The sequence below is a fragment of the Carya illinoinensis genome, chromosome 15 (genome assembly GCF_018687715.1).
Source record: "Carya illinoinensis cultivar Pawnee chromosome 15, C.illinoinensisPawnee_v1, whole genome shotgun sequence".
Taxonomy (NCBI): Eukaryota; Viridiplantae; Streptophyta; class Magnoliopsida; order Fagales; family Juglandaceae; genus Carya; species Carya illinoinensis.
The window spans coordinates 2,112,230-2,183,812 of NC_056766.1; the positions used below are offsets into that span (position 1 = coordinate 2,112,230).

The 71,583-nt window shown below is 34.5% G+C and overlaps 5 protein-coding genes across 8 annotated transcripts; 1 reads left to right on the forward strand and 4 right to left on the reverse strand.

The window, feature by feature from the left end:
* The first annotated feature begins 8,775 nt into the window (after window positions 1-8,775).
* On the forward strand, window positions 8,776-13,036 carry LOC122297843 (probable peroxisomal membrane protein PEX13). 3 transcript variants are annotated; one of them, XM_043108046.1, is made up of 9 exons: window positions 8,776-9,006; window positions 9,103-9,296; window positions 10,145-10,225; window positions 10,384-10,472; window positions 10,626-10,700; window positions 11,410-11,471; window positions 11,549-11,608; window positions 11,778-11,990; window positions 12,512-13,036. In XM_043108046.1, exons 2-9 carry the CDS (start codon window positions 9,174-9,176, stop codon window positions 12,613-12,615), a joined length of 807 nt encoding a protein of 268 aa, XP_042963980.1. In that variant the 5' UTR covers window positions 8,776-9,006; window positions 9,103-9,173; the 3' UTR covers window positions 12,616-13,036. The 3 variants fall into 3 exon arrangements, with proteins under 3 accessions (XP_042963980.1, XP_042963979.1, XP_042963981.1); XM_043108045.1 differs by having other exon boundaries at window positions 8,779-9,006; window positions 9,171-9,296; XM_043108047.1 differs by having other exon boundaries at window positions 8,779-9,006; window positions 9,171-9,296; window positions 11,778-11,984.
* A 5,171-nt stretch (window positions 13,037-18,207) lies between these two features.
* LOC122296266 (60S ribosomal protein L3-like) lies at window positions 18,208-21,542 on the reverse strand. The gene is made up of 6 exons (XM_043105826.1): window positions 21,419-21,542; window positions 20,638-20,729; window positions 20,416-20,526; window positions 19,504-19,808; window positions 18,820-19,229; window positions 18,208-18,659 (listed from the first exon to the last, which is right to left on the reverse strand). The coding sequence occupies exons 2-6, from the start codon at window positions 20,720-20,722 to the stop codon at window positions 18,401-18,403; spliced, it is 1,170 nt and encodes a 389-aa protein (XP_042961760.1). The 5' UTR covers window positions 20,723-20,729; window positions 21,419-21,542; the 3' UTR covers window positions 18,208-18,400.
* A 3,507-nt stretch (window positions 21,543-25,049) lies between these two features.
* Window positions 25,050-31,918, reverse strand: LOC122295436 (cellulose synthase A catalytic subunit 2 [UDP-forming]-like). Of its 2 annotated transcripts, XM_043104454.1 has the most exons (14): window positions 31,393-31,918; window positions 30,089-30,284; window positions 29,779-30,002; window positions 29,582-29,681; window positions 29,236-29,422; window positions 28,705-28,971; window positions 28,226-28,571; window positions 27,864-28,001; window positions 27,633-27,758; window positions 27,319-27,531; window positions 26,946-27,216; window positions 26,584-26,780; window positions 26,112-26,462; window positions 25,050-25,952 (listed from the first exon to the last, which is right to left on the reverse strand). In XM_043104454.1, the coding sequence occupies exons 1-14, from the start codon at window positions 31,471-31,473 to the stop codon at window positions 25,371-25,373; spliced, it is 3,279 nt and encodes a 1,092-aa protein (XP_042960388.1). In that variant the 5' UTR covers window positions 31,474-31,918; the 3' UTR covers window positions 25,050-25,370. The 2 variants fall into 2 exon arrangements, with proteins under 2 accessions (XP_042960388.1, XP_042960389.1); XM_043104455.1 differs by lacking the exon at window positions 27,319-27,531.
* Window positions 31,919-39,562: 7,644 nt separating this feature from the next.
* Window positions 39,563-40,288, reverse strand: LOC122296050 (glutathione S-transferase T3-like). Its single transcript, XM_043105436.1, has 2 exons — window positions 40,163-40,288; window positions 39,563-40,081 (listed from the first exon to the last, which is right to left on the reverse strand). Exons 1-2 carry the CDS (start codon window positions 40,286-40,288, stop codon window positions 39,563-39,565), a joined length of 645 nt encoding a protein of 214 aa, XP_042961370.1.
* A 14,771-nt stretch (window positions 40,289-55,059) lies between these two features.
* LOC122296051 (UDP-glycosyltransferase 73D1-like) lies at window positions 55,060-60,280 on the reverse strand. Its single transcript, XM_043105437.1, has 4 exons — window positions 59,775-60,280; window positions 57,468-57,581; window positions 56,921-56,945; window positions 55,060-55,962 (listed from the first exon to the last, which is right to left on the reverse strand). The coding sequence occupies exons 1-4, from the start codon at window positions 60,123-60,125 to the stop codon at window positions 55,103-55,105; spliced, it is 1,350 nt and encodes a 449-aa protein (XP_042961371.1). The 5' UTR covers window positions 60,126-60,280; the 3' UTR covers window positions 55,060-55,102.
* Between the last annotated feature and the right edge of the window lie 11,303 nt (window positions 60,281-71,583).

Genomic DNA, 71,583 nt, shown 5'->3' on the forward strand with positions numbered 1-71,583 from the left:
ATTTGAGAGCTTCACATTTACAACTCCAAGAGCATACAACATTCATTCAAAACTTTCATTCTCTCTTCTCTAAACATTGAGCCTTAATCCCTATTCATTTTGAGAGATATAGTTTGCGCTGTATTGTTCTTATTTCACTCGTTGAAGAGTGTTTTCTGATAACCTACCCACTATCAGCTTTTGTATCAGAAAAATGGTGTGTATAACCCTTGTGTGTGTAGAAAGTATTCTACACGGGGAATAGTTGAATCACCACGTGTAAGGTGATTGCAAGTGTAGAGGGTGTTCTACACGGATCCTTTGTAGCGGTGTTGTTCAAAGGTGTAATAGGTTTCTATCTCCACCTGAAGGAGGTTGAATAGTAAATTTGGGAATCCTCAATGGGTAGTTTGAGGCGAGGACGTAGGCAGTGGGGCCGAACCTCGTTAACATACTGAGTTTGCTTCTCTCTTACCCTTACTCTTTATATTTATTGTTATTTCATATTTTGTTTATATTTTATATTATATATTTGATTTATAATTGTTATTTTTTTTAATACAACTCAATTCACCCCCCCTCTTGTGTTAGTCATCTGGGCAACAATTGGTATCAGAGCTAGTTGACCTGTACTGTTCATACAGGCAGATCACTCATGGGAACTCTCGCTTGTGACTGTGTCACCGAAGCAAGACTCTCCGACCATGAGTGACGGTGCACCGGTAGAGACGGTGGCCGGCTAGTCTGGTAGATACAATTGTTAGGTGACATAGGTGCGGCCTATGATCAGTAACAATTGGTATCAGAGCTAAGAGCTCTATTATAAGATTAACTATCTTTTGAGTTAAGATCTTATGGCTAACATTGCAGCTTCATTTGGTGAAGGTCAATCTAGTAGTCGGCCTCCACTCTTTTGTGGAGATAATTACTCATTCTGGAAAGTTAGAATGAGAATATTTCTTCAAACTCAAGGTAGAGAAATATGGAAATGTATTGTAAATGGACCTTATATTCCAACAAAAGTGGTTGGTGGAGTAAAGGTCAAAAAGGAAGAAGAAGAGTTTGATCGTGAAGACGATAGACTTTATACTTTAAATTTAACTGCTATGAATTTATTATATAATGCTCTTAATAGAAATGAGTTTAATAGAATAATGAATTGCGCTACGACAAAGGAAATTTGGGATAACTTGGAAGTAACTTATGAAGGAACTTCGCAAGTCAATGAATCAAAAATTTATATTCTTACTCATGAATATGAAATGTTTAAGATAAATGATGATGAATCTATTTCTAGTATGCACACTCGTTTTACTAACATCATAAACAGCTTGACAGCTCTTGGCAAAGTTTATTTTAAGGTGGAAATAGTAAGAAAAATTCTCAACTCTTTACCAAAAGGTTGGGAATCAAAAGTTACAGCGATTCTTGAAGCTAGAGACCTCAAGAAGCTCGAAGTCAATGAACTCATCGGGTCACTTATCACCCATGAGTACACATTGAAAAGAGGAGAAGAAGAAGGAAAGCCAAAGAAGAGCTTAGTACTTAAAACTGTTCCTCATGAAAGTGAAAGTGATGAAGATGAGGAAAATGACGATAAAGATGAAGAAGTTGCGATGATAACAAGAAGAATTCAGAGGTTCTTGAAGAAAAATAGAACTCCTCCGAGGAAATCTTTTAAAAAGTTTTCCAAGAAAGATTCAGGTAAAAACGACACTTTAATTTGTTATAAATGCAATAAACCTGGTCATATCAAGCCAGATTGTCCTCTGCTAAAGAAAGATCGAAACAAGGGCAAGAAAGCAATGAAAGCTACATGGGATGATGATTCAAGTAGCTCAGATAGTGAAGCAAGCAATGAAGAATCAGCAAATCTTTGTCTTATGGCTAAAGATGACATTGAGGTAACAAATCTTGATAATATTGAAAATCCTTCATATGAAGAATTGCAAAATGTTTTAGAAGAGATTTATGAGGAATTTGAAAAATTGGGTATCAAGTATACTGCTTTGAAAAAGAAAAATTCTTCTTTAACAAACGAAATTGAAATTTTAAGAAAAGAAAGTATCATTTTGAAAGATGAAAATCTTGAATTGAATAAGAAGAAAACCGATTTAGAAAATATTGTTGAAAACTTTACGAATGGAAAAAGAAATTTTGAAAAACTTCTTGGTAGTCAAAGATGTGTTTTTGACAAGGCAGGTTTGGGATATATGCCAAAACAAAAATACAAACCTTATAAAAATTTCTTTGATAATCATTCTACCTCAAAGACTAATATTCAAAATTCTTTTCATAAAAATAATTTTGTCAAAAAAGGATATTATTATAATCATTCAAGTTTTTCATATATGTCACATGCTATTTGTAATTTTTGTAATAGAAATGGTCATAATTATCATACTTGTCCTATTAGAAGAAATCATACAATGACTATTAGGGCCATATGGGTACCTAAAAATCTTGTTTCTTCTAATACTAATAAATAAATGACCCAAAGAACTTGGGTACCAAGAAAAATCATTTTAATTGTTTTTATAGGTATGCATGAAGTCATCCACAAGCAAAAATAAATGGTTTTTAGATAGTGGATGTTCAAGACACATGACGGGAGACAAGACTAAGTTCTTTGATCTTAGATCTAAAGAAGAAGGACACGTGACATTTGGAGACAACTCGAAAGGGAAGATCGTGGGAATAGGTAAAATTGGTAATGAATCTTCTCTCATAATTGAAGATGTTCTACTTGTTGAAGGTTTAAAACATAATCTTTTAAGCATAAGTCAATTATGTGATAAAGAATTTACAGTTACTTTTAAAATGGATAAATGTATTATTTTGAATGATCATGATTGTAATATTTGTTTTATTGCTTTTAGAAACAATAATGTTTATACAATTGATTTTGAAGAAATTACCTCACAAGATGCTATTTGCTTGTCAGCTCAAAATGAAACTAGTTGATTATGGCATAGAAGATTAGGTTATGCCAACATGGAACTTATTTCCAAACTTTCAAAAAATGATCTTGTGAGAGGTTTACCAAAAACATATTTTCTTAAAGACAAAATTTGTGATGCATGTCAATTTGGTAAACAAACAAAAACTTCTTTTAAAACTAAGAAACATATTTCCACTACTAGACCATTGCAACTGATACACATGGATCTTTTTGGACCAAATAGAGTTGCAAGTCTAGGAGGAAAATATTATGCATTTGTTATTGTTGATGATTTCTCTAGATATACTTGGGTCATCTTTCTTACTCATAAAGATGAGGCACATAATGCCTTTACCAAGTTATGCAAGAGAATTCAAAATGAAAATGGCTATACTATTTCAAGTATCCGAAGTGATAGGGGAAAAGAGTTTGTTAATAAAAATATTGAAACATTTTGTGATGAAAATGGTTTTATTCATAATTTTTCTGCTCCTCGAACTCCTCAACAAAATGGGGTAGTAGAGAGGAAAAATAGATCTCTTCAAGAGATGGCAAGAACAATGCTCAATGAGAACAACTTGTCTAGTTATTTTTGGGCCGAAGCGGTAAGTACTGCATGTTATGTTATAAATAGAGTTATGTTAAGGTTTAAATTAGATAAAACCCCCTATGAGCTTTGGAATGAGAAAAAGCCCAACATTGGTTACTTTCATGTATTTGGATGCAAATGTTTTATTTTGAATGACAGAGATAATTTAGGCAAGTTTGATGCAAAATCTGATGAAGGTATTTTTCTCAGGTATTCTACTAATAGTAAAGCTTATAGAGTATTCAACAAAAAGACTTTGACTGTACAAGAATCTATGCATGTAGTATTTGATGAATCTAATTCTCCACTCTCCAAGAAATCTATTGATGAAGAAACAGAAGGTATAAATAACACAGAAAGTCTCAATCTCAACAAAGAGAAAGCAATAGAGGAAGTTCAACATGGAGCCATCAGGAAAGATCATCAAAATTTAATACAAGATGCAACCAAACAGTGGAAATTTGTGAAAGATCATCCAGTGGAACAAATTTTGGGAGAACCTTCACAAGGTGTAAGTACTCGATCATCTCTTAGAAATATTTGTAATCATACTGCTTTTCTATCTCAAATTGAACCCAAAAATATTGATGACGCACTTCTTGATGAATCTTGGATTCTAGCTATGCAAGAAGAGTTGAATCAATTTGAAAGAAATGATGTTTGGACACTTGTTCCTAGACCTAAAAATTATACTATTATTGGAACAAAATGGGTTTTTAGAAACAAGAAAGATGAGTCTGGAGTCATTACTAGAAATAAGGCTCGACTTGTAGCCCAAGGTTTTAATCAAGAAGAAGGAATCGATTATGATGAGACATATGCACCTGTCGCAAGATTAGAAGCTATTCGAATGCTACTTGCATATGCTTGTTATAAAGATTTCAAACTTTTTCAAATGGATGTTAAAAGTGCTTTCTTAAATGATTTTATAAATGAAGAGGTATATGTTGAGCAACCTCCAGGTTTTGAAAATCATATTTCCCCAAATCATGTTTTCAAACTCACAAAAGCACTATATGGACTTAAACAAGCTCCTAGAGCTTGGTACGAGAGACTCAGTAGTTTCTTGATTGAAAAAGGTTTTTCAAGAGGAAAAATCGACACAACTCTTTTCATTAAATATGAAAATGATGATATTCTTTTGATTCAGATTTATGTTGATGATATAATATTCGGTGCTACTAATAAAAATATGTGTCAAGTTTTTGTTAAGACTATGCAGGAAGAATTTGAGATGAGCATGATGGGTGAACTTACATTCTTTCTCGGATTGCAAATTAAGCAAGCAAAAAGTGGGACATTCATCAATCAATCAAAATATATTAAGGAATTACTGAAGAAGTTTGGGATGGAAAATACTAAGGAAATTGGAACACCAATGAGCTCATCAACTAAACTTGATAAAGATGAATCCGGTAAGCCAGTTGACTCGAAGATATATCGAGGTATGATTGGTAGCTTATTATATTTAACAGCCAGTAGACCAGATATTATATTTAGTGTGTGCTTATGTGCACGTTTTCAATCATCTCCAAAAGAATCACATTTAATTGCAGTTAAGCGCATTCTTAGATATCTTAGTGGTACAATTAATCTAGGGTTATGGTACCCTAAGCACACATCTTTCGATCTAATCAGCTACACAGATGCAGATTATGCTGGCTGTAAAATAGATCGAAAAAGCACTAGTGGAGCATGCCATTTCTTAGGTCATGCATTAGTTTTCTGGTTTAGTAAAAAACAAAATTCTGTTGCACTATCTACTGCTGAGGCAGAATATGTTGCTGCGGGTAGTTGTTGTGCTCAAGTTCTCTACATGAAGCAACAACTTGAAGATTTTAAACTCATGTATAATCACATTCCAATCAAATGTGATAATACAAGTGCTATAAATCTTTCAAAGAACCCAATACAACATTCTAGAACTAAGCATATTGAAATAAGGTATCATTTTCTTCGAGATCATGTGCAAAAAGGTGATATAATGTTAGAGTTCACAAACACACACGATCAGTTAGCAGATATTTTCACAAAACCTTTACCAGAAGATAGATTATGTATGATCAGAAGAGAAATAGGTATGATGCATGCTATGAATATCTCTTAAAAGATAGACCAGAATCAATAAAAATAGAGATAGATTTTTTTTAATACTTTTACATAAATTTGAGATTCTTAGCCTTATGTTTGAGACGCTCATTCTCTTCATACAATATCATGTCGTTCTTATTCATGGGAACCGGCAAGCGGAATGAAGAATCTAATAAAGATTTCAACTGTTTATTCTTCTGCCGAATGATTCATTCCCTTGTGTGAGACTCTTGAACAATTTGTTGAAGTACAACAATTTGTTCTTTGAGCTTTTCAACTTCATGATTTTTGGCTTGTAGCCGCTGAGAAAAAGCCACAATAGAGGAAGAGTAGCGAGTCCCAAGACTCACCAAGTCATAAATAGCATCAGAATCTGACTTATTAGTCAGATTATTATTTTCTTGCTGCAACATGGCACCAATGGTAGCTGCAGAAAGATCAAGAGGTTGAGATGCAGAATGCCTCATGGATGGATCTAGAGAAATGTTAGAAGAATGAGCCATTGAGAAAAGAATAGAAGGCTTAAAACGAGAATGCTGAAGGAATGCAGATGAGTTATAGAGATGAGATGAAAACTTGATGCGGATTGGATGAACTTCAGGACTGATTTTATAGAGATAGCATAAAGAATAAAACAAACTATTTTCTCTTCAAATCTTATTTAGTCAAAAGAAATACAAGATATGCTGGACACACATTGTCAAAAGTTTTCTTACTAAGCCAGCGAGATTAACAGTAGATTGTCCCTATTTTTCTAGTAAACGATGAACCTCTGCTGTTATCTGCTGATGTTGACCTTGTATCTGAACCCTTTCTCGTTCCAGCTCCTCTATTCGTGGTTGCAGATCATGAGCATACCAATCTGCAAATTTTTTCAACTCTTGGTTTTCTTGCTTTAGCCTTTTATTCTCACTATCCTTATTAGCAAGCTTCTGTCGTAACTCAGATATTTGCATATTAAGATGATCAATCTCACTCACCCTCGCCATTAACATTCGAGACATAATCGTAACAGAGGCAGCATATTGATTACTGAGCATTCTTGATTCTGCAATAATCTCAGAATCAGCCTTACTAGAAAAACGGTTCACTGCTTCTATCATGGTATTGACGGCCTCAGGAGAGAAGATTGATGATTGATGCGTCAAGGGTTCCTGATTCAAGTCTGGAACATTAGTGGAAGAGAATTGCTCAGCCATTCTATCGTTGTGGAAAAACAGAACTCAGGTCAAGAAGTGATTATTTTTTTGGCATCCGATAGATGAAAATGATCATTTTTTTTATAGAAACTCGGAGCCTTCAATCCCGTTTGTCAACAACATCAGGCGATTGTTTAAATCTTCAGCCGTATTAAATTCATAGAGTTAGGCCTCGAGGCTTTGCAGCACTTGTCGGGTCACGGACGGCTCCATTTTTCAACTATCTACAGTTACTATTAAACGCATCGTTTTCTTCAGTCCATTTACTTGTTGCGGATCCTTTTTAATGATGCCAAAAGGGGGAGAAGTGTTAGACTAGAACATTAACATCGTTTGAATTGCTAAACTTATTATATATATTTGGAATTATATTTATACTTTTGCTTGAAAAACTAACGCACATTCTCAGGGGGAGCTTAAGTATTAATTCAGGTTTCAGGTTCTATCAAGTATTTGTCATCATAAAAAAGGGGGAGATTGTTGAACCCAAGATTTCAAGTTTTGTGTAATTATATATTTACACATGGATTTTGATGATAACAAATGAATTCAAAGAATAAAGAAGTCTCAAGCTCAAGTTGTCTACACAATGGAGTCAAGCACATCAAGGAAACAAGCATGAGCAAGAAGGGAACAACTTCACATTAAAATTATAGAGTAATGTTGTAAATCTCTTCAAAATTCGAAATTAGGATTAATGCTCAAAATTAATATTTTATCATAAAGCATTAAAATACATTTTCCACATGTGCATGAATATTTTTGAAAATTAAATTTGAAAATTTTGAAAGATGATTGATTGTTATCTTTTGCATGTGCATGCCTTGATTAAAGGGTTGAACTTTGAAAATATTAAAGATGATTGATTGTCATCTTTTGCATGTGCATGCCTTGATTAAAGGGTTGAACTTTGAAAATATTAAAGATGATTGATTATCATCTTTCACATGTGCATGTTTTATTTGAATTTTTTCAAAAGTGATTGATGCTTTTTTAGACTTATACAAAAAGTAAAAGATTAGGTTTGAATTTTTTGAAAATGAAAGTGTGCTCATTTTGTCATATGCCAAAAGTAAAAGATTAGGTTTGATTTTTTTGAAAAAGTGAATGATGTTGTCTTTGACAATTGAAAAAGAATAACCTTTTATTTGAATTTTTTGAAAAAGTGAATGATGTTGTCTTTGACATGTGAATCTTTTTAAATTTGAATATGAAGTCTCATATGCCTATAAATAGATCATTTGAGAGCTTCACATTTACAACTCCAAGAGCATACAACATTCATTCAAAACTTTCATTCTCTCTTCTCTAAACATTGAGCCTTAATCCTTGTTCATTTTGAGAGATATAGTTTGCGCTGTATTGTTCTTATTTCACTCGTTGAGGAGTGTTTTCTGATAACCTACCCACTATCAGCTTTTGTATCAGAAAAAGGGTGTGTATAACCCTTGTGTGTGTAGAAAGTATTCTACACGGGGAATAGTTGAATCACCACGTGTAAGGTGATTGCAAGTGTAGAGGGTGTTCTACACGGATCCTTTGTAGCGGTGTTGTTCAAAGGTGTAATAGGTTTCTATCTCCACCTGAAGGAGGTTGAAAAGTGAATTTGGGAATCCTCAAGGGGTAGCTTGAGACGAGGACGTAGGCAGTGGGGCTGAACCTCGTTAACATACTGAGTTTGCTTCTTTCTTACCCTTACTCTTTATATTTATTGTTATTTCATATTTTGTTTATATTTTATATTATATATTTGATTTATAATTGTTATTTTTTTTAATACAATTCAATTCACCCCCCTCTTGTGTGAGTCATCTGGGCAACAATAAATATAAAAGTTTTGAATTTATAAAAAATATATATTTTTATCAAATTTTAAAAATAAATTTGATTAGCCCTGTCTAAAATAGAGAGCAACAATTATTTCTATATATATCCGTGGACCCGAGCCACGTCATCAGCCAACCTCCTTGTGTCAGTTTTTACAAGGCGGTCTCCACGGCGCGACGACCGCGTAAGCCCTATTAATCTCTCTCTCTCTCTACTCTCTATCCTTCTCTTTTTCAGATTGATATCAGCTATATCTGTCTGCAACAAGAAGTAACTCCGATATCTCGTAGTGTTCATTGCTCCCCGCGACCGAACAAAATTACTGAGAAAAAGGGAGATATCAAGGCAAACGCGGGCTTCTCTATAGCTTCGTTCAGCTGGTATTTTTGAATTCTGATACTCTTCCTTTGCTGAACAACTTAACAGTATCTAGAACCCTACGGTTTTCTGCGTTTTCTGAATTTTGTTCTTTTTAGTTATTGTTTCATATATGCGTTTGGATCTACAAACTTGGCAATTTGGTGGTTTTTATTTCGGTTTTTAGCAAATGGATCGGTACCAGAGGGTGGAGAAGCCGAGGCCAGAGACGTCTATTAACGAGAATGAGATTCGCATTACCACTCAGGGAAGGATGAGGAACTACATTACCTATGCCACCACTCTACTTCAGGTCGAAACCCTCTCTCTCTCGCTATACGCCTTTCTTAGTATAAGTATGATGCATATGCTCCTACATTACTTATGGATGTTTGATGTTTCTATCTCCGGGTATAGTCTGTAAGTGCTTATGGGTGCGTGTTTATATGTATTGCATGTACTTATTATTTTAGCAATGCTGGTGTGTTTCTATGCTTAAAGGTAAGATTACATTTTGCACACTCGGAATTAACACCTTTTTTCATTTCCATTTGCAACATAAACTTCCGAGATTGGAAAATTGAATGCCAAGCTACCAAATTTTGGCAATTGTAACTTCAATTAAGACTAGATTGTTAAGGTCGATGAAAAAATAGGGCACGTGACAGAGTCTTAAGGTTTAATCTTAACTAAATGTGTAAATTGATCAAATTTCATACTTTAGGGTGCAGATTTCCAGTTCGGTTTAAGGCACGTTCAGTAAAAAAGAATAGTAGTTTAAGGTACATATTGCAGAAGTGGTGGTAGTTTTAGAGTTTAAAGTGTAATTTCCCTAATTTATACCGTCTTCTGCTGTTAGGCGAGTTTGTTTTATGGTTTTTTGCTGAAATTTTCTGTAACGAATCAAACTCGTGGTGTTGGCTTCCTTTTGTGTAGGTAGGCATTATTTGGAAAAGAAAGTTATGTTTGCATAAATTATTTGGTAGCATTTATTTTTTCACCTCATCTTACCCGTTATGCATTCTGTAATTTTTATTTTGTGAAAAACAAAAGAGAACTTTTTGTTTTCATATAATAGTTAGTTATATTCTGACTTCTATGGTAGGTATGTTCATACATACTTCTTATCTTACTGTTTGTTTTGCTCTATTTTTTATATAGGAAAAGGGATCTAATGAAATCGCTCTTAAAGCCATGGGCAGAGCAATAAACAAGACTGTGATGATTGCTGAATTGATTAAGGTAGTTCACTAGAATGTCACTCCTTTTTTCCACTCTTCCCCTGTTCAGTCTACGTAAGAGGTTGTTGTTCTAATAGTACTTTATCAGTATTGATGTTACTGTTTGTGCCTGCTTGAAATGTATATTATTTACCTGCCAGAATTTGTTTTCTTTTGTAGAGAAGGATAGCTGGTCTTCATCAGAACACAGCAATTGGTTCTACTGATATAACTGACTTGTGGGAGCCTCTAGAAGAGGGACTTCTTCCGTAAGGATAATATCATGCTCTCCTACCCCGGACTAGTTTTGTAATGCGTTGTATTATTTTGTGTTGTTGCTGTTTTGCTTATAAAAGGAATCTTCACTTATCAGAACATAATCATTTTGATCCCTTTTAAGCTGGTTGTTTCCAATGATGCAGCCTGGAAACTACTCGTCACGTATCAGTTATAACAATTACTTTGTCCAAGAATGAACTAGATACATCATCCTCAGGGTACCTCTCTTGTCCCTTTGTACGTCCAGCAGACACTTTCATTCTTTGTTTTGTAATTTTTTTTTTTATTAATACTCTGTTATTTGCTTTTTATGGGAAATATCTATTGTGGGTGTATAGTCATTCCTTATTAAAAATAATGATTAATTGAGACTATGACTCACTTGTCTAATGAAATACCTGGCATTTTCCTGGATTTTTACAATTCTGGTTCACAAGTATTTATATTATATATTTAATGGTGGATATCATGTGTCCAAATGATTTTTTTATTTTTTTTATTTTTTATATGCTGGAGTTCTCATTCTTTTTATGAATAGAAGCTTTGCTCTTCTTTCTCTTATGTTTTGTGTTGGTCCATTGCTGCGATGTTAGAAACTTATGGGCACAGTTGCACTGATCATTCATTGGACCATCCTTTGAGCTTTTGAAGTAGGAACTTATGGAACTTAAAAAGAACCAAAGAAAGTTGATTATGTGAATATGGTCCAGTATGAATTTCTATATTTCTTGGTCAACTGTCTCTCTCTTTCTCTCTATACACATTCAACACACACTCGAACACATTCTGTGAGTCTGTGTATATCTATGGGTGATTGGTAGTCATAGTATCATACGCAAAAGGTAACTGATAACTATGTTGAATTTGTTTTTGGTGTATTCTTCCTTGGCCTCTTTAGTTATCATTAATGGTTGTCCTATGATGTAGTTACCAACCACCTATTCCAGCTGATCAAGTGAAGCCCTGGACTGAATATGATTATGACGGAGGTAAAGCGATAAACTTTATGTATATTAATCCTTCTTAAGCATATTAGTCAATTTTGCTTTGTTTCTCGTGGAAATAGAGGGCTCTCCTAGAATGCGTGGTAGAGGCCGTGGTGGTCGAGGAAGGGGCAGAGGAAGAGGTAATACTCTTGAAATTGATATTTTATTTTGCTTCCTCTTCATTGCTAGTATTTCTTTTTTACACTTGAAGTGCTTTGCTTACCAAAAGTGAAGCGCATTTATAAGAGCGCATTCCTTTTTGGCAACACCAATTGCAGCACCAACAATTGTGATTTATTGTACTTACAGGGAGTTATAACAATGGAGTTGTAGAGTACAATGGAGATAATGGCCTGGATGGCGGAAGATATTATGGAGGTAGGGGTCGAGGTCGTGGAAGAAGCCGTGGCTACCGTGGGCGCGGAAGGGGGTACGGTGGTGGGAGCATGCAGCAGGAATTTAGTGATTATAATAACTATGGGAATAACTATGGGGGAGGGCCGACTCCTGCACAAGGTCGTGGTAAGCTTTATTTGCTTTTATACCATCTTGCATGTCACAAATGGTGTGAAAAACCATTTCCTTACATATTCCATACTCTTCCTTGTTTAGAGGCTTTCTTAATACTTGTACTCATGCATAATATTTGTAAGTGAGACTGCTATTGTCATGATTAACTTTTAGCAACATGATTAGTCTTATTTTGAAATTTTCTTTTTGTTTGCCAAGTAAAATTACTGTATCAATATTGTACTTTGTAAAACCTCCACTTAGATGCATGGCTTTAGATACTAGATATTTGGTAGGAGAAAATAGAAAAAGGTTTTAGGCCTCTCATATTTGTGGTTCCTTTTTCACTTTTTTGGTCGTTGAATTTGTTGCCACAAAAAGACGTGGCAACAAATTTGCAGTGATGGGATTTTTCTATTTTTGTGTTTATTGGGTGAGTTTCCATTCCATTGTTTTACTCATCCTATTTTCATATAAAATGAAATGCAGGTGATAGCATGTTTCTAAATAATAAAAAATCTCATGTCTTGCAGGACGAGGGCGTGGACGTGGCAGGGGCAGGGGCAGGGGCGGTGGGCGTGGTCGGGGTTTCATATTAGAAGGCCAGGCAACTGTCAGAGCCCTAGACACGGTATAAAGTGTGGTTTAGGTTTCTGAGAGCTCTGGATGCCTGTTGGCAGTTGCTCTTCTGATTTCTTTTCCCGGGGGAAGAGAGAAAAGGCAAAAGAAGGGAAAATTTGGATTTTCACTTCTTAGTATCTAGACATTTTAACTATAGTGAGTTGCCACATGTAATGTGGTGGGGGCATGTTTTGTAGTTTGAAATAGGAATGACTTTAGTATTTTAGCCATAGTACACGATCTCATAAAACCGTACTAAGTAAGGTAGGCTAATTTTTATTTAAGCGCTTACAAAACTTTGGAACGTTTTTACACCCTTTCTTTTCTTTTAGATAATAATATAATAGGGCAGTGCAGTGCAGTGCATTCTGTAATTTGTAATTAGTACATTTATTTGTTTCCTTAAATGGGGACATCACAAGGTTTTCAGTGTATCATTATCATTCTTTGGTGCTTTGAGCTTTGTTTCCAAAGTTCCTTCATTTGCAATGAAATATCAGGTCCACTTAAAATAAATTAAGGAAAAATATAGTTGCAAGCATAATTATGCACCAATCTGTGCACCAATGTGATGAGATTGGTCAAAAAGTAGATTTTATTGAAAATAATGTTAATTTAAATTTTAAGTATGAATGAATCAGTATTGGTACACAGATTAGTACGCGACTATGCTTGTATATAGCAAAACTCATAAATCAAACTGGATACCGCTACGTACAGGCGCTATCGCTCACGAAGTTGATGACTTATTTTATGAATGAAAAAATCAAAGAAGAAAGAAGATGAGGTTATGTCCATGTTTTCATTGTGCAAACCCAGATCTAATCGCAGGTTCTTTTATTTCTTTGTTTTAATATTCTTCATATTAGATCCTGAATGTTGGCCCTCCTTCGCGAAGAAGAAAGGAGACATGGGCATAGATTTTTTGTATTTTGTATTTGGGGGTACCTCGCTCTGCTAGGCGGGGTGCGGGGCGGGTATCATTTCTATTTGAAAGATGAATTACATTTTACTATATTTAAAAATTATTTCTAGATTTAAAAGTGATCAAAAATATATTTTTATATCAAAATTGTAAATTTAAATTTTGTAAATATGACTATAATTAAAAAATTATGTAGTTTTTAAATTTGCTAGTGTGTATTTTGTGTAAGTTGTAGCGTAATAATTTTAAACTATATAGTTTTCAAATTTGCTAATGCATACTTTGTAAACAAGTCAAACAAATTGTAATATAGTAGGGAGCCTTCCGTTTGTTTTAGAAAGATAAGTTCTGACTTCTCTCTAGAAAAACTAATCTCTCCATTTGTTTTTGCCGGAGAGGAAGGTGTGAGTTTTGGCTCCACCTTCCTCTCCATCTCGTTTCCTTTTTCCGTTCATTTTCTACTACCTATATGTGAATATGCTTATATGGTAGTGTTTTTCTACCGGTTTGGATTTTCTCAAATCTACAATTTTCTAGCCATGACCAGTCGACACGCGCCCCACCATCACGTTCGCCTTCCACCGATCTTCTGGAACGACACGGAAACGCGCCAAAATAGTCTGCGCGACTTGTTTCCCCCGCGCGACTTGTTTCCACGGGTGGTTCTCACGCGCCGCTACTCTCCGACAGCTCCACCGGCTACACGCGCCATACCAGAAGACTCCCCGCCCTCCAATCCTTCAGATCGGCTCGTCTTCTCATCTTTTCATCCGACGCGTGGCCTTCACGCGCTACTCCAGAGGCGCTGCTCGACTTTTCGGCGACTGCTTTTCTACCCTTCCGATACCAGTCTATCCAGAGTTTTTCTTTCCCTAACCGGTGATCTTGTGAAAGAGATTAAAGACCTCACCAACAAATACTTCAAGACCTTCAACTACAGTGCTTCCGCTTGCACCGCCTTTGGCGGTAGCTTACCTTCAAAACGTCTTTTAAGACGATACACTCTTTGTAAAGTTTGGGTAGAGACTAAGAAATTAGTCTCAAAATCTAATTTTTTTTTTCTTTTTTTCTACCTCGTTTGTATTGTGATTGTTTGTTTTTGGGAATTTGTTGGGGAACCCCACCCTCTCTAACTTGTATTACCTTCTATTTCAATGTTATATGCTTGCTTAGAAAAAGAAAAAAAAAACAAATTGTAATATATATATATTTATATATACACAATTTGTAAAATATAAATATATATTTATATTTATGTTTTTGTATATATATAAATATTGATGTTTTTATATTATATATATATATTTATAGGCGGGAGCGGGGAGGGAGAAATGCGAGGGCTTGCCCCGACTCCCTAGTGGGAGACTAGATGCGGGGTGGGGCGAACGGGGGCGAGGTAGCAGGGTGTGGTGCCCCACTGCCCACCCTTAGTATTTGTGGACTAGAATCTCTCTCTATTTCAAAAACATTTCATTTGTTTTCAGAGATGATATGAGATAAATTAAAAGTTAAATAAAATATTATTAGAATATATTATTTTTATATTGAGATTTGAAAAAGTTGAATTATTTATTTTATTTTTATATTTAGATTTGAAAAAATTATAATGATTAAAATGAGATAAGATTAGAGTTTTCTGAAAGTGAACAAGCGTTAATTTAGAAGCAAAAGCAAGAAATTATCTTTCCTCTTCATAGATGGGATTTCGATGATATTTCTAACCCTGCAATTGCAAACCCATTTCCAATTCCAAGTACACTGCTAGGCACCACCGCCGATGACTAGGGGTGAAAACTGACTCATCGGCACGGTTTTTGGGTAAAACCGACGCTGACCGACGATGTGAGATTTGCCGGAGGAACCGATAGTAACCGGTTGATGGGAAGGAGGAAAACCGTCCGCATCTACTCCGGCGATTCTTTGGCGGTTCACGGTTGGTTCTCGGTTTCCCTAATGGCATTGGTTCTCAGAGAGAGAGAGAGAGAGAGAGAGAGAGAGAGAGAGAGATGATTTGAAACTCAGAAACGGCATGAATCGGGGAAGAAGAAGAAGAAGGAAGAAGAAAATCAAAACGACGCCGTTTGTCGTTCTACTTATTTTTTTTCCTTTTCCCATAGATAAAACGACGCCATTTGTTTTAATACAAATAACGTCCTTTAGATGTGTTTTAATCACAACTAATAGCATCAAACGACGCCGTTCCATTTCAGTTTATGTGGAACAGTATCGTTTTGTATAGGTATAAATTAAAAAAATATATGTTTATTTGGTCGGCCGGTTCAGCGGTTTGAGCCGGCCTCAAACCGTGACCGAACCGACGAATGTCGATTTTGTTAATTTTATACCGCCTGCCGACCGGTTCCCTGGCGGTTTCGGCCAGTTCCTGACTCCGGCGGCCGGTCTGTGTCGATCACAACTGGTTTTTCGATTTCTTGTACACCCCGACCGATGACCATGATTCTGTTTGCCACAGTTCACTTCCGATAAGTAGGTGTTGATAATATTTTTTTATTTTGTACTTTGAAGATTGAAAAGCAGTCTTCATCTTATTAACATCAAAATTCCTTCTAAGTGTTTTCACTCGATGGAAGATTTCTTGCTCTTCGAGATAGGTGGCTGGTGGATCAATGGATTGACTCTCCATTGAGTCAAGTTAACTATTAAGAAGACAAAAGTTGATTCATCTACTTTAGATTAACAATTAGATAATCTTATATTTTCTGAAGGAGTAGAGGGAAAAGAAAATGTCGAATCGAATAAGGAAGTTTGTAAAATTTCTAAGATGGAAGAAAAGAAATGTAATGTAGGTACAAATGAGTATTCATTGCAGATTGGACAAGTGAATCCCAATGCTACAGAATCACTCTACCAAAGGAAATAGGCAGGAAACAATGTTACGAAAGAGGAAGGGGAGGGATGCTAAGGGAAAAAAAACAAAGGATGAAGGCGTTTGAATTTGTCCAAACCACAAAATGCAAAGTTTAGTCACATTTCGTGCACAGATGTGCACCAAAACGCTTGCATATAGAGTTTTTCATTTCTTTATACATAAACAAGATTTTATTTAAGATAATAATAGAGGCATAACACAAATGAGGAATTCTACTTGTCAGCTATTGTTCACTCTAATACTACACACCTTACGTGTCTTTTTTTTTTTCTTTTTTCCCTTACCTGCAAAAACGTGCCTTCTACGTTTAGCCCTATTTTGATGGACCGAACACTAGAAGAACTTGCGATGGGTTTATTTATTGATGTTTAATTTCCTGGAGGTTGTGCAATGGACCGAACACTAAGATGGCGGAGAAAAGTAAACTAAATTCACCACGTGCGATGGGTTTATATTCACTGAGAGAAGAAGACATGTGACGATTGGGTGCCTGAGCTACGACGGGGACGAGTAACGGTGGTTGTGGGTGCAATGCGTGGCTGGGGACAGTGATGCTGGAAGTCACCTAGGTGAAACCCAACGGTGGAGATTTACTTTCCGATGAGTAGTTGCAGCTCGAGGTAGTGATGTCAAGGGTTGAACGGTGCAGCGCTCATGGTGGTTGGCACCTTGTGAAGGAGTTGTGCTTAACACGAGGGGTTGTGGTTTACGTGCTATCGAGTGTACACATGACGGTTTGCATTTGGTGGCTTGGGACGGTGCTACCCTCAATAGTGGTGGTTCCCATAGGGTTGTAGATCCTTCACGGTGCAGTGGCTATGGGCCGGTCATGAGGGAAAGGCTGCTAACCTTGCTATACATGGTGGTGAAACTAGCCACGACCCCATGGCTTTCCAAAGTGAACCGCTGTGCTTATATTCCTTTAGCCTAACGACTAGGTGGCCAACGATGGAGCAAGTCTTGCTACCACTCTATAGCTTGGCTACAGTGGCTGGGCTTCAAGGTGCAAGATTGCTATGTTTTCGATATCGTAAAATAGAGGATGTGAGACAAAGAGGCTTGCGTAGTGGCCTGTTGGTATTGGGCTCCATGCTTCAAGTGGAGTTGTGTGTCATGAGGGAAGAGATGGAATAGAGAGAGAGAGAGAGAGAGAGAGAGAGTAGGCTTTGTCCTAGAATCACATAAAGACGAGAAAAAGGAGTAAAGAGTGCGAGAGAGCAACACGGGAGGCAAGTGTATAGGAGAAAGAGTTGCATAAGGAGAGGAAGGCCAGCACTATTTCAGTGGATGACTTTCTGCCCATAGAGATGAAGCACGAGCATAGGACTGAGAAGAAGGAAAATCATAGAGAATAGGATGATCGATGAGTCTTCAGGCAAAAGATGATTTTGTAAGCAGAATCGATTTGATTTTTTATTTGTTAATAAACCAGCCAGTAGGTGTAATGTATAAAACCGGCCACGTAGGGTATATGGTATAAAACATTTAAACCGGCTGATGAGAAGAATCTCTTATGGAGGTTAAAAAAATAAAAAAAAGAGTAGCCCCGGAAAGCATGAGGGTGACCAGTGGCTGACGGGTAAAATTCCTCTAACTCGAATACATGAACATTCGACCTTGAACTAAGACATGAAAACTCCTCACAATTTCCACTACGTACGGAGTAGAAAAGCTCAGAGATTCTGATCCCAAAACAATGGAATACCAAAAAGAAGAAAATGGGGAACAGAAAACCAGGTTGGTGCCCAACTCATGAAATAGCAAATTTTAAATTTTGAAGTGCAAGGCCAAAATTTGTAGCAGTACTAATTATTTAAGATGTAAAAGATATCCTCGTCTGAATAAAACTTGACAAAATACCGTTCAAAATCCTCAAACATGTCAAACCACATAGATTTCGACGACGCAATTGTCCTGAAGAAAAAATTGCATGGCATAAAAACGACATTAACTTGATGGCCAAAAACATCTGACATGCTTGCATAATTATGCCTTGACCCGTCCATAAAACTTCTGTTTCTCTTGAGTTGTCTGGAATCGGCCATGCCCAAACTTTGAGGAAGTGTCGATGAACTTGAGCTTGATCTCCTCAAGAGCAAGACGCGATGTTTGCTTGAGCAGAGACTGGCGAAGCGTAACGACCCTCTTCTTTGGACCAACACAGCATCCCTTGATCATGAGGTAATCATCCTTCACTATACCATAATGAGGGAAGCCACCCATTGGAGTAACGTCCTTCTCAGTCCTAAACCATCAAAACAAAGCCATAAATTGTTAGCCAAAAACATCAAGTATTACTTGCACCAGAATGAAAAGTGCCTCCTGGTGTGTACGCTGACTCCATCAAATATTACAACAAAGGTTTTGCTTTCCAATGGATTTCACAAATCATTCAACCAACAAACCTGTCAAACTCAGTGAGAGCAGCATGTGACTCCTGCCCATTCTTGCCAAGCTTGTAGATCTTCTTGTTCATCTCAGTACGGTGGTGGTATCCATTCTGACCAGCCCTTGCAACTGTGAATGAGACTCTAGCAGGATGCCAAGCACCAATACATGCCACCTTCCTTAGACCCCTATGAGTCTTCCGGGGAAGGCGGGTGACACCCCAACGAGTGACAACACCTTCATAACCTTTACCCTTCGTCACACCAATGATGTCAATCATCTCATCCTTCTGGAAAACAGTGTCCACAGGAACCTGTTTCTCAAAGAAACCGTATGCATAGTCCACTTTCTGAGCCACAGTTCCTCCGTTGACCTGGATCTCCATCAGGTGTGCTTTCTTCTGCTTCAATCCCTTCATTTTCCTAATCTGCAGCAGATCAGCCAGAAGCACTCATATATTAGAAGTAAAAAAGGAACAAAACAAGCAGTTAATGAAACCATGTCAAACTGAAGTTCAGGAACTATGACATGTACATGTGTATTTTTTTTTATCGGTAAACAAGATTTTATTGATCATAAGAATTGGCAAGCGTCTAGGTATACAGGTATATTTGTTATATATGCAACTACATTCTTTTTTTTATCAGTACATGTAAGAGTACATTATTTAAAAAACAATTTGATAAATGAATTGTTGGTACCTGAGTGTGAGCCAAAACACGAATAACAGTAGCATATTTTTTCATTTTCTCCAGCTGTGATTGGATATTTTTCTTCCCTTCTTCAGATTCATACTGCTTTGAGTATTTTGTGAAAGCCTTCTTCTTGGATTTGCACCAATTCTTGTAGAACCTCCGCTTCACGTCTTCACTCAAATGCTGAGCCCAAACAGTGTTCAACGTGCGAAGTCCACGTGGTGTCCTCACATAGCCCACAACTCCAACAACAACCATAGGAGGAGTCTCAATAACGGTAACAGCCTCACAAGTCTCCTTCTTGTGAAGTTCTAAAAAATTAAAAAAAAAAAAAAAGATTCAATAAAGCCCACAAAAGTTAAAGGCCAGAAAAATTCCATTGTACAAGGCATCAGATAGGAAATACAAGTACTAATTCGAAGAAATAAAATAATTTAATGTCATAAACAACAATTCTGTTAAAAACTTGAATAATTATGTTAGAAGATGACTGGATGCTATGTTATTCAATTAGTTATATGCCTTCACAAACTTTTAAGGAACAACATGGTTACAAAATATAGATCAACAAAAATGTGCAAGAAACACATCTGAACAGAAAATGAAAGCTCAAGAAAAATAAGGACCTTTTGAAACATATAAAACGTATCAACGACAAAAAGAATTTAGCTTTTGGGCTATATAAATGATAAGAAACTTTGATAGCCACCCCATCATTTAAAGCAACTATCTGTAATAGTGTTTCCCTTTCCCTCTTTTTTTTTTTTTTTTTTTTTTTGATAAATAAATTTTCCCTTTCCCTCTTTTTACTAAATATAAACAGAGAATGCTTCACTACTTCAGCATAGTGTGATGGTTAAAGAACATAGGACTAAGAAATGCTAATAAAAAAAATATAGGACTAAGAAATGAACTCACTTGATCCAGGTTTTTCAACCTCCCTGACAATGTGAGTCATCCCAGCCTTGTAGCCCAAAAATGCAGTAAGTCTGCATAGCTTGGTTGGGTCATCCTTAGGAAAAGCCTTCACTGCACGGGTCAAAGCCACCAATAATCATTAAATGAAAAAAAAACAGCATTAATTTCAGGATGAAACACCTTTCTTTCCATGATCAGATAATGAAGGAACAAATCACATACCCTTTCCCCTGTGACGAGCAGCTCGCTTCCTTGGAAGAAACCCAAGGGACCCGTGCCTAGGGTGCTCAAACTTCCTGTGCGACATTCTCCTCCTATCACAGAAAACATCAAGCCATTAATAAACCACATAAAATTAATCAAGTTTGATCAGTATAGCTCTATACGGACGAGTTGTAGAAGCACCAGATGAATAACACACAAACCACTCGAGCAGGTTTCACTTGATCTACCGCTTACTGACATATCTCAAACTTGATATATATTCTTGGTTTGATATATAAACAAATACACCACTAAACTAATATAACTACAAAAATCATTTTAAATAAAAGAATTTCGAAACAATAATTATGCTTTGAATACGAATTTAAATTTAGTGTCAATCTAGCGAAAAAAGCTTACACATTTAAAACAACGTATTTTTAAAATCGCAAAAAATTACCAATATAAGTTGAAAACTTCATCAATAAATGCAAACATGGACAGACAATTATATAATACAAGAGATTAATGCAAATGATTAAAGAACCAGATCTAGTAAGAGAGACAAAATCCTGACAGAAGCACAAATCTAATACGCGAACTGAGACTATGGTAACAAAAAACTACAAAACGCTATATAATTGCCAAGGAAATGAACGTTAAAAACAGCACTAAGCCAAAATAATGAAGATAGAAAGAATCGGTTTCTCTTCATTTTCTCAAGTTTCTCAGCAACAACAAAGTTACAAAAGAGGGAGAGAGAAATAAAGAAAATGGACATAGAAAGCGAGAGAGATACCTGAGCTTCGGCTTACGGCGACTGCTCCCAAGTTGAGTCGGCAAGTTCCCAACAGAATTTATAATAAACCCTAGGTCGTGTTTATATAACAAATGGATTTACATAAACCGCCCCCGTGGTTTTGTCGAATTATAAAAGGGCCCTTGCTCTTAAATTTCAATCCACTAAGTGGCCCAAATCTAACTAAATGTGGGCCTGGGATGACCAACTTTATGGGCTTTCATTGGTAGTCTCGGATTATTGATTCAGCCCACCAACGCAAGTCTCCGAAAACAATTCAAATTAGGGCTACGTCATCACCCCTTCGGCAGCTGCTTATATTATATATAGACCTGCTCGACCTTGAGGAGCTCTTTCATGGACGAGTTACGAGGTTACGTTCTTCCGGCTACATCCGAGATTATTTTGTTATCAAATTTTAAGATAATTTTATTGTTGAAGAGAATGATGAAAATCTCTGTTCCGTGCTAACGCAGCACCGTCGTAGAGGTGCTATGAGCGGCACTTTTCCACACGAGATTTCTGACTCTACCTTTACCTATTGTTTGGCTGCCGAGAAAAGAGGAAAAAGAAAAAAAGATGGGAAAACGATGATCCGCGGGAGAGAATACCAGACTCGTTATTTTTCATTATCCCTTCCATTGGTTTCAGTGGGTACAAGCTTATATTTACAACGTTAGATCTATAAAGGATTAGCATTTTCTTATCGCTGTGATGAAAGTTTGTAATTTTGTTCTTGCACACCTTGGCTGAGAATTGGAGCTCAGTTTCGTTGCCGAGAAAATTAAGTTAGATTTATCTGCATATTTGTTAGGGGGGAAAAGTGATACCTCGTATCGGTCTATTTTGACTGATGTATCGGAAATCGTTTTAATGGCTTCAACATCATGATTTTAGTTTTAGGGCGTAAACATTTTTCAGACATAAGCTGCAAACAGAATAAATGATCATGTTTTCTTAAACTGTTAAAGAATTTAATCCACCCACTTAATGATTTATCCTTAGTTTTGTTATCATATATGTAGTGGCACTTCCCCCACGAAGTTTCTGACTCTATGTCTACAGTTCTTGTAGTGTTGGGTTCCATGAAAGAGCTTGGAAATAGATATCGCAGAGGATTTAAAATATTTGGCTCTTGTCAAATTTGCCTGTAATCTATTTATCCTGTTATTTTAATATACCAGTAACTCAATGCAATCTCATATTTGGATCTTAGATCTGTAAAGCATATACATTTGCATTTCTATATTATATGAGGTTGTAGAATTTAAACTAAGAACTCAGTTCCTTTTAGCAAGACTAATCCATTAGATGCTGTTGAGTAGGTTCAAAAGTATATTTTTTCTAGGGTCCAAATGAGTTTTTATTAGTACTGTTGGGTGATGGGGATATCAATGCGTAACTCCTGCTATCAATATGGCTTTTTCAAAGAAAATGAATAGAAAGAAGGAAAGTAGTTTCTTTTGGTTAATGATATCCAAACATTGTTGCTTCTTTAATAGACGCACCCTGTGTTGACGGGTTGGAGACATATAGGTTGAGGCTTTTGTTAGCATGTTGGTTTGAAATACTTGTTAGTTGATGAATTTTCTGCTCATATAGGTACATGCATTCACACAAGCTCGCACAAATATGGTCTCGATATACGATACTCTTGTTTTAATCATATTGGGATTGCTGGGAGTTCATATACTTCGGATTGTCCATGTATGTGGGTCTCACTTTCAAGAGTCCCCTTGCATGAATGGTATTAGACTCAGGTACTTGAAAACGATATAGATTGTAGAAGATATGATCTGTTTTCTTTGGAATTAGGCTTTGTGAAAACATGTCCTGTATGAGTGTCTTTTGATCTTTGTTCAATTCAAATCCTTGTGGACTCTGATGTTTAATCCAAAGTATGGTACTACCCATGATTCAAGTAAGCATTTCATTTTGAAAGTGCTTTTGTTGATACTCACTTGCACGCATACTTTCTTAGCTAGGCCTTTAAAATCCTTGGATATGTTAATACAGCTGGGTACGTTGGTCATTTGGTTTGGGTAGAAGATTTCTCGTAAGCCTACAGGTCTTTCCTTGCATTGGCTATGGGCATCTTCGGAGAAATTTATTGTTTTTGTGCTTAAAATACAGGTATAATCTAGTTATTTATTTGTGATGCATGTCTCTGTGTCTAGTCCTCGTTATGACTCGTTTCATTCTCACACGTTGTTGGTGTCCGACACAATTGGGGCCCTTTTACCTCGTTCTGCTTGCATCCTTATTGTAGTATATTTTGGTCATTCATTCAAAGAAATAATAGCCGTGTGGTTTTCATAATGGGAAAGCAAAGGCAACTTGCAAGGTATGGATGCAGAAGAGCTTTTGTGAGGCTGAGAAGTTTTAGCTACTTAGATTCAGGCTGAAGCAGAGTCTGATTTCTTGATTCCGCAACAGATCACTTCGAACAAGATGTCTTCTCGTGTTGGATATTTTCGAAGTTGTACTTATAAAAATATATATACATATTTTCGAAGTTGTCCACTGGTGTTAATATTTTCATTTTTGGGAACACTTGTAATTTGAAAAAGGAAATAGTTGCATTTTCTTGGAGTTCCCGAGTGATGGTATGTAACTGTTGATGGGAACATTGGGTAATATTTTTCATGTAGTGTAACTAATTCTGTTTATATTTTGATTGTTATATAATATATTGGACACTATGACAGTTTGTAGTTTGTAACTGTCCATGCTTTTTCTTTCTTCAACAAGCGATTGAAGACTAAGAACCTTTGGTCCTTTAGCATCCAACTATTTAGGAGATACTATACCTGTTTTGTAGAGTACAGAAGCTAAGTATGGGGTTTAAACTTGTGAGAAAAGAGATTTGCAATTTAGAATTTTGCAACCCTTATATAATTGCTTTTAATCAAAATGAGTAAAACACGGGACTCACAAAAAAAAAATAAATAAATAATTTCTTAATAGTAAATTTTATTTTATTTTTAAATTAATCGAGACGATTAAGCACTCTATATTTTGACTCTAATGCAATTAGGCTTTCTTGTGAATATCAATTTCATCGAAGTAGGAGCAAATAATGTGTATGAAGTCCGATAACATTAAGGAATGTTTGGTAAATATGAGAAATTTTCAAAATTACTCACAATTTTTATTTTCAAACATCACTACGGATGTTTTTAAATTTGAACTTTTTAACTTTTTTATCTAATCATTATTTGACTATTATAATTATTATAATTGTTACAAAGTTCAAAATGAAAACAAAAATTAATACAATATTTTCAAATTTTTAAACAAAATAATATTAAAAAAGTATATTTAAACAATTTTTAAATTTTATAATATTTTTATTTTATTTTTTCTCACTCTTTTTTCAAAATCTAATAAAATATTTTTTATTCAAATTATTTTACTATTATTCATAAAATTTGGAAATATTAAAATGTCCAAACAAGTACTTGCAAGTACGGCAATTCTCTAATTATTGGTTGTCAGAGGAGATAGAGGAATCTCATCCTCTCAATTTTAATGCTTGAAATTGAGTAATACATCATGTGAATAGAAGGGCAAACATTTCAAAAACCAACTTTATATGAAATGTCCCATGATTGGGAGGGGAGACCAAATGTAGATCAAATTAACCTTTTATTATCATCTTTTGATATTACATAGAGATCATCAGAACATAATCACCCTTCCAACCCACAATCCCACGTACGAAAAAGAATCTATGAAAAATTATGAAGAACAAATATAGTGTCCAGGTCCTATCCTTTCAATCCTTTGTATCTACATACACCCAACAAGGATTACCCATTTGCAGCCTTGAAGATGGTTTTCATTCAAACCACACCATGTCATGCAATATATTTATCTATGATCAGAAAATACCTTAGCCTACTAATGCTGTTGGCATAGAACTCAACTTCAATTTTCTTTGTTGTGCATCTTAGTCACAATCCAAACCACAAACTTCTAGTACAATATCGCCTTTTGACAGAAACGGGTTGATTCGGACCCATAAAAGGGAGAAGATTGATGCTAGGAGGATTGCCCAGACCACAACAATGGTGGGAACCCTGTCCTGTTTCCCCATCAGCCCCTTAAGAAATGGGTAAAGATGGATAATGACCCATAGTGCAAAAAACAGTTTACCAAAGAGTGGACCCCATGAATCATAACCATTATTGATGACATCTGAGACCCCAACTACAACTCCGATTATGTTTATGATCAGCAAGGACATTGGAGGGATCAACAAAGATGTCCACTTGAAGAGGTAGAGTTCAAAAAACTCTCCATCGTCTGCAGCTTTAGATGTAACGGTGTGGTTTGTGTTAACCCCAGCCAAAACCTTAAGCAAGCCTTGGAAAAGAGCAAATAGGTGTGATGAGACACTGCCAATAACCCAGAATTGTTCATTCCTCCACCAGTCGTGTATGCTGACTCCTCCCCACTGCATCTCAAGGATACCAGTTGCAGCTATGGATACGAAGAGGGCCATGAAAACAAGACTAGCATAGTTGCTTATCTGTTAAAAAAATGAAAAATTTCATCAATTAAAAGCCTTGCAGATTTTGAATTTGAGTTTTAAAGAGTAATGCATTTGAGCAAAAAGTGGGCCCAAAGAAATACTTTTTAAGTTTGAAGGCATCACATATATTTGAGAGTTTAAAATAATTAGTATTACCTCCGGAATGATGAACTTTCCAGTAAAGAGGCAGATAGCCGGCAAGGTACAATAAGCAAGCAAAGGAATTGATGTCAAAGGATAAACAACTAAATTGATATAAGAAAAGCGCTCCAACCCTTTCAAGCCGCACCCATATCCATACCATATCGGACAATGTCTGCTGAAGAAAATCTCAACGGATCCCAGGGCCCACCCCAGAACTTGGTGTAGTCGATCTGAAAGGTTTATAGGAGCTGAACCCTTAAATGCAGGCCTTTTTGGCATGCAATACACTGATCTCCAGCCATGGCAGTGCATCTTGAAGCCTGTTAGTACATCCTCGGTAACAGAGCCATATATCCACCCAACCTGAAACATTAGTGGAATTTAGCCAACGTGACATTATACAATGTTATATAGAGCTAAAGAAAGAGAGAGAAAAGAAAAAGATTTGTTAAACTTAAAAAAAAAAAAAAAAAATCTAGCATACCTCTTTTCCCCATTCTGTTTTATCTTCATAACTACAACTAATGACATGGATTGCTTCTTTCAATAGAGATGCAGAACTTGCTCCATTTGGAACCTCTCTATCTTCCATTAGTGTAGAAGCTATGAAGACAGGCGATTGTCCAAATTTTTTATCAAATTTCATTAGGGGCATTAGGGATGATTTTTCATTATCTATTCCTGCAGTGTAAGGTACAGTAGAAGCATATGTGATATGAGTTTACTACAATCTACAACAAGTGAACAGGGGACCAAACCCCATGCTGGGTTAGTATAAAAGATTTGGGACCAATTAGGTCAGTATAAAAAATTTGAAACTCATTGCGAATCTGAAGTACTCTTTACCTTCAATTCCCTTCTCAATATTCTCTAGTGCATGCATCTGACTTGAAGCCTCCCTGTTTTTCAACTGCTTTTTGTCATCGGACTTCTTTTTCTTGTTCTTCTTTCTAGATCCATGGCAGAAGCAGCACGATTTTGGCCAACAATTACATGTCTTCCCAGGAGGTTTCTTCTTCATTGGCGCATCATATCCATAGAGTGCCAGCCTATTGAAAACACACCCAGTTCCAACATAAATTGGTCCTTGGATCCCATCTAATCCTTTCATATCGATCTAGATTCAGTTAAAAGAATTAGCACTTGCATGGTAAACGATTGTTAATAGAAAATGGGTATGCATGTATGTAATACAAAGGAACCAAGATATTCTACTTACATCAAAGAATACAACGTTCCGATTGGAGTATCTATCATGCCAATCAATCCCATCAAATTTTTGAGGAAATTGTACATAACAGATTTTCTTTCCAGATGTAGGATCCATCAAGAAGCACATAGCTTCACGAAGTGCCTTACTGTTGTTTATATAGTGATCACAATCGACATTCAAGAGGTAAGGAGCATTTGATATAATTGCTGAGACCCTTACCTTGATTTATCATCCAAAACATTTATTAATACTAAGAGAAATAGCAAGCCAACGAATATGCCTAAAACACAACTTGAGAGAAGAAAGTGAGAGAGACATACCAAAGCATTCATGGCCCCAGCCTTTTTGTGGTGATCAAATCCTGGTCTCTTCTCACGAGATACATAAATCAAGCGAGGTAATTCATTTCCTTCTATATCAAGAACACCATTTTGACCAAGGAAAACCTGTATAAGACCATTAAGATTAAAAATCATATATTTTAATTGTCTGAATGCACATAAAGGCCAACTAGATGAATCTTCCATGGAAGCCTTAGGAAAAAATCTCACCTGGATCATTCCAGGATGATCCCTGACATTGTTCCCAGGCCATGGAGTCCCATCCTGCATTGTCCACCCCTCCTCAGGAACCTTTTGTGCCACGGTTACCAACCCATTAATCCGAACTTTAAACTCTTCATATTCTCTCTGTACAAACAAATGACAACAGTCATGTTCTCAGAAGAGGTCATTGTACATTATTGAAGATGAAAAGAATCATTAAGAAAAAAAAATTAACTTTTACTAAATGCTTAGATAGGGCTCTCTGCCTGCCATATTTTATGCAACACCAAAACTACTATTTGCTTGTGGAGCTGAAATTCCAGATAATGGAGAGAATGAAGCCAAAAAACAAAGGGAGAGGTAAAAACCTTCATTGCACGCCGTTCTCTTATAAATGTTGGATTCAATTTATCTTTCAAATAGTCAACTTTCTGATAAAAATACCATTCTGGGGCTCGTGGCTCAATGTTGAACCTCTTACAGAATGGGACCCACTTACGTGCAAACTCTGATGTCTCAGAGAGGGCTTCAAAAGTAAGCATGGCAGCACCATCATCCGAGACATAGCATGTAATTTTGTCAACCGGATAGTCTACAGCAAGGATGGACAAAACCGTATTTGCAGTGATAAGTGGTGGTTCTTTCATCGGATCTACCGTACCTACAAATATGTCTATATTAGCCAATTCGGATGGCTTTCCTTCTTTCTCATACCTGAGATGAAATATCACAAGCATGTTACTTAAGAGTGGAAAGTTGCGCATGCCCCCTAGGCACAAGAAATATTACAGCATGTTGCATAAGAATAAAGAATCACATAGACATACTACACATACAGACAGGGTACCTCAGGGACAATCGATCAAGGTATGTCTCTCGCATAATCGGAGACCATTTCGGAAACTGATCCAATATCCAAGATACAGCAAACCATATTTCACAAATCACTGATGTTAACCACAATCCATATGCATCATTGACTGGATGGGTAATTCTATACTGGAAAAAGAAGCCAAGAATCACAATTCGGAGAAGAATTATCATTCGGTATGGATTTATCTTGCTTGAAGGAATTGATAATTTCCTTGAAAGTGGCTGCCTGCCTTCATCCATCCTATAAAAGAAAATAATAATGGAAATAAACCTCGAGTCTTGTTATCGAGGAAAGAGAAATATAGATATACCAAGGCTGGACCATTTCTTTCCAAAGAGTATAATAATGGAAATATACATCTTCCAAGTACAGAAATGATTGTTGATCACTATACTATATGGTTGTGAAATATGATGCCTCAATGTGCCCCCAGACCATAATCATAATGATAAACCCATCAATATGATTGCTTTTTTGTAAATGAGGTTAAAACAATACACCTACATGGGCAAATCAGGATCATCCAACACTTCTCCAGCATTGTTTCCACCACCACCTCCTCCTTGGCGCTTAACCACATGAAGTTTTTCATCCTGCTTCTTTTTCCACTCTTCCATACGCTCTTTCCATGCAACAGTCCCATATCCATATACGGCTAAGTCTTTATTGGGATCCATAGGTCTGGGTTGAACTGTGTAATCAACACCAGTTATCACACCATAAATTGTCAGAACAATAATAAGAATCGCTTAGGACAAAAAAAAAAAAAAAGAAGAAAAAGAAAAAAAAAGGCAGAAGCATCAGCGTAGAGTTCACAAATATTAGAGCTGATCAAATCTAGCAAACTTACAGGAAGCAGATTCAGAAACTAGCATTGGATGGACCCGCTTTGCACGACTCATATAAGGGGGAATAATAAGAGTATGCTTATCAGATGATATTCCAGCATCCTATAGAAGAAAAAAACAATCAGTATAAGACAATAACCAAAGATTATAATCACAATTAAATAGGAACGGTTATCAGATTGCTATAGCAAAATTTCACCTTTTCACGATGGGTCTGGAGAGAGATATCTGGAGAAACAGAGGCAGAATCCTGCTCTAATAGTGTGGCAATCGCTGATCCATTGACTTGGGAACCTCGGCCGACATTAAGATGAGTAGAGTGCATGGAAACTGCAATTTGGTGAGCATTGCCTCCAATGTCAAATTCGTTCTCCAAATCATCAGTGTCATCCTCTTCTTCATCGCCTTCAACTCTAGCACTCCCTGGAATTGCTTGCATTGTTAGTCAAAATTATCACCAAGTTCACAATAAGAACATGATGAGTAGACTAAAAATAATAAATTCTCACCTTTTATGCGCTTGTATCTCATTTTGCAGTGAGGGCAGACCTGATTGCCTTCTCCTCTTTCATACTCATAGCAAGTTCTGCACACAGGGAAGGCACATTCGTTGCAAGCGACAAATGGCTCCCCATCAACTGTGATCTCTATCTCATCCCCACATATCTGGCAAATTTGCCTACTCAATTCTTTAGTTGATGTCACCTGCAACTCATAGTAGCCATAACAATGTTAACCTTCACCATATCATGAATTAAGAAATTCCAATACACCCAGCAGAAATCTATGCTGCTTAAAAACTATAATTATAACGGCATGAAGTTGGTTAAAACTATTATTATAATACAATTGCATGGAAAAATAAAAGTTGAAAACTTTCACGCAATGGTTTCATCGACTAGCTCTGAAATCTGTTGGAAATATTTTCAAAATAAATTATATATTATATTTTTATTATCAATATTTTGAGATTTATTTTTTAAAGTTATGAATTATTTTAAAAAGAGATAAATTATGGGAAGTTTATAAGCCACGACTTATAGTTATAATATTTTGGGTTTGTGTGCTTCCCATAAGTTTCTTAAAAAAAGGGGGGTCCCTCAAATTCTCAATGGCTTTGTGGTCTTGAGGCTCAAGATGTTCTCAAAGTGTAGCTTTCGAACCACATCAATGTAAAGGAAGGACGTTTAATTATTTGTAGGAAGAATGGGCGGCATGTTCCCCTACCACGGGCCTGGCGTGTGCGGCCCAGCGGCTCAAGGTGCATAGCGCAGAGGAAGAAGTGTGCCAAATACAAAATATAGAAACCTAGAGACAGAACAAGAACCAATAAAAATGTAGCCTTTTTCACTCCAGGCATAAATACAGTTTCTCCCGAAATTTGTCTTTTAGAAAAAAAAAAAAAAAAAGGGAAGGAAGAAAGAAGTACTGCGATAAGCTTGAGAAAAACACTGGAAAAATACTCACAAGAAATACGCAGATGATTGACAATTTCAGCTTAAAGAGCCACACGAAGATCGGAGGAGAAACTTGATGAAAACTCAACATCAAAAGAACATGGAAAAAGGAACTCATACCCACTACCCGGCCAGAACAAAACGGCAAAAAATAGGAGGTGAAGAAAGTAGGAAGAAATAGCCAATGTATGTTGCTCGATCGGGAACAAACCCATGGAAGAAAATCCCAAGACGAGAAGTTGTCTTTAAATTCCACATGAAAAGGGTTTGGATAAATGAGTTTAAATACTGTAAGAAAAATAACACATTGTTCTTCAAAGAAGTTTGAGAAAATTAGCACGAACAAAAGGACTTACTCGGGCAACCTCATCAGCATTGATAAGAACAAACTCATTTCTGTTGTAAGAACCCGCAACAAGTCTTCCTTTGGTATCCATATATCAGAGCATTTAGAATCAAAGACGTACACCCACTACACCAAACCTCTGTCTAAGCCTCTAGCACCACTCAAAAGCTAAAAAATAACGCAGGTTTGACTTGACGTTTTCTGCCTTCTCTTCCTCTACCTTCTTCATCTGCCATTAGCCCACTCTCTTAAGGCACCCATTACAGGCAACTCCCACCCCGACTTTCTGTTACAATTAGAGAAGAAGAAAACTTTGTATATCTGGTAAATGTAATTCGTTCAACTTATTACAGAGAAGAAATGAGCTTTGCTATTTATAGAATTCCAGACTTACTTTACAAAGAAAACGAACTTTTCAAGAACCAATCTTGCTAACCTATAATATATATATTAACATGTGCTGACATGTGTTTATTTCTAATACTGTCCACATTATAAAAAAACCAAGCTAGAAGAGAGAGAGATCAGAAACAAATATAGAAATGGTTAAAGGGTTAAAAAAAGGAAAGGAGAATGATAAAATACTACTGGCCGGTAATTTGGTTGGGGGAACTAATGATTCTTTTCTTGCAAGGCCGGTTGGGGGGACTAATGATTCTTTTCTTGCAAGACCACCTGGTTTCTCCCAAAGATGGGTTGCTTGCGTTAGTCAATGTGAACTTGTGTGAACCAAGGTACGTAATGAGAAAGCAGTATAGGTTTATAGATGTACGTACGTATGCTTGTTCTTAATTAATCCGACACTGCATGCTTGTTCTTAATGCGCCAAATCACTAGTTCTTATGTAATTTTGGCACCTAAGAGAAAGTGACATGAAATATATCAACACATATGATTGAAGATGATAAAACTTAGAATTAAAAAGCTTTATTTTTCATATAAATATTGATACTTTCAAACTCGAGCGATATTTGAGTCCTTTCTACGAACACGAGCGATCTGACTCTTGCTATGTATAATCAAGGTGTGTAATTCAATATATATTCCGATGCATTACGAATTCACCATTTGATTTCAACATAAGATTATAGGATACATGAGTACCTTTGTCCGTAGAAATGATTGAAATTCTCAATATTTGGAGGTTAATCCAATCAAAAAACATAGCTTAACTTGATGGTTTTCTCTGTTTCAAATTAAAGCTAGTCTCCGGCCAACAAAACAAACCTAGTGCTATAGGATCATTATCGACCAAACTACATCTAGTCCTCTTCATTATCATTTCCAATATAGAATTAACTTGATCTAAAAGGAAAGGTAATTGAAGTAAAAGGGAGTTAAAAAATAAAAAGACAAGGAATGAATATAATTGGATGCAAATAATTAAGAAGGGGTGGAATGGTGAATTGAGTAGCTTTTAGATTTCTTTTCTGCAACTCAAACCTTAGTAGGTACGTGTCCAATTAATGCTGCATGCTGTAGATCATCTACTTCTTTTTGGGATTTGGGTATTGAGAAGTGTTGATGTATGTTGTGAATAGTAATGAAAAATCAGGTAAAAAGTAATAATAGAATATTGAATAGTAGTAAAAAGTAATAAATAGTAGAAAAAAGTAGGCGAAAAGTAATAATAAAGTAATAAATAGTAGTGAAATATGTTGAGAAGTATTGAGAGTTGCTCAACACCCAAACACATATTGATGAAATGGGGTCAGGACCGGCTCAATACATTTCGGGGCCTAAGGCTAAATTTTTGAATGAGAAAAAAAAAACAAAATTAAATAATGTTTTTTTTTACATTACATTTTTATTTAAAAACAACACATATCGTTTTGCAAATTAAAATTATTGATTAAGATTTTATACCACATTTTCAACTTATAACTAACTTTATTAGAAAATTTTTGATTTTAAGAGGATTTTATCAAATCTAGTATCTTAGGGCCCCTTAGGGAACACAACTCTTCTTAAGTATTCTCAACTATTCTCAAATTCAATTTTTTCTCTCATTTTACAAAATCCAATAAAACATCTTAACTCAAACCATTTCACTATTATTCACAAATATTTTGAGATATTCTTAGTCTCCAAACAAACCCTAAAATTAATTATAATCATTATTGTCAATAAAGTTCTATAGACAACCTATACATTTGGAAAAAAGTGAGCCCTTGTCTCTTCAAAGGATTATACAAAAAAAATTTATGAACACTTAAAAATTAGATTTTGCTATATATAATTTGTACATTATATATTAAACTACTAATGACAAAAGTGAAGTGTATTCTTAGAATGAGAGTATCTGAAATAATTATTATGTACGATACTTTTAAAATTAATAATGACATAATGTCTATTTAATACTTTTTATGTTCTCTCATTGAGTTAATTAATTTTTTAATTAGTTTTTTTTAAATTATAATTTAAATTTTTTTTAGACCTTCTTTCATTTCGTGCCTTAGGCAATTGCCTAATGGAATAACCGCCCTCAATGGGGTATCTTACAATTCAAGGGAAATCTCATTCCCCGCCCCCCTATTGGAGGATAGCCATTTTACTATATCGTCGGCAGGGACTTGTGATCATGGCCGAAAAGAAAATGGAGCTAGCAGCTGCATAATTTTCTTTCTCTGCCACGAGCATTGAACACTATTCAAGTGCCTGACTTTGCACCAAACTCATCCATGGCATGCTTTAAATCAAAAACAAAGATCATCAATCTCGATCTCATGTGGTCTTGAGATTCATGAGTACTAGTAGTGAGGGAAATTGGAATTAAGCAAAATTACAATCAACAAAAGTGATCGATCATCTATTTTCTCCTTGATTTAAGCAAATAGTTATCATGATGAGACACATGAAATGGAAACACAAAATGTATGTGTCGTGGAATTTGAAGCAACTTATACGTACAATCAACAAAATAAAAATCTAAATATGGTTTTTTGCAGCACCGCATGAATCTTAAGATATATATTTGCATTGGCGCATGCAAATTCAAAGCTTCACATGATGATCAATATTATTCAAGAGTTGGCACATGGAGATCAACTATCTAATGTGTGCCTGTATATTATGTAGAGTAATGCTTTATACAGTTTTAAAGTATACAAATATCGTGCATTTCTTTTGAAAAACAATAACATTATAGTGCCAACAATTTAAATGTTAGTTTTTCATTTGAATCTCATATTTATCAATTGTTTCAAAAGAAATACGTTACGTGAAACTTGTATACTTTAATGCTATATAAATCATGTTCTTATCATGCATCATTGATCAACACTAGTTTGAGTAAGAAAAAGATCCAAAAAAAAAAAACACTTATTTGTAACAACTAGTACAATATATGGGTTGATTAGGAAAAAAAAAAGTACTATATATGAATATCATATGGGTATATGCACTGTTGATTTAAATTTTAATGATAATACTATTATTTTCTTAATATGGTTTGATTCACAGATCACTCATCACATTAATTAGCTAAAGGAGTGGCTCTACAATTACACATCTCCTTGACCTACAGTGCTTTTTTTTTTTCCGTGCATTTTTTTAACACTTTTAAATTTTTTTAAAAAAATCACAATATCATTAAAAAATTATTTTATTAATTATTAAGTGTAAAAACACTGTCAGGATCCCTTATCTGGAAGAGCCACATTTCTCATTAGCTAAAGATCAGTGAGTAGGTTTTTTTTTTTGGGAAAAGAGTGTGAGACTTGTATTATCTTATTCAGTAGTACTTATTCAAATCATTATTTTTGACATTATTCTAACAGCATTCCAAATAGGGTCTGTTGGCTCTATAGTTATTGTAATTGATATCCTCTTTAAGTTTTTGTCGAATTAGATGGTTAAGTATATAAAGAGATGGACATTAATTATTATTGAATGCAAACGAGTAATTTATTCTATCTGAAAATTCTATAAAGACAACATTAAGAGCACTGGCATTTGATTAAGAGCACTGGTATTGGATTAACCAAATATCAGTGCTTTTCATATTTTATAGAATGTTGATGAAATTGAGTTCACATTAAATTAACTAAACACTTTTTATATAAAATATTAGTTACAGTAAATTCGTCCCACATTCCATATATATATATGAAAACAACTATAGCTTTTTCAAACTAGTATTTTATTATTTTTTGTCCCACATTCATACCACATTTGAGATTATTATATTATATATATGGAATTTTTATGGATTGTAGATATGATATTTTTATTTATATAATATGAGATTTCACCATCTATGTACATATGATATTATTATATTATAGACTGGTGGATTGTGAAAATACAAATGAATATAATTGTTGGAGGTTATTGAAGATTATGAAAATAAAATAAAATGTATTAAAAAAATTAATTAAAGAAATATAAATATTTTATTATTATAGAGAATGTGATGGTTAATCCAATATAGATTTTAAGTATTGAACATATTCTTCAAATTTTGAAGATGGAGATGGCCAATTCAATGCCAATGCTCTAAGCGTTTATTTAGAAAAAGTTTACATTTTAAAATTCTCATCTCATCTTATTTTTTCTCATTCCCAAATATTACTAAAATACAAATACTTTCAAACTAATTATTACAATTTTTTTAAACTGTTAAAAAAAATAAAAAACAATTCAAAATTTTTAAATTACCACACAAAAATATTATTAAAAAAATATATTATTTCAATATTTTAACTTTATAATATTTTTTATTTATTTATTTTTCTCTTGTTTTCCAAAATCCCATATAACTTATAATTTTAAAAGATATTTTTCCTTAAACGAATTTTTTAACTTATTTAAAATTAAAAAAATATTTTAATATATAATATTTAACTAACTTAATTTTTTTATTAAAAAACTTTTAAAATCATTTAAAACCTCCTATTAAAATCTCAAACAAGCTCTAAATTTGATGAAGAGCAATGTTAATCATGACCAAATTTAAGGACGTTAAATTAATAGGAAGAATACATAATTCATGAATAAATCTACATTAACCGAGGATGGATTCTGATGAATTTTGTTATTTTATTTAGTAATTAAGAAAATATTATTTTAAATTATGTTGTAAATTCTTTTTTAAAAAATATTTAAGAATATGGAAAAAAATTATTAAAAAATAAATAAAAAACTTTTTATAACTTGTCGCCGTCGGTAGCCGCCATCCTCCTCGTTTTACACCCGTACGAAGATTCATAATATTAATCATTACTAAACTTTATTTTACAAGACAGAAATCGCTTCGAATATTATATATGTCTCTCTAATCGTGCGTTGGATCAAATGATTAATACAAACCAATTAACATGGACATTGCCTCAATGACACGTAAGACGCAGGGGTCACCAGAACTAAAACCGAGGAGGCCTTTGTGTGGGGTCCAATAAAGCTAAAATGAAAAAATCTACGCACAGTCATCTGGGAGTAAACGTGGCGTAAGCGGGACTGACGTGACATAAAAATTTAAATACACCGTTTTATGTGATATGAAAATACGAACCCTATAACTATCTCACAAAATAACAAAAGAGAAATGATATTTGTAATCGTGATTGTGCAAGTAACGTGTAATTATTTTAAAAAAAATGAATTAATATGAGAATCACATGAAAAAAATTATTTTTATAATTTTTTTTATTCATTCCATATAATCGTTTGCATTCTGCTTGTATTTACCGACTACATCTAACAGTTCTGATAAAAAAATATAATTATGTATTAATTTATATATTAATATGATGTGATTTGTTAAAAAGTAAATTTCATTAAAAATAATATTAATTTAAATTTTAAATATAAATAAATCAGTATTAATACACAGATTAGTGCACGATTATATTTATATATAGCAAAACTTCACAAAATAACCTTCCCTTATCAAGTCCACCGTAACCCCTAACTTTTATCCTCTTTTTCCAAACTTTCTCAGTAACCAAACACGACCAACAATAATTAAATAAAAAAAAAACTCAGTCCTATGCATTTCTTGGAGCATTGAGAAATAGAAAAAGAAAATGACAAAATCAACTAAAATGCTTTACGACAAGGAAGTGAAGCTTAGAAAAATCAAATTAGTAATTGGAGCTTTTTTTTTTTTTTTTTTATTAGCAGCTGACGTAGCATGCTGACTCCCCTGCAATTGTACCCAATAGAATTGAAATACATGTAACTTTGTATGGATAATGATGAATTACAACTTGATCGGAAGGTGGAAGTGAATCCACATGTTAATGTGGTGGCCCATTGACAGTAGCCTAATAGTGACGGTCTCTGTCTGTGAATCCACATGGATAATAGTGACAGTAGCCTAATAGCCTAATGTGGAAGTGAATCCACATGGACAGTGATGAATCCACGTGTCTCTGTCTGTAAATTTTTTTAAAATTATGTAAATTTTACGTATTTTTTTAAAAAATTAAAATTTATTATTTAAAAATTAATTTCTTTTAATATATATTTCATATTTATCATTTTTTTTTAAATTTACGTGAGATTCACACTATTTAAGAATGTAAATATTATTTCTAATGATAAAATGGTTCAGTGATAGATGACGTAATTCATTAATTATTTTTTTCTATTAAAAATATTTTCTCGGTGGGGTTTAATGCTCTTTCAATTTGGTTAGAAAGCCCACGAGCTTTTCATGCGAATTTGTTTTTTTTATTAAAAGGCGAGAGACACGTGGCATGAACCTTTGGGTATCGTTCCTTTTAAAAACAAGTTAACCCGGTTGCCCACGGAATAATCCAGGTGACTTAGAGCATCCACATTGACTTTACGAAAGTCATTTTTTAAATTTTGATAAAAAGTATAAATTTTTTATAATTTTAAAATCTTCCTATCCATAATTTTATATTAGATTAGCTATTAGATTCATCAAAATAATAATATAATATTATTTTTTTAATAATATTTTTTTTTCATATTTTGCAATTAAACCTATTATATGTAAATTAATAATTTAATTTGATATTTAAATTATTGATTTCCATTTAATTTGAAGGCCGTATATATTGTGCCTTTTATTAACTTATATGGACCTACACACATATACATATATATATGTGTTAATATTGAAGGCAGAGACAATTGTGCCTTTTATTAACTTATATGGATATATTTATATTTATTTATATTGAAGGCAATATCACAAATATGGAGCTGAATCTCGTATACAGCTGCAACATCTTCTTAAAAGCAAGACAAATTCAGCTTCATCAATACACATCTCTACACCAAAACTTCTTAAAAGCTACACATCTCTACAAACTATATTATTAAGTTAAAAAATACAGCTACAACATCTGGAGCTAAAATCATCTCTACACAAATTCAGCTTCTTAAGTTAAAAAATGGAGCCTCAAAACAGAAAAATCCAACCACATAACAGCTGCAACATCTTCTTAAAAGCAAGACAAATTCAGCTTCTTAAAAGCTACACATCTCTACAAACTATACTATTAAGTTAAAAAATATAGCTGCAACATCTGGAGCTAAAATCATCTCTACACAAATTCAGCTTCTTAAGTTAAAAAATGCAGCCTCAAAACAGAAAAATCCAGCCACATAACAGCTGCAACATCTTCTTAAAAGCAAGACAAATTCAACTTCTTAAAAGCTACACATCTCTACAAATTCAACTTCTTAAAAGCTACACATTTCTACAAACTATACTATTAAGTTAAAAAATACAGCTGCAACATCTGGAGCTAAAATCATCTCTACACAAATTCAGCTTCTTAAGTTAAAAAGTACAGTCTCAAAACAGAAAAATCCAGCCACATAACAGTGTATAAAATCAGCCTTACTAAATGATATCCATAAACAACTTGCATTATCATTTTAATGTCCACTTTACAGATCCAAAAGACAAGTTTAAAAATACAACTTCCATTTATCAAATACTTCCAGCAAATACAAGTTGCATCACATACAATTCAAATCCACAAACACTTCCAAAAAGATGGATACTTAACAGATTTTCTATCCACAAACATTGCCAAAAACTAAACTAACATTCAGATTTTCCAACCACAAATTCATTCAAAGATTTCCATTCAAAACAAATAGAATAAAATCCATTAATAGTGGCTGCCCAGCCATATGCTTCCTCAGGAAGTCTTGTGGCTCAGCAGCCACTAGAAGCTGGATAATTGTTTGGGTCATTCGGATATACCATCTGAATCACTCATTGACTCTTCCCAAATTTTTTTCTGAACTTTATGGAAGTAGACTTGCTGCATGGCATTCATACCAGAAAGATCTTTACTCATCATCTCAGCATCGAACTTTCTTTTATCAAGCTCCAGTTGTGCACCTCTATCGCGATCAGCCTTCGTCTGCCATTCTCTTCTCTCCGCCATGAACAATCGTCTATCCTCGGTCATTGCTCCTAATGCCATGTTGAACTCAGCATCAGATGATTCTTGAGCCTTTCGCTTCCTCAAGTTTTCCTTTTCAGCATTTTTTCCAGCAGGCCTTTCAACATGCTCCTCCACAACATCACCCAAAACTTCACTTGACTGCTCATTGGAAAGACGTTTATCATGTGGCTTTCTCCTCGTATTCAGCGTATTCATATGTTGATGCCATTTGGGTTGGTGTCTCAAAAGATTCCAAGAATGGTCCATTGTGAAAGTTCCTCGTTCCATCTCTTTGTACAATATTTTTGCCTTTTCAATCTAAAAAACGTTTTAAAGAATAGTGTCAAATAATAAATCTTACATAAATAGACCATATTATTAAAGGAAAAGTGTACATACCTTATCTTGTTCGGTTGCACCACTCGAGTGCAATGACTCTACTTGAGCTAGATATGCACAAAACTTATTTGTGCATTTCTGAATCATGGACCAACGATTGATCAATGATCCAACTGAACGGTTCATAGTTTGTGGTTTTTTATATTCGTGATAAAATTCAGAAATCCTCTCCCACATTTGAGTGGATTTCTGATCAGTTCCCCGAATGGCATCAATACTAATGTTGAGCCAACCAGAGACAAATACATTATCCTCCTCAACAGTGAAAGAAGCTCATTTTTGAATTTTTTTTTGTTGGAGGCCTCTTTTCACCGTGAAGGGGGGTTGAAGCGACCACAACATTAGAATGCTGTGAGAATGTTGGAGTGGTAATAGGACCTTCTCATCCACTTTGTAAGAGAGTGGTGAAGAATGGGTCCTCATCCAAGAGATTGTCCATCCTAGGAGAATTATAATTATTAAGTTGTCAGACAAAGCAGCACAATAAACAAGACAGTACATTTCAAGCTTTTAACATCAGCATATATAGCAGTATATGACTGCAATTGACATGAAAAAATCTGCTAGTAAGACACAAAAAGATTGAAATAAAAAAACAGAACACTTTTTAGAATTTAAGTCTGAAATTTGTCTTAAATCTGCTACTAAGACACAAAAACAGTACCACCTCATAGAGATTTTTGACTAATAAAAACAGCACACCTCATTAAAATTCTACTTAAATCTGAAATTCTACATAAATAGCAATCTTTGAAGTACATTTCATCTTCTGAAGTTATTGTAAAATTTTCTAAACCAACTATAACATTTTTATTTTTTAAAGTCTAAAACAGGTTTACCATTTAAGCAAACATGAGTTGGTTTTCAGATGAGTTGGTTATAAGCAAACATGAGTTGGTTTTCAGACCTTATGGATCCAGAAAATACAATACCAGAATCTGTATTGGTTGCTAGAGCCAAAAGCAAGGCTGAGTGCACCTTAGAAAATCAGAAAATAAATAAAACCAAAGTCAGTCATATGCATTGGAAAAAAGCAAAGTTAAGTGCAGTAAGATAAATATGATATTTTTATGTACTTGGTATATTGGAACTCTAAAAATGCTTAGCCAAATGGTTTTATGTGGAGTGTACCCCACAATCTGACTGGCCCTGCCTTGCTTGTGACCCAAAATAGAGAGGAAATAAATACTGCTCGTGACCCAAGATTTTAGCTTGTAGCTTAGGAAATATTTAACTATATATAAAAAGATTGAAATAGAAGCAGTTTATTTTGGAGGCAGCTGCAATCTTCATCATACAATTCAGTTACCTTTGACATGCTCCACATGTTCCTTTTTTTTAACAAAAATTTTGTTTTCCCTTTGACACAAATGATGTTTTACTCTTGAAGGTTGTTTTTAAGCATGGTCAGCATCTACCATGTGACCAAACAATTTTCTAGTTAAGCATGGTCAACATCTACTATGTGACCAAATAAATCTAATATCCAATGAACATCACACAGTGGTATGTAGTGTCGAATAAAACATGGGCAAGAAAAGAAACAGGGCACCCTCTTCCCTTAAGGAGACTATTCTGCACAGTTCATTTATATCATATTCTGAGCGTCCATGTATACATGCTGAGAGAAGTAAAAATTCAATCAACTTTGGGATCTAAAGAAGATTGTTCTGCTTGATTAATTTACTCAAGCCAAAAAAATTTCCCTCCAAGATGACTTGTGTAACACCAATAATCTTGCTACTCCTCACTAGCTAGGCATGAATAAATGCTTGCATGATTCACTGGGGATATAACATGGCATGAAGAACAGAAGTACTTTGCTCAAGATTAAAAGTCAGAGTGGCCACCACATACCATTTAATGATATGGAAAAATAAGTGAATCATAACCAACACCATTTATTTACAGCTGAGAGCCGTACGTTCAAACATACATATCCACATATAAATTCATAGCCCATTTTTCCTTTCTTTTCCTGCAAACAGATCCTCTCCTATCCGAATGCTTAATAATTGAATTGATATGTACTGATTTTATATTTTTCAAAATCGATTATGCCTTAGTTATCTTTTAAAATTGGTATTCCAATTTTATTAATTTCCAATCCAGTTTTATCAGTTTTAATGTATTATATTATATATTATATAATATAATATATAATACTATAGTGATAATATATAGTGATATAGTATTAGTATAACTATTAATATGCACTATATAATATTAGTATAAACAAATGATATATAACCATTAATACAATAAACAAATGATATAAGATTTTAAAATTTAATATTATATTAATTAGTAATTTATCATATAATACAAAATTATTTTATATATAGTTATATATTATATATAAATATTATATCCAATATAAAAAATTCAAATATATATATAAACCGATCCAATCCAATCCGATTTTAGAAAAAGAAAAATCGAAACCGGATCAATTTTAAAAAAAATAAAATCGGTACCGGACCAAACCAAACTCGAGACCAGACCAATCCCACTGGTTTGGTCCGGTTTACCGATTTATCGATTTTTTTTTTTACACCCATAATAATTGTTAAATACTATGTCATATAATACAAAACCATAATGATCAATATATTGATCGATAAATTCTTAGCTAAAAGTTCATAAGACAAGCCCATATAAAGAAAGTGCAACCCTCCTGAATGACTTCTCAAACTACTAAGGTTACCTGACCTAAAAGTTGAGGCCAACCCATGATCACATTAAAGCGGGAAATCTAAAGGCAAAAATGGAAGGGGTTCATCACTCCAGTACCCCCTACAACGCCTAGCACTTGAGGACTTGCATAGGCAAGTGGGCGGAAAGTATGGAGAGCCATTGATCTTCTGACAATAAGCATAAAGAAACTTGACGTTGCGCACCTACGAGATAAAAAATGTCAGGAAGCCATGCTACATTAATGGCACCGATCCTCCAACTCCACGCCGTATTAATTGTGCCATCTTAGGAGCTACGCATGCATTAAAAGATTATGAGTAAGTGAACAGTTGGAGGGACATATGCTTTCTAGGATAGGGTACAGGCTGTTCCCCTCAAAACTTAGTATAAAAGCCGATCATCAAGTATGAAAAATGTTTTATTATTTCTCTACACTCTTGCACAAACTATTAATGAAATACTAACTTAAGTATCGGAGAGTTTTTAGTCTCCATCAAGGCCTCAAACTCTTTATATTTTCTTTTAGTATGCAGGTGGAAGACTAAAACTCCAAGTTAATGGAATACGAAACACGCCGTTCACAGGTGGGTTGACTTATTAAACTTACCTATTTCTATTTCAAGCGGAGATTAATTTAAAATACGAAATGCTTAGATTTATTTATTTGTAGTTTTATACGCACATAATATCAACCATTAATGATTATGTGAGGATATTATATAAATAACTATATACACCATTTTTATTAACTTTAAAAGATATAATTGATGATTTAATCAAGAATATTATTCCTTTTTCTTGATTATTTAATCTTTTACGTTGGGATAATTATTGATTTAATAAATAAAGGTTATTTTGTACGTGTGTTCGAAAGTTGACAATTTCTTGAAAACACGACCAAAAAAAAAAAAAAACCAAGGTCTTTAATAATCTGAAATAGAGTTATTCATCAACAAAATTTCTTTAAAAAATATGCAAAGCTGCAAATTATACTCATGACACCAAAAATAAAAAAATAAAAAAAAAATGACAAAACAAAACAAAAACAAATTAAGAGAAAATGGTAGTACGTACCTGCAGTCTTTTAATTTCTATCCAGGAAAATGGTTGGTGTCCCGATGATATGTCCGACATTGGGTTAGGATTTATTTTATTTATTTAATAATTAAGAAATTATTTTTAATAATATCATACACTTTAAAAAAAAATTGAGAAAATATAAAAAAAAATATATGATAAAAAAATAAATGACTTTGCCGGGACAAATTCTCGAGAGAATTGACGGTAGCACCTCCCTAGCTTAATTTATTGTTTATAGAATTCTAATAATTCTTTATTCATTTGAATGAGTCTGGCCTTAGTAGGAATATTCTTTTCAGAAAATTCTTTTTTATAAGGTAATTCGACTATATGTTATTTTCTACTCCAAAAAGCATTAGGTAAATTAGAACATACTTCGTTTTCAATTATATTTTTGAAATTATTAATTTTTTGGATTAGTAAAGGATCTTTTAATTGTTCTTCAATTCTTTTGTATTTTAATTCTTGTTTTAAGAAATTTATTTGTTTTTCTTTTCTTTTGATTTTGACTTTTGTTAAAAAATTAATTTCTTTAGTTAATGATGCTTCTTTTAAGGAATTAATCTCTCTTGAGACTGGAGGGAATAAAAATTTAAATTGAATTTCTTTTCCTAATATTTTAGTAGAAATTCCTTCTTCTGTTACAGAGAAAGAGTAAAGTAAGGCAAGAAATGTGTTTCCTAATATTACTTTGGTGTTGATGTTTTTTACTAGAATGAATGTTGTTTTAAAGCAAATTCCATTATTACATATATGTGTATTTGATAATTTATAATTTATATTTAATTTTGCTCCATTAGCTTGAGATAATGTCTCTTTTATTTTTTCAAAATATTTAGAGGGTATTATTCCTTCTTGTATGCAGTTTAGATCTGCACCTGTATCTAATAAGGTTATTGCAGAAAAAGAGAATTCTTCATTAATGGAAATAGTTACTTCAGTATACCATTTTTGAAAATTCATCTTATTAAGTATGTTTATAAAATTATCTGATTTTTCTTTTGTAATTTTTACTGAGCTTTCTCCTTGTTCTTTTTTATGAGTGTCATTATTTTTATCTATTTTTAATAGTATAATTTCTTGTAATAATTGTTCATTAGAAACTTCAAGTTTGGTGTTAGAAGCTTTCAAATTTCTAATTTCTTTCTTTATTTCATTAATTTCTTGATGTAAATCCTTTAAAGTAATATTTTGTTTTTCTGATTGAAATCTATTTACTATTTCTAGAAAATCATATGACGAGGGGGTTGAATTGGGTTCAAAAGTCTTGGGATTACTAAAAGTATCATTTAATTTTTCTAAATATTCTTTTCTTTTTTGTGGATTATTAATTTTATCTATTAATTCTAATATAATATTTTCATGTGACGATAATACGTTAATAGTTTTATTACAGATACAATTATTTTTATCTAAACAATTACAAACATGAATTCCATCTTCTTCTGACTCGTTATCAGAAGATTGTTCTGAAAAACTTGATTCTTTTAATCGGTAAATTTCATATTTTTCTGAAGAAATTTCATCTTATTCACTTGATTGTATAAAGATATTTACTAATTTTTCTTTTACTTCTTCAGGTATATCTAATTTATTAATTTCTTTTTTAACCTTACAATTTGATGCATAATGTCCAACCTTTCCACATTTATAACATACAATTTGTTTTTTCTTTTTATTAAACTTTTTTGTATTCTTTACTGGTTTCTTATATACAGATTTTTCATTGGATTTTTTATAAGGTTTTTTATAGTTTCTTTTCTTAGTTGGATAAGTTTTATAAATTCTTTTTCCTTTTTTGTGTCTTGTAGAAGGAGCTAATAATGGAGAATAACCAAACTATTCACAAAAGGTACCTAATTCTTTTGTAGCAAATTTCTTTTCTTTTTCCATTTGCTTTTTTAATCTTATATCATTACACATAATCAGACCAGTTCTATTAATAGAAGATATTATATCTCCATATGTAAGATTAATAAAATCAATAGTACCATCTGATTTTACTAAAGATTCTCGTACCTTTTGGGTGAAGTAATATGGAAGTCCGGCTATGAGCTATGAACTTTTCCTTCCAGTATGGTTGTTGGCAATCATCTCTGATCATAACTTTAGTTAGAAAGACATCTTTATACCATCTAAAATCAGATAATCTAGGACATCTTAAATTGATTAATAAATCACTAGTTCTTTCTTTAAATTGGAAAGGATCACCTACAAAATGTTTTGTTAATATAAATATTAGAGTATTAACAACATCTTCTATAGGTTGACCATCTTCTGTCTTAATCTCTTGCAGATTTTCATCATGCTTATAGGCACTTAATATTCTTATTCTTTGTTCTTGTATAAGATAATGATCCCACCAGCCTTTTAATTGGCCAGTGAATCCTGTAACTAGAACATGACTAGAACATGTGCTACTTGATGATCTGATCTCCTACTGGCTTTATAAACATTAGCTACCATAATCATTTCTTGAAAATGATTTAGTATTTCATATTCAGATAATCCATCTATATTCCATTCATATAATGCATCTGATGCAAAAGCAGATCTCACTATATGTTCTCTTTCCTCGAATTGTATATCTGGAGGGGTAGGCCTTGGATACCAATTTTGAGTAGTAAAAATATGCATTGCAGATTCCCTAGGATAAAATTGCCTACTATGATTTCCTTTAATTTTGTTTATCTGTAATTCTTTGAATTGATTTTCAAGATTATTAATTTCAGAATCAGATAGATCAGGTGAATTTGTCTTACTTAATACATTAATATGAGATTGTCTTGAAGTGGATGCATTATTATCAATATTTAATTTTTCTAATTTGCTAGAGATCTGTTCTAGTAAATCTTCTTTAATCTTAGAAAAACTAGATTTTAAGTGAGCAGGTATTTCATGGGGAATAAATAAAGGAATTTCTTTAACTTCTTTAACAGGAGTTTTAATAGGAGATATTAAGTTTTCAATTCTTTCTAATTGTTTATTCATGGTTTTTAAATATAAATTAGTATAATTATTTTGTTGGATTATATTATCAGTATTTTTAGTTTCTGGAGAAGTTAATCTCTTTATTGGTGATGCTAATATTTGTGTATTTCTTTGATTATACTTAATAGCTTCAAAAGGAGGGTATTCTTCATAAATAATTTGATTATTTTCTACTTTAACCTATTGATTAGTAGTTCTATTTATAGTCGACAACTGATTTGATTTATATATTTCAAACCATATGAAGAAAAGTATATTCATTTTTATACTTTCTAAATATTCATAGTATTTTATTTGGATATAATCTCTTTCTAATTTTGAGAAAGTAGAGAAAAATAAAAGTCTTTTCTGTTTATTTTGTTCTTTCATATAATCTTGTTTAAGATATTCTTTATTAATTTTAAATTCTTCTTTACTCAGGGTAAATATTTGGGCATCATCTCCAACTACCTGTGAATAGGTTGGAGAAGAAGGTTCAGGTTCTTTATTCTGATGAGGATTAGAAGAGGATGCTGAATCAGGGTGATTGACTGAATATACAGGTGTATCAATAATATTTCCAGGAATAACTCCCCAGACTTATGTATCTAGATTTTGTATTTTATTTCTAGAGACTGAAATCATTGCAGATCTATTATCAAAATTTTGAAATCTATTCCTACTAATTGTAGATCGTGGTGTATGGTAGCTGGAGGATGCTGGAGAAGAATAATGAGAAAATGATCTCCTAAAAGGTTGGAAGACAATTTGGACTGTTCCGTCCTGGTTTTGATCTATATAAACTAAATCATCTTTAGAATTATTTTCTACATTCGGTAATGGAATAATATTTTCTAATTGCCATTCATTAGGAAGAGCAATTTGATTCCAATGAATTTGTTTAGGAATTTGTATGCTAGAATTTGGTGTACTAGATTATAATAATAATATATAGCCCTTTGGACTATTAATGAGAGCCTGTGGCTCTAATCTTGTTTTCATTAATTTATAATGGATTCTATATACTACAGTTAAAGGATGTGATCCTTTCATCATATGATAGCCATTCGTTTTAATATTTAATGTTAAGGCATGTAGAATATTAGAGTCAAATAATGAAAGTGAATAATTAGAATAACAGTTAAAATATACTGGGCCTTGGAATAAACTAGATTCAACCATGCCAAGTAATGAATCATGGAAATTATAATGTCTTCCATCTCTTAAACCGAGTAATACTGAAACATTTAGTCCATTTCTGGTAAGTGGTTTTACAGCCACTTGTACTAATCCAATATGTATAAATGAATATTTCTGTTCTTTATGGTGTTTAATGGCTTCTTTTGTTAATAGCTGTAATGATTCATAATCATTATTTAGGCTAATAGTCTTTTCTACTGTTTTAATTATATAATTTGTAAGGAATGATAATTTTGAAAAAAAAGTTGAATATTTATATATTTGGTTTTTAGGTACATTAGGAATTGTCCAATCTTGTAAATTTCTTTCTATGTCTATGATGCTATAATCTTCTTGATTTACATTTTTAGTTTCTAAAGGCGTGTTAACCGTAGATGTTTCAGGTTTGAATAAAGAATTCATTGAAATAGAATTTTTATGCAAAAATTTCTTATATAAAAGAGAAATAAGTATATTAAAAAAATAGAAATATCACAAGTTAGGTTACTCAATAGAAGAACTCAACTACAATGCTGTCATGATTTTATCAATGGCAACATCCCTCGAGTAGTCACGTGATCTGTCATGATTTTATCAATGGCAATATCCCTCGCATGGTCAAGTGATCTAGCTAATCAACTGTGCATGAGACACTACAAGGAATCTGGCCAAGATGAAAGATGAATTGACTGGACACCATGATGTGAAAAACGATGACAATGAATTGAAATAAGAACGAACGAGAAAAAAACAATCACACACGCAATCACACACGACACAAGATGTACGTGGTTTGGCAAATTGCCTACGTCCACGGGAGCTGCAGATGATTTTATTATTGAGGAATATCACACTACAAGATGGGTCTCAACACTGTTCGTCCACAGTGTTTTCGTGTCTACTGTACACCGACATAAGAGTCAAAAAATCATATATATGGTTCAAACGGCAAAATCCCTAAATCGCATGTTCGCTCGAGCGGCGTGTCGAGCGAACTTCTCTTCCGCGTCCCGCTCGAGCTCACTGTCGAGCGTTCGACTCTGCCTGACTTCGCTCGAGCGGCCAATGCCTCCGCTCGAGCGAACTCCTCCCGCTCGAGCTCACTGTCGAGCTGACGTCGAGCGTTCGACTCTATCTGGCTTCGCTCGAGCGGCCAATGCCTCCGCTCGAGCGGTGCCTCCGCTCGAGCGGTGTGGACCAGACTCCACAGTACTCAACAATTTCACAGTACTCAACAATTCTCCCACTTGGAGACTGGTACACTCGCTGTATTGTCGTCTTCCTCAAACATGATATCCTCCACCTCTGCAACTCACTGCTCCTGTCTTCATTCTAGAAGACCAACTGAAGTTGCGTACAACTTCAGTTTCTCAAGCGTAACACCCTTTGTCAACATATCAGCAGGGTTCTTGCTTCCACAAATCTTCTCAAGTAACAACTGTCCGTCATCTAATAATGACCGTATGAAATGATACCTGATCTGAATGTGCTTGGTCCTGGAATGGAATGCTAGATTCTTGGCAAGGAATATGGCACTCTGACTGTCACTGTAGAGAGTGCATTTCTGATTCTTCTTACCCAATTCTTCCAAAAAGCCTTGTAGCCATACCATCTCCTTTGTAGCCTCTGACACTGTAATATACTCAGCTTCTGTTGTAGACAAAGAAACTGTTTTCTGTAGATTAGAACCCCATGATACTGCAGTACCACCAAGTGTATAAACAAAGCCCATGGTACTCTTTCTGCTGTCAATATCTCCAGCTAAATCAGCATCAACATAGCCCTGCACCTCCAAGCTCTCTCCAGAGAAACATATACAGGTTTCTGAGGAACCCTTTAGGTACCTCAAAATCCACTTCACTGCTTCCCAATGTTGCTTTCCTGGGTTACTCATGTATCTACTCACAACTCCTACTGCATGGGCAATATCCGGTCTTGTGCAAACCATAGCATACATAAGTGAACCAATGGCTGAGGCATAAGGAACCTTACTCATGTAATCTTGTTCCTCCTCTGACTCTGGTGACTGATTCTTGCTGAGTCTGAAGTGACTTCCCAAGGGTGTGCCAACTGGTTTGGCCTTGTCCATATTTAACCTGCTGAGTACCTTTTTCAAATACTCAGCCTGTGAGAGTCTCAACGTACCTCTGACTCTGTCTCTGACAATTCTCATGCCAAGGATTTGCTTTGCAGCTCCCAAATCCTTCATTGCAAAGTGCTCTGACACCTGCTTCTTCAGATTATTGATCTCATCAATACTAGCCCCTGCAATAAGCATGTCATCCACATACAACAGCAAAATAATGTAAGAATTGTCAAAATGCCTGACATAGCAACAGTGATCTGCCTGACATCTAATATACCCTGCACTGTGCATGAAGCTGTCAAATTTCTTGTACCACTGTCTAGGAGCTTGCTTCAGGCCATACAAGCTCTTCTTCAGTCTGCAAACTGAACCTTCCTTTCCCTGTACCACAAACCCCTCAGGCTGGTACATGTAGATGTCTTCAAGGTCTCCATGAAAAAAAGCTGTCTTCACATCTAACTGCTCAAGAAATAGATCTTCAGTGGCAACCATAGCCAGTACCATCCTGATAGTTGTGATCTTTACCACAGGAGAAAAGATCTCAGAGTAATCAATACCCTGCTTTTGCTGAAAGCCTTTTACAACAAGTCTAGCCTTGTACCTCTTACTGCCGTCATGCTCAATTTTCACCCGGTACACCCACTTGTTGTGTAATGCCTTCTTCCCTGATGGAAGTTCTGTCAACTCCCATGTCTGATTCCCTAGCAAGGAATCCATCTCGTCTTTCATGGCCAGCTCCCACTTGCTAGAATTCTCATCTTGCAAGGTTTCTTCATAACTCTGCGGTTCTCCACCATCTGTCAACAGAATGTAATTCAAAGTAGGTGAGAAACGCTGTGGAGGACGTATAGTCCTAACTGACATGCGGACTGCAACTGTAGGAGTAGACGGTTCTGAAACTGCCTGCGGAATAATAGGAATGGGTGCACTAGACCCACTCTCCCCGTCACTCACATCTCTACACTGCACTGTGACCTCTGGTAGGTCATCCAATCCTACAAACTCGGACTCCTGAGGAGCTACTACAGAAGCTGTACTAGACTTATCCTTGTACATCATTTTCTCATTGAAAATCACATTCCTGATTCTTATGATTTTCCGACCCTGATCATCCCAGAAACGATAGCCAAATGCCTCGTCTCCATAGCCAATGAAATAGCATTTCTTTGACTTAGTCTCAAGCTTACTACGAGCATCAGAATCAACAAGCACATAAGAAAGACAACCAAAAGTTTTAAGGTGAGAAAACTTAACCTCTTTCCCGCTCCAAACCTCCTCAGGCAATCCACAATCCAGTGAGACTGATGGCCCCCTGTTTATCAAATAAACGGCAGTGCTGACTGCATCTACCCAGAAAGTGGGTGGTAGTCCAGCGTGCAACCTCATGCTTCTAGCACGCTTATTAATAATCCTGTTCATACGCTCAGCAACTCCATTTTGCTGTGGTGTCCCAGGAATGGTCTTCTTCATTCTGATACCCAGAGCTGCACAATACTCCTTGAACCCGCCATCAAACTTCTCGATCCCCGATACCTTCAATTCATCTCTAGCCATCGTTTCTCCTCAGACCCGAACCTTGGCTCTTGATACCAATTGATGTGAAAAACGATGACAATGAATTGAAATAAGAACGAACGAGAAAAAAACAATCACATACGCAATCACACACGACACAAGATGTACGTGGTTCGGCAAATTGCCTACGTCCACGGGAGCTGCAGAGGATTTTATTATTGAGGAATATCACACTACAAGATGGGTCTCAACACTGTTCGTCCACAGTGTTTTCGTGTCTACTGTACACCGACATAAGAGTCAAAAAATCATATATATGGTTCAAACGACGGAATCCCTAAATCGCATGTTCGCTCGAGCGGCGTGTCGAGCGCGCGTCGAGCGAACTTCCCTTCCGCGTCCCGCTCGAGCTCACTGTCGAGCGTTCGACTCTGCCTGACTTCGCTCGAGCGGCCAATGCCTCCGCTCGAGCGAACTCCTCCCGCTCGAGCTCACTGTCGAGCTGACGTCGAGCGTTCGACTCTGTCTGATTTCACTCGAGCGGCCAATGCCTCTGCTCGAGCGGTGTGGTCCAGACTCCACAGTACTCAACAATTTCACAGTACTCAACACACCAAACCCAAGATGAAAGAATGTGTATGAAAGCTCATTCTTTAAGGACATACACTCAAAAGTGTTCTACACGTAAGAGCATTCTCATATTATTTTTTATAAAAATTTTTATAATTTAATTAAAAAATATATTTTTTAAAATTTTTTCTTAAATTTTACTCATTTTTACTTAAATTTTACTTATTTTTAAAAAACTTCTTACATTTCATTCCCTATGATTTGAATTCTTTCTCTATTATATTAAAATAATATTTCTCCATTATTTTTTAATTACTTTTTTCTCTTACATCTATTTACAAATTTAACTATTCAATATTTTTTCTTATGTTTTGAACTATTACTCCAGTGAATATTTTAAACAAAAATTTAAATTATTTTTGTGGAAATGATAATATTTTTTAAATTATTTTTTTATATTTTGGTAATTAATTAAATTATTTTTAAAATTATTATTTAAAACTATAACAAATGTAAGTATGAGAAAAAGTGTAGATGATTGGAAGAATAATTTATTTTATTAAAATAAAATATTGATAAAAAATGGTTTGGGGAATATAACAAACTTAACTATTCAATATTTTTTCTTATGTTTTGAACTATTACTCTAGTGAATATATTACACAAAAATTTAAATTATTTTTGTGGATATGATAATATTTTTAAAATTAATTTTTTTATATTTTCTTAATTAATTAAATTATTTTTAAAATTATTATTTAAAACTATAACAAATATAAATATGAGAAAAAATGTAGATGATTAGAAGAATAATTTATTTTATGTATTAGAATAAAATATTGATAATAAATAATTTTAGAAATGAATAGTAATTCTTATATTTAGAGAACTGCTGTTTATTTTTTAAACTTTTTTTTTAAATAAAGATTCGTATGTAGGAAATATTTTGATAAAAAATATAAAACAAATCTTAAATTATAGAAAAAGTGGTGCTTTGCAGCACGTGGATGCTCAAGAGATCAAAGTTCAAGACTTAACCTACGGAAAAGCGGTTTTACTTTTCCACTTAGTTACTTTAGGTTACTGCCCTGTTTTCGTGGGAATTAAGGTACATTAACCACCACATATTTACAATCATGACTCTATTAAAGGAGTTTTGGTGTCCATCATAGCTATATATAGGGGTGATACCTGGATGGGCGGGGATGAGTCGACCCTTTCTCTCACCTTGCCCTTGCCCTGGGTTGCCCATGCCAGGGTGGGGTTGCCTGTCAGGCAATACAAGAGTCATATATTGTTTAAATGAAACTCTTGTATTATCTTAGTTTTCAATATAAAAACTATACCTATTACATTATAACTTGCATAAAGTATTAAGTAAAAATTATACTTAATACATATTATTATATTTATATATAGTAAAACTACTAACATATATTTATTATACATACATATATACATATATATAGTAAAACTACTAACATATATTTATTATACATACATACATACACATATATATATATATATATATATATATATATATATGTGTGTGCGCGCGTGCGCGGGTGGCGGAGCAGCATAAATGTGGGCCAGGGTTTGGCCCAAACAACCCCTCTTCCGCTGGGGGGCCAGATACGGGTTGGTTGGCCCTGCCACCTGCATTAGCGAATGGGCTTCTATCTCGCCCAAGCGGGGGCGGGGTATGTAGTGGGTCCCCGCAGCCCACTCCTAACTATGTCCACATTGCTTGCTTCTATTAAAAGCTTAAACAACCAAATAAATATAGTACCCTAGCTAGGTTTAACGTCATTTATCATAGATTTACTACTGCATAATTTGCAGGTTTTTCATAATCTAAATTTTTACCAAATACTTATTTGAGTAGTGCTAGATTGTACTTACAATTTTATTTATAATTTTACATACAATTAAGTTGATTCATTTTCTCAATTTTCTTTTAAAATTCAAATTTCACAAATTTTAACATATTAATATCTGACACGTATAGAAGTAAGTTTTTTTATAAGATTTTCTTAAATACAGTTAGTATTTTGATAATTTTTCTATGTATTTAGTGACTGTTGAATAATTTGTTAAAGAGTTAATTATTTCTATATTGAGGCGGGTGTCTATTTTTCATTTCATCGTGCTATTGTAGATCTATCATATTTGTAAGGTCGAGCCATATATATATATATATATATATATAAGAAGCCTACATGATATGGTCCAATAGAATACATTTAAGTCCAAACTCAGCTCAAACTTATTCATCGTATCCAACTTAAGCTTCGAACTTAAAACTCAGTCAAATAAAATACTATTTATTGCTGTGAAACTCAAGTTCGATTCTATTATTCTATTGCATGTGGTAAAGTCTTTGTTATTGCATGAATTTGAAAAAGAAAATGATCGAGGAAGTGATTACCAAGAAAAAAAAAACCTTAAGTCATAAAGAGATCGATTTTACAAAATTAATTCGTAAATTGATTTGGCTCGATATGATATGTTTGATTGTAAAAATTACTTTTATTAATATAAAGTACGTCTAACGTGTCATATGAAATTATATAGGCTAGTTTGACATCTACATTCTCACTGTATAAAGCATATTGGATTTGGGTGGAGGGAAAGAAATACAATTTTACTGCTACAAGGCAAACATGCATACAATAAAACAAGGATTATTTTACAGAAAGTCATCCACAAAGGATGATCTTCTCGGGTTTTCTTGATTCATTTCCTGTCCCTATCCAAACACATGCATGCATTTTGTGAAAAAAGCAATAAAAGATTTTCAGTGACTATAGGCCGCGAGTCGCTTAATCAATTCATCCAGTTTCTTATAGGAGGACCCACCTTTTTCCACAGATTCCTTGCCATTCTTCCAAGGCTTGTGCCCTCTCACCGGCCATCCTTCCATTCTCACCTCCCATCAACTCCTTTACCTTATCACATATCACATCACGACCAACTGTCATGATCTTCTCCCCATTAACACCTGTCCATGGAACCATTAACCCAGCTCCCAACCCCATCACTACAAATTTAGCATTCAATGCTTGTTCTGAAATTCCAATCATGGGCCATGCAAGAAGTGGAACCCCCATTGTTAAGCTCTCCAAGGTCGAATTCCACCCACAATGACCCAAAAACCCACCTGTTGCAGAATGTGCTAGTATGCGTCTTTGGTCAACCCAATTACGTAAGACCAATCCCCTCTGCTTCACCCTCTCGTTCCATCCTTTCGGTGCTGCCCACGTCTTTGACCTTACCACCCAAATGAATGGATGATTTGCCATCTCCAGCCCATTAGCAATCTCGTCTAGTTGATCCTCCGACAAGTGTGTTTGAGTGCCAAATGAAACATAGAGTACAGTACGACCGAATCTCATTTCAGCTTGCTTGTCCAGCCACTTGATGTACGAGGATTTGTCATGATCAGCCTCAAGATTTTGTCCAGGCTGATTGTACAACAAAGATGGCCCTACACAATATGCTTTGGCGTCGTTGTAATAGAAAGACTCTAACCTGCCCACATGGTCACGGCCTTCAAGCTCCTCAAAGCTGTTCACGATAACACCCCAGCTGTTCATATCAGCTTCTCCAATCCCTGAGGTGAGACGGACAAAAGTAGGGTTGCAAACGAACCGAATCGAGTCGAATTCGAACAAGGGGTTAAGAGCTCGTTTAGCATATATATCTACTCGAACTCGACTCGAGCTTGAAAAAGATTGAGAATTTCTGATCGAACTCGACTCGTCTAATGTAAAGTCTGATCGAACTCGAGTACAAAAAGTATTCGAGTTGATACGAGCTCGAGTAGCTTGACTCGAGCTCGATTTAAATTATACCCACAATTTTTTATTTTTTATTTTTGTTGGCTGAAGTAGAAATGAGATTATTTCTCTTCATCAACTTTAACTAGAATTATGATAATATATATTAAATTGAGTTCTTAATGGTTATTAGACATAAATCAATGATTCATCACTTATCACAATATAATTAAAACTTACAAATAGGTAAAATAATAATTCCAACAAAATCTATCAAACTTACAAAAATAATAAATTATAATTTCAAATGATAAATCACTAATTACAGTTACAATTTCCAGCAAATTTACTAAAAGAATAAACTTAGTAGCTTCAAAAGCTTACAAACTTACAAATAATGCCCATTACAAATATAACACAATTCAATGACTTAGTTCTTAGTAGCTTTAGAACTCGACAAATAATAATAAACAAAAAATTATTACAAATAAATTAGTAGATTGATAAAACAATATCAAAGCCTCCATGGCACACATTCAGAAATCTGACTAAAAATTAGACGAAATATCAAAAAACAAGCTCACTTACCTTTGTTTACAAATCTCTATCAAATAATAAATTCCATTTCTTTGATCACCAAGTACAAAAAGAAACACTACAAAATACCTTCTTATAATTATTCATATTTCTCCATTCAACACAATTATACTTTTACAGAAAACTAGGGCTGCAATTCAAATAAGTCAGATATTCAATTAATGAAATCACCTAGATCCAAGCTTCCAAAAAATCCCAAATTCCCAACCTTGTCTAGTTGGACAGCTTCAAGCCTCCAACCTCCAATGAGTCAATAAGTTTGATCCACAAAAAGAGATTAAAAACTTGCCAAATGCCAATCACCATCAACCTATAATGCAAAACACACACGATATAATTAGCAACATGATATAACAAAATAACAATTCAAAAATAAATAGCATTATACCAAAAAGGCAAAAATATACAACTTGTCACTTGATTCCCATCAAGGCAGTAAAATCTCCTCATAAGTTGGTTCTTCTCTCTAGAAAATGAAAGAAAAAATTAGTTAAGACAAGTTCTCAATAAGTTAAGACAAGTTATAGATGACAATAAAAAATCATTAAATAAAATTATACTTACATTTGATGATTTTTTCAAATAATCAAGTAAGATACATACACAAAAATTAACATTACATTTGTTCTTATTATAAACAGGAAACCTACACTATGGCATGCATATAACTTTCTTGACATCCACAACAGCCTAAAAGATAATAGTTTAGGTGAAAATAAATAATTAATGAGAATGAAGAAGAAAGCATCATAATATCAACTGTGGATTGTATGCCAATTTTTAAAAACAATAATGCATTATATTGGGTTGTTCTCATTCCTTTGAGAGTTACCTTGTATGTCACATCTGTGAACTGCGATTTCCCAAATAAGAATTCATCCTCAGTGAGCAAATTGATTACACATTCTCTTACTTTAAGCTTAAGGTCAAACTCGGATTTCCTAGCCTCAAAACAGGAGTACTCAGAACCAGTTAGGAATATGAACTAGTTCCTCTGTTTCTAAAACCCAATAGCCGTTACTACTGCTGGAAAGAAGGGGAAGTCTTGTACATAAATATCATATAGAATGAATCTCAGTACAAGATTGAACCTGTCCATGCTATATAATATTGCTATTGCTAGCCATGTTCTATGGATAGCGTTGATGCTATATATATGTGTGTGTGTGTGTGTGTGTGTGTGTGTGTGTGTGTGTGTGTGTGTGTGTGTGATCAATGCCCATTTATCAACTATGCAATTCCATAAACTTCAAACAACTCACATAAGAAAAAATCTATAGTCGTATTTGATATATAGAATGTTAACTTCACACATGGTTAACCCCCAAAAGAAAGCAATAGCAAAGAAAAGAGGCCGGCCAAAAATAACCCAGATCTGTGCAAAACAATCTAGCAAAAAAAATCCAGATCTAGCAAAAAAAACCCAGATCTAGCTAAAACAAAAATACCTAGATATAGCAAAAAAAAAAAAAAAAAACCCAGATATGTGAAAAACACATTACAAGAGAAGTGCAACGACCCATGCATTCAGGCAGCTTGCGTTTCCGGCCATTCTGAAAATAAATAAATAAATATATATATCAATGAAAATAACTCTAATTATAAGGTACCCCATTGGCTCGGTCAAAGCAAGATTCAATAAATTGCAATTTGTAGCACTTAGATAGTCAGTTTTCCACTTTATTTTGAAAGAGAAGCCTCCACATGGATCGACATAAAAGGCAAAATTATAAAGAAACAAATAAACAAGAACAGAGCAGCAAGACCCTTACAACAAATTTATCAAGTTTAGAGAAGAAAATTTAAGAGAGACATATAAGGAGATCTTCATAAAAAGAACAAAAAAAAAAAAAAAAAAACAACTAAAGTTTACATGGCTAGGAAGAGACACTCTAGTGGTGAGACCAGGGATGATAAAGCTCTGGATGGGGCCGTGACAGGCTGAAAGCGATTTGTTAGCATCAGGCAAAGGCTGTCCGACCGATGGGTGGCGAAGATCAAGGACACCTTTTAGTAGAGTGTGAAAAACACGTAGTTGAGAGGGATGAGGGATTTAGGGTTTCAAGGATTTGGGACGATTCTGGGATTCAGAGAGAGAGAGAGAGCGAGCGAGAGAGAGAGTGTAATTATTTTTTTAGAACAGTGCGGCGCAGAGAGGGGGAAGGGGAAAATTAGATGAAACTAGGGTTATAGGAGCTCCAAAACGATGTCGTTTTGGATGGGTTTAGAGGGCTGGGCTCCAGCGCACGGGCTGGGCCCTTCATATTACCAAAGCCTAGAAGATTTTTATTATAGTATTTTTGTTATTTCCTATAGACTTATAGTGTCTTTTAAAAATGAAATAAATTAAAAAATATTTTTAAAAAATACTTAATAAATTTTTTTACAATTGGTCATTTGTAATGTGGTTTAAATAATTCAATAAACTTGTTTCTACTTAAAAAACAATGACATTGAAAGAAAAGCTTTTTGTTTTCATAGATAAAATTTTACCTATATTTAACTAAGATGCTTTAGGCCATATATTTCTCTTATTGTCAATTTATTTTCCATCATATTGATATTTGTTTTTCATATATTCATTTTTCTGTTATACTTAATAATTATTTAGGTGAATGCTATATAATAATTATATTTTAATAAGAGCATATGAAAATGTAAATATTTATTATAATAGATTTGTATTTTTCACAATGCACATGTGCCTCTTGGCTCTTACTAGTAATATTAAATATGGCCAAATAATCCAAAATGAAATTAGATAAGAAAGTGTAGTAATCAAATTAAAGTTGCTTACTCTTTATAAACATTTGACTCAATAATTCTTTTGTGAACTTAATACATTATTATACTCAACATTATTCCTTCGTCACCTTGTTATACATAAAGTAACAAAATATATTACTTATATGAAGTATAAAAATAATACATATAAGTTTATAACACATAAAATATATACAATAAAAGAATATATGTAAGAGTATATATATAAATATTACGAGTATTGTGACGAGCTCAAAACGAGTCGAATCGAGTTTATACGAATATTGTTCACGAGCCTAAACCGAATCGAGTCGAATATTAAACGAGCCGATCTCGAATTGTTCACGAGCGACTCTGTTCGTTTGCAGCCCTAGACAAAAGGATCATCTGGATCAGAATTTAGAATACCTTCAGGGATATCAGCCTTTTGCAACTTGAATGGAAGTGTCATTCCCGGCAACTCTATAGGAACCATACCCCACAAACCGTTTAAGCACGAGGAAAAAGAAATGAGGTACAATGAAATGGACATTGAGAAGACCCCTATTCCATGAGAGACAATGCGCGGAATCCCAAACAAACGGCATGAATCGAGTGTCCAACCTAGGAGGAAGTCGGAGATCACGCAAATGGGGGGACGTCCGTCATCAATCATGTCTCTGAGAACTCTTTCAAAAGATTGTTTCATTTTTTTGGTGGCTTCTAGAAAAGGAACCCATAGAGCCATCGAAGGAAGGTCTGCAGTGTTCTCACATCCATCGGGCAACTCTTCAACTCTTGGAAATGGGATTATTGCGGAGGAAATGTTTGGGTGATTGGAGGTTTGGGAAACAATAAATGGAGCATTTGATGGGGTGGTGATTACGGTGACTTTTAGGCCACGGCTCGTGTGACGCCCCCAAATTCCGTTTGGGATCGGACGGACATTTGAAGCGTCGAGACATGCAACACAAGGTTACCTGCCCCCGTTCATGACATATAAGATGCAATATTCCTAACATGCATCTAACAATATGCAATATTCGCAGCGGATAAATTTTTTCTTTAGCAATACTATGCACCAAATTGAAAATATCCCAAATGCTTAAAACATACTTCATACATAAAAATCCATTGAACAACTAAGATCACAACACTAGTCCAAAATGGTTATGATCCAAAAAGTAGTAGAGATGCAACTCAATCGTACAAGTAGTAATTTACGTTAATTACTATATCAACATTTATGTCGCACCGTCACTTAGTCAACTGTGTCTAGTTGATCAGCTCCTGATTCTCCTTCAGGTCCTGTAACAAGATCTACCATTCGGGGGGAATGGTAGTTGGGACTACCAAAGTGAGATTTGATTACAAATCTCAGCAAGTTAACAAAAAACTTCCATACAGACTAATGATACATGTATGACAGTAAAAGCATAAATGCATAATCAAATTCATAAGTAATTAAGCATAACTTAGCGTACAACATAGCATAATTGACATAGCTTAAATTGAATCATGAACTGAACTTGACTTGACATGAACTTGATCTGAAACTTGACTTAGCATGAACTTGCTCTGAAACTTGAATTAACATGAAAAATACATACTCCACAGTTGTTGTGGCCCCATGTATTCTACACAAACTTGACTTAACATTAAAAATACATACTCCACAGTTGTTGTGGCCCCATGTATTCTACATAAACTTGACTTAACATGAAAAATACATACTCCACAGTTGTTGTGGCCCCATGTATTCTACGTGTAAATACATACTCCACAGTTGTTGTGGCCCCATGTATTCTACACAAACTTGACTTAACATGAAAAATACATACTCCACAGTTGTTGTGGCCCTATGTATTCTACGTGTAAATACATACTCCACAGTTGTTGTGGCCCCATGTATTCTACACAAACTTGACTTAACATGAAAAATACATACTCCACAGTTGTTGTGGCCCCATGTATTCTACGTGTAAATACATACTCCACAGTTGTTGTGGCCCCATGTATTCTACGCATCACAATTGTAGTAAAATACATACTCCACAGTTGTTGTGGCCCCATGTATTCTACACAAACATAATGTACTCAAGATGAAACGTGACTTGAACATAACTTGAAATACATGACCAACTTGAGATAGAAACATTTCGTAACATGGCATAACATATAATAGACAACATATTTAACATGACATACTTGCAACAGTGAATATTACATGACTTGACATACATGTAATAGATGGCATACTTAGCATGACGTACTTGTAATGTACAGTAATACATAACAGAATATATTATGTAACAGATAAAAATTGATGACAGAATAAATTCTGTATAATAAACAATTACGTGATAATTTGACATGGCATGACATATATGATAACACACATACATACACTATAGTTCTTTTACTTAGCACACATACACAGTAGACTGCTAGTAAGTTAAAAGCTAACTTACCTCGATCTCCGCGTTTCTTATAAAACCTCAAGCGCGATCACGAGGAACTGTAATTAGTGATTCTTAAAGTTAGTACTAAATCACTAATAATTTGAAATATGGAAAAATACTAACTTAAAGAGTAAAATTTCCATTTTACTTCCTGCATGTAGGAAAATGACCGTTTTACCCATAACTTAAGGATTTTGCATACTAACTCCAAAAGTCACCAAAATTTACATGCCTCATGTAAATTTTATCCTCAACTCAAATATCAATTTAGAAAAATTTAAAACTAATCACAACTATTAAAACTCCATAGGGCCGAAATTCTCATATGCTATTTCTATTGATTTTTTGTTTCTAACTTGTTTTGATCAACCTTTTGATCTATGACTTATAAATATGTGATCTTCAAACCAAACCATCACATGGTTTAAAAAGATGTCCTAAAACATATATAAGCTTCTAATTCAAGATCACATGGTTAAAAATTAACCAAAACATAAATTTAGCCAAGAACATCCACACTTTGGCTTATCTGAATATCTCTTTGTATAAAATTTCATATCTTTGAAACTAACATCAAATATCTTCAAAATAATAATATAACATGTATATAAGATGCTTAGGATCCTCCAATAAAATTATCAAAGTCATTAGAATAGGTTTAGACCACCAAAGAGTTAAACTTTCTCAAAATAGAAACTGTTTTTCTTCTTCCAGTTTCTAAGTTTCTAAATCTAAGCAAATATTTCATCAAAACCTTCAATCATGAAAAAATCCTCAACCAATAGTCATATATACATGTTAACAATACTCCATAAAAATTTCGGACCAATATCTATCCATTAGCTTGGTCAAAAACTCCAAACTATAACATATTCTCCAGTTTATCTCCCAGAATGACCTTTCTATAGTTTACACAATATTTGACTGACCAAATGATCTTCAAATGGGGCAAATAAGATATCCATGTAAACTAGACTCAAAAAGGAACAACTTATATGAAGGAGACTTTATGATAAAACACTTACAACAGCTTCGAAATGGGCATGCAAAAGAACTCCTAAAAGCTGTCCGAGAGAGAATGTTTGATATTCTTTTAAAGAAACGTGTAAATGAAGATAAGTTCGTGGGTGATGGCTGGAGATGCTTATGGAAGAGATAAGGGAGATGATAAGGCTGGAGTTGAGAGTTGAATGTGGTTTTCTCCTACCCAAAATATCTATAAAATATTATCTCAAAATATTCTATCCAATAATATCTATAAAAATCAGCTCAATATATTTTCCAAATGTGGAGTAGACTTGGAAGAGTAAGGTGGCTAAAATCTTTCTATGTGTATTTTAAATCTCTATTCTTAAGATATTTTCCAAATGTGTATTTTGCTTAGGTGTCATGATCTCACACCTTGATTTCCTTCACAATTCCATCTAATGGTTTCTCTTTGTGCCAAGTATCTAATACTATTCATTATGTGTGGTTAAGATCTTGCCAAGTGTCCAAATAAAATATCGCTATCCTAATTTGGACATTTCACACTATGATTTTGAAAACACTGCGCTCAGTACATTTACCGAGGTTACTATTCACTCCAAAAATAAACGTAATAAACTTAGTACTGAAAAATTCTAAATATTTAATTAAGCCTAGTGGTGTAGACTATAATGTATTCTGACACTTTTAACTATCTCAAATAATTAAAATCGCATTTCTAGCACCATAGTGAGTGATAACACTAACTATGTTGACAGGCTAAAATTTATGCGATTAGTCGATTCGTGTAAACTTACAGAGTTTTCACGAGGTTCCTAAAGTCAATAGAAATTCCTTAATTGAATTTCTAGCGGGCTGTTACAATCTCCCCTCCTAAAAAAAAAGATTTCGTCCTCGAAATCGAATTAAATAAGAAGTAGCAATTTAATGAGGAGGTGTTGCTTACCAACCTATTGTCTATCCCGTATATATATATATATATATATATGCCTTTGAGATTATGTCATTCCTTAACTCTCTTACTTTAATCAACAATTAGATTATACTTCTTTGCACAAGGTTGGCCAAGTTGTAACGACATACTCTCCAAACCTAAAACTTTAAGTAAATAATCTTTCGAAACTCTTCTTTAGAAAAGCATAGGTGATATACTTTAAATGTTCTTGTAAATACCATAGTTAGTAAAGAATTCATCAAAATTAAACCGTTAACCTCTCTCTTTTTAACAAAATCGGTGGCACTCTGTTTTAGACCAGACAAATCTGATCCGCGTGATTTTTATAGGTCTTCTGTAGTTGTCAGGCGCCGCATAGCTACGACACTACTTTGTTCTTCTGTAATTGTCAGGCACCGCAGCTATGATACTACATTGCTCTTGTCTCTTGTAGAGAAATGATTCACGAGAGGTGATTTGTCATAATTTTCTCTATAAAAGAATTATTCAGTTCATCTTCTTTCTCATCTCATCTTCTTCACTTTTCTGAAATTAATCTGCATTCTTACTCTGCAATCTCTTTCTGCTTACTCACTTTGCAATGGCTCAGCAATCTTCTCATTGCCAAAACATGAGGTATTCTGCACCTCGTTCCCCAGTTGTTTCTGCTTCTTCCATAGGTGCTATTATGCAATCAAATAATGATCTGACTAATAAGTCAGAAAATGAACTTATCTACGAGCTTGTGAGTCTCGGTACTCGATACTCATCAGCCATTGTCACATATTCTCAGAGACTGCAATCCAGGACTGGTGGGGTTGACAAACTCCACGAGAGTATTTCTCTGCTTCAGAGGCTTCTTATGGAATCCAACATGAAGATAGAAGCAGTAAAGCGAGAGAACAGAGATTTAAAATATTTGCTTAACTCTTCTTTTCGAGTGGCTACTCCTTTAGATAGGAGAGGCATGCAGATTTTTGAAGAGCAAGAACGTTTAAAGATTGAGGCAAAGAGCCTCAAATTTCTGTAATTTTGCTTTATGATAATAAAATAATACTTCACAAATATTCATATTTGTGTTTCTATCTTCTGGTATATGTTTTATGTACTCCATTTTATTTCTTTCAGGGATTTTCATATATATGACATGATCCAATGACTCGTATAAATATGCATTTAATCATGCATATCCAAACTCTCAGTAATCTTCAAGTTAATAAAAACCTCAAGGAGTTCTACTGGTCTAGGACTAACTTATTTCTTTATAATCGCAACAATCAGTCATCTTCCTAGGTGGTACTTTGATAACTGACCAGTTAATAACTTAAACTTGAAACTTTCTCTCTTATGATTGTCATAACTCTTCTATCCATCATAAATTATCAATTATTCTAACTCTAAATGATTTGTTCCTAATGTTCACATAAATCCTCAAGACCAAGATTTTACTCTCCATATAATAGTCTTCAAAAGAAGATCGATCTATGTATCCATAAAGATAGTGCTTTGCCAGAAATCATTTACTGGCGGCGTGGTAATACTATTATCATAAATGAATCCTACTAAGGCTAAAGCTTCTCCTAATCAAATTACTCTTCCAAACACAATTTCTATCGTATTTTTAGAATCGAAACAATTCTCCAAATATGTGGAATACCATTTATCAATCCTACATATCCTTTCTCATATTACTAAAATGTATTCTATATCTACATTGGTATGAACAATAATACTTCTAATGAAAATTTTTTACTCTTACCACTAGAGTAACAATTCAACTTCCAAGCTGAATTCTCAAGCACCACAATTAATAGAAACAATGACTCGTTTGAATCAAACAATGTACAATTTACCAACCCCAATGACTTGACCTACTCCAAAATAACAATAATGCAATACTACCATCAATTGCAATCAGATCAACGTTAACTATGTTTACCTCAACTAATCCTTCATCCATCGGGAAATTCTGATCCTCTTGATTATTATCTCCCTTAGGATTCCGAGGTATTCTATCACGAGTCATGTGTCCCTTCTTGAAACACACGAGTATATGTATAAAAACCACATACTACCTTTCATACCTTAAGAAATTCAAGCCTAATGTTTGGTGCATTTCCTAAGGACATGTGGATTTACTGCCCAGAGACGTATTGCTCTGATACCACCCTGTGACGCCCCCAAATTCCGTTTGGGATCGGACGGACATTTGAAGCGTCGAGACATGCAACACAAGGTTACCTGCCCCCGTTCATGACATATAAGATGCAATATTCCTAACATGCATCTAACAATATGCAATATTCGCAGCGGATAAATTTTTTCTTTAGCAATACTATGCACCAAATTGAAAATATCCCAAATGCTTAAAACATACTTCATACATAAAAATCCATTGAACAACTAAGATCACAACACTAGTCCAAAATGGTTATGATCCAAAAAGTAGTAGAGATGCAACTCAATCGTACAAGTAGTAATTTACGTTAATTACTATATCAACATTTATGTCGCACCGTCACTTAGTCAACTGTGTCTAGTTGATCAGCTCCTGATTCTCCTTCAGGTCCTGTAACAAGATCTACCATTCGGGGGGAATGGTAGTTGGGACTACCAAAGTGAGATTTGATTACAAATCTCAGCAAGTTAACAAAAAACTTCCATACAGACTAATGATACATGTATGACAGTAAAAGCATAAATGCATAATCAAATTCATAAGTAATTAAGCATAACTTAGCGTACAACATAGCATAATTGACATAGCTTAAATTGAATCATGAACTGAACTTGACTTGACATGAACTTGATCTGAAACTTGACTTAGCATGAACTTGCTCTGAAACTTGAATTAACATGAAAAATACATACTCCACAGTTGTTGTGGCCCCATGTATTCTACACAAACTTGACTTAACATTAAAAATACATACTCCACAGTTGTTGTGGCCCCATGTATTCTACATAAACTTGACTTAACATGAAAAATACATACTCCACAGTTGTTGTGGCCCCATGTATTCTACGTGTAAATACATACTCCACAGTTGTTGTGGCCCCATGTATTCTACACAAACTTGACTTAACATGAAAAATACATACTCCACAGTTGTTGTGGCCCCATGTATTCTACGTGTAAATACATACTCCACAGTTGTTGTGGCCCCATGTATTCTACACAAACTTGACTTAACATGAAAAATACATACTCCACAGTTGTTGTGGCCCCATGTATTCTACGTGTAAATACATACTCCACAGTTGTTGTGGCCCCATGTATTCTACGCATCACAATTGTAGTAAAATACATACTCCACAGTTGTTGTGGCCCCATGTATTCTACACAAACATAATGTACTCAAGATGAAACGTGACTTGAACATAACTTGAAATACATGACCAACTTGAGATAGAAACATTTCGTAACATGGCATAACATATAATAGACAACATATTTAACATGACATACTTGCAACAGTGAATATTACATGACTTGACATACATGTAATAGATGGCATACTTAGCATGACGTACTTGTAATGTACAGTAATACATAACAGAATATATTATGTAACAGATAAAAATTGATGACAGAATAAATTCTGTATAATAAACAATTACGTGATAATTTGACATGGCATGACATATATGATAACACACATACATACACTATAGTTCTTTTACTTAGCACACATACACAGTAGACTGCTAGTAAGTTAAAAGCTAACTTACCTCGATCTCCGCGTTTCTTATAAAACCTCAAGCGCGATCACGAGGAACTGTAATTAGTGATTCTTAAAGTTAGTACTAAATCACTAATAATTTGAAATATGGAAAAATACTAACTTAAAGAGTAAAATTTCCATTTTACTTCCTGCATGTAGGAAAATGACCGTTTTACCCATAACTTAAGGATTTTGCATACTAACTCCAAAAGTCACCAAAATTTACATGCCTCATGTAAATTTTATCCTCAACTCAAATATCAATTTAGAAAAATTTAAAACTAATCACAACTATTAAAACTCCATAGGGCCGAAATTCTCATATGCTATTTCTATTGATTTTTTGTTTCTAACTTGTTTTGATCAACCTTTTGATCTATGACTTATAAATATGTGATCTTCAAACCAAACCATCACATGGTTTAAAAAGATGTCCTAAAACATATATAAGCTTCTAATTCAAGATCACATGGTTAAAAATTAACCAAAACATAAATTTAGCCAAGAACATCCACACTTTGGCTTATCTGAATATCTCTTTGTATAAAATTTCATATCTTTGAAACTAACATCAAATATCTTCAAAATAATAATATAACATGTATATAAGATGCTTAGGATCCTCCAATAAAATTATCAAAGTCATTAGAATAGGTTTAGACCACCAAAGAGTTAAACTTTCTCAAAATAGAAACTGTTTTTCTTCTTCCAGTTTCTAAGTTTCTAAATCTAAGCAAATATTTCATCAAAACCTTCAATCATGAAAAAATCCTCAACCAATAGTCATATATACATGTTAACAATACTCCATAAAAATTTCGGACCAATATCTATCCATTAGCTTGGTCAAAAACTCCAAACTATAACATATTCTCCAGTTTATCTCCCAGAATGACCTTTCTATAGTTTACACAATATTTGAACTGACCAAATGATCTTCAAATGGGGCAAATAAGATATCCATGTAAACTAGACTCAAAAAGGAACAACTTATATGAAGGAGACTTTATGATAAAACACTTACAACAGCTTCGAAATGGGCATGCAAAAGAACTCCTAAAAGCTGTCCGAGAGAGAATGTTTGATATTCTTTTAAAGAAACGTGTAAATGAAGATAAGTTCGTGGGTGATGGCTGGAGATGCTTATGGAAGAGATAAGGGAGATGATAAGGCTGGAGTTGAGAGTTGAGTGTGGTTTTCTCCTACCCAAAATATCTATAAAATATTATCTCAAAATATTCTATCCAATAATATCTATAAAAATCAGCTCAATATATTTTCCAAATGTGGAGTAGACTTGGAAGAGTAAGGTGGCTAAAATCTTTCTATGTGTATTTTAAATCTCTATTCTTAAGATATTTTCCAAATGTGTATTTTGCTTAGGTGTCATGATCTCACACCTTGATTTCCTTCACAATTCCATCTAATGGTTTCTCTTTGTGCCAAGTATCTAATACTATTCATTATGTGTGGTTAAGATCTTGCCAAGTGTCCAAATAAAATATCGCTATCCTAATTTGGACATTTCACACTATGATTTTGAAAACACTGCGCTCAGTACATTTACCGAGGTTACTATTCACTCCAAAAATAAACGTAATAAACTTAGTACTGAAAAATTCTAAATATTTAATTAAGCCTAGTGGTGTAGACTATAATGTATTCTGACACTTTTAACTATCTCAAATAATTAAAATCGCATTTCTAGCACCATAGTGAGTGATAACACTAACTATGTTGACAGGTTAAAATTTATGCGATTAGTCGATTCGTGTAAACTTACAGAGTTTTCACGAGGTTCCTAAAGTCAATAGAAATTCCTTAATTGAATTTCTAGCGGGCTGTTACAGCTCGCGAAGGCTTTGGATATGTCCATCAATGGGATTGTGTGACCCTGGGCCATGTAAGGGAAGATCACCACATGGAGTGGCGAGGGAGCAGCCATTAATGCAAATCTGATCAGTAATGTAAGGCAGTGAGACTACTTAGGGTTGGAGCTTGTTAGAATGTAGGAATTGACAAGTTCATTTTTCATTGATAGAAGGTTTACACAGTACTCTCATTTATAGAGAAGAGCACGTATGCAGCAGGTTGTTATTCTAACAAACAGCTGGTGTGCAGATTGCCTGCAGCCAGCTGTCCGATAGTGCTAGCAACGGAAAGCATGCATTACAAACAAAGAATCAGAACCAGAAATATTCTAACAGAATCATAAAACAGAATTACAAGGGAGTATTTCCAGAAGGTTCTTGCTGCTGAGATGGCTTGATGTCCTCGTGTATTTCTGAGCTGGAAGATTGTTGCTTGATGTGCTGAGGCATGGCTGAGGTGGCTTTAGCTGAAATATTATCACCCGCCCGCGAGTCCATCATGGGAACCAAGGTGAGACTCGATCGTAATGTGAGAAACCGAGATGAGAGGAGTGGTTTTGTGAACACATCAGCAATTTGATCACGTGAAGAAATGAAGGCAACATGAAAGGTCTTGGATGCAACTCAGTCACGCACGAAGTGGAAGTCAATTTCCATATGTTTTGTTCTTGAGTGAAGAACCGGATTGGATGAGAGATATGTAGCCCCCAAATTGTCACACCAAAGGGTCGGGGGTTTAGAGAGAAATAATCCAAGATCTTTGAGTAATGACTGTAGCCACAGTAATTCAGCAGTGGTATTTGCAAGAGCCTTATATTCAGCTTCAGTACTTGATCGAGCAACTGTTTGTTGCTTCTTGGATCCCCAAGAGATGAGGTTTGACCCGAAAAAGACACAATAACCACCAGTGGAGCGGCGGTCATCTGGGCAACCCAATCCGCATCCGAAAATGCATGAAGATGGTAAGAGGAAGAGTGCCGAATGTGCAAGCCATAATGGGTTGTGTGTTTGAGATACCTCAGTATTCTTTTCACAGCCTGCCAGTGAGGAAGCTTTGGGGCATGCATGAACTGATAGACTTTGCTAACAGCAAAGGCTACGTCAGGTCGTGTGAGGGACAGGTATTGGAGGCTGCCAACAGTGCTTCTATAGAGAGTGGGATCGGGAAAGGCTGGACCATCAGTAAGTGAGAGATGAGTAGAGGCTGCCATTGGGGATTTCACGGGTTTGGCAAGGTCCATATTTGTTTTCTGAAGAAGATCACAGATGTATTTGGTTTGAGACAAGTGGAGACTCGTGGGTAAGGAATTTATTTCGAGACCAAGGAAGAATTTCAATGGGCCTAAGTCTTTAACTGGAAAGGACATATTGAGTGAAGTGAGGACAGACGAGATGGCATCCAAACTGGAGCCAGTGAGTATGATGTCGTCTACGTATACCAGAAGAAAAAGTTTGACTGAACCGTGTTTGTAAATAAACAAGGAGGGATCAGCGAGGGATGATGTAAATCCAAGTTCAAGCAGTCTGTTACTCAATTTTGAGAACCAAGCACGTGGTGCTTGTTTCAAGCCATAAATGGCTTTGTTCAAGCGACACACGTGATTTGGGTAATCTGGGTTGATAAACCCAATAGGCTGACACATATGGACTTGTTCTTGGAGGTCACCATGAAGAAACGCATTATTAATATCTATTTGACAAAGGGACCAATTTTCAAACACAGCAATAGATAGTATGGTGCGGATGGTAGTGGGCTTAACAACTGGACTAAAAGTTTCAGAAAAATCAATACCTTCCTGCTGATGAAATCCTTTTGCAACCAGGCGGGCCTTGTACCGTTCGACAGAGCCATCTGAACGTCGTTTGGTGCGGAAGACCCATTTGCAGCCAATTAGATTTGTTGTGCCGGATGATGGAACGAGAGACCAGGTATTTGTCTGCAAGAGAGCTTGAAATTCGTCAGACATGGCTTGTCGCCATGGGTGATATTTTGCTGCCTCTGTAAATGAAGTAGGGGATTCGGGAATGGAGCTAGTAGTGGTAAGAAAGCTGCGAGGAGGAGGCCATGGCACTGTTCCGTCTGTAAATTGACTAGGACGAAGAGAGTTCGTCCGTGATCTAGTAATAATGGGTGCTGGAATTTGTGCTGGGTCTGGAGGTAGAGGCTGCGATGATGAAGACGAAACAGGGAATGAGTCTGGAGAGAATAAAGGGGAAGATGGACTTA

Coding starts and splice junctions, on each gene's coding strand:
- LOC122297843 (XM_043108046.1), top strand. CDS start 9,174: ATGGATCGGTACCAGAGGGTGGAGAAGCCGAGGCCAGAGACGTCTATT. Junction 10,701..11,409: donor CTAGATACATCATCCTCAGG/GTACCTCTCTTG, acceptor CCTATGATGTAG/TTACCAACCACCTATTCCAG. Junction 11,991..12,511: donor GACTCCTGCACAAGGTCGTG/GTAAGCTTTATT, acceptor CATGTCTTGCAG/GACGAGGGCGTGGACGTGGC.
- LOC122296266 (XM_043105826.1), bottom strand. CDS start 20,722: ATGTCGCACAGGAAGTTTGAGCACCCTAGGCACGGGTCCCTTGGGTTT. Junction 19,809..20,415: donor GGTTGAAAAACCTGGATCAA/GTGAGTTCATTT, acceptor TTAATTTTTTAG/AACTTCACAAGAAGGAGACT. Junction 19,230..19,503: donor GTGTTTTGGCTCACACTCAG/GTACCAACAATT, acceptor GATCTGCTGCAG/ATTAGGAAAATGAAGGGATT.
- LOC122295436 (XM_043104454.1), bottom strand. CDS start 31,473: ATGGATACCAAAGGAAGACTTGTTGCGGGTTCTTACAACAGAAATGAG. Junction 29,682..29,778: donor TCCAGACCCATCGTGAAAAG/GTGAAATTTTGC, acceptor TTTCTTCTATAG/GATGCTGGAATATCATCTGA. Junction 28,972..29,235: donor GATGATCCTGATTTGCCCAT/GTAGGTGTATTG, acceptor TTTCTTTTATAG/GATGGATGAAGGCAGGCAGC.
- LOC122296050 (XM_043105436.1), bottom strand. CDS start 40,288: ATGAACCGTTCAGTTGGATCATTGATCAATCGTTGGTCCATGATTCAG. Junction 40,082..40,162: donor GTGCAACCGAACAAGATAAG/GTATGTACACTT, acceptor AACGTTTTTTAG/ATTGAAAAGGCAAAAATATT.
- LOC122296051 (XM_043105437.1), bottom strand. CDS start 60,125: ATGGCTCTATGGGTTCCTTTTCTAGAAGCCACCAAAAAAATGAAACAA. Junction 57,582..59,774: donor CTGATCCAGATGATCCTTTT/GTCTAGGGCTGC, acceptor TCCTGTTTTGAG/GCTAGGAAATCCGAGTTTGA. Junction 56,946..57,467: donor TCACAGATGTGACATACAAG/GTAACTCTCAAA, acceptor TTTGCATTATAG/GTTGATGGTGATTGGCATTT.